Genomic DNA, 72,089 nt, shown 5'->3' on the forward strand with positions numbered 1-72,089 from the left:
CATCACGTTACGCAATAAACTAATAGCATGGCATGTGGAAGCTTTTAGGAATCAATCCGATGCCGTTTGTTAACATGATACCAAGACTGTCATGTATTCCATTCTTTAGATTTCCATATGCATCGGGCCACTTCTTTATCTCTGGGCAGTCCTAAAGTCATTGCTGTTTGCCTTTGAGAGCATATCTTTATGCAACAAAACTAAAGAAACAGAGAGAAATAAAATCAGAAATAAACACAGAAGTCTTACCTGCTTAGAGTTAAGTGTTACAGTGCACCTGTTAAGAAAAACATAGTCAAATGTCAGAAAGCCTCTGATGTTCCTTAAACTTGACCAAAACTGAAATCTGAACAAGGAATATAATATATATGTAGATGCAGAAATCTAATACACTACCATGCAATGGGATCCCACAAATTGTTACTATCAAAAAAGTAAACCAACTTTCAGGGGGGGAGGGGGACAAAAGCTGTCACACACTTGAAAGCAACCATGTCATCTTTTTGGTTCAGGTTAAATGCTTTTGTTTAGCATATCAGACATTAACATTTGTTTTAGCTTTCTTTTATTGATTGCACTGTCACGATTCTTCTTTATATAAATTGTATGTTAATGAGTCAGTTTTGGAGTTTTCTAGTTAACATTAATTAGCGGTTTTAGAGGTCCAAGGAACTTATTCGAGGTTAGGCAGGACAGGTTTACTTTTTTAAGTGTCAGTAACTTATGTTTATGATTGGCATACGCAACATTTGAGTTATTATTGGGGGGTTACCTGCTTAAGGGTTTAGCGATCCTTTCAGTCTCTTAATTAGAGCGTCAGCCTTCAAGTCTAATAAGTCACAAAAGAGAGTTCAGGTTTCTACCGGCCTTCAGGTGCAGTTGCAGTATTATTTAAAAGCACTGGTATAACAGCACAAATACTGAGCTGGACTCACAGTGATGGAAAGAAGACATAGATAGCAAAGACAAAAGATGGATATCTTAGTGCACCCCACTCCCCGTCTAGAAACAGATTGTGAATAGCGACAGTATTCACATGACGTGGGCGCAGAGGCCAACACTAAAGGTAGAAGGCATTTAGACAGTCTTATTGTAGTATGGGGGGTTTTCCTTACCTCTTAGCTCCATAACATTCTCAGAGACACGCTAGTGCAGACAGGTCAATCAGAATTGACGTTTAATGAGGTCAAGCTTAAAAAATATGTTAAAAATGAATTTATTGGTCTTAACAATTGATTCTCATTAACATGTTATACATTTGATGAACTAATCAATAGTCAATGAACAATTTAGCTCTAGCATTAAAATGGTGCCTCTTGAGTGGATTAATGTAGCTTATCTAGAAACTTACAGAAAATGACTTCAAATTTTTGTAGATTTATTTCCGTATTAAAAAACAAAACAAAAACAAAAACAAAAAAAAACATTTTAGCCATTTCCTAAACCCAAGCAGGCATTTATTACTATAAACAAGTACTTGGAATGCTTCTAATTTTACAAAAAAAGAGAGAGAAAGATTTCAACATTATTGACAAATTATGGCAAACAAATTTGACAATTATATGGCCACCTATTTAGAGAAGCTTACACATTGTGCTTTATGTTCTTTTATTACATGATTTATGTACAGATACATCTTAACACAGAACAGAGCACTTGCCGGGAGCTACATACATAGCTGATTGCTTTCTACCCCAATACCGAAATTGAAATTAAATTTACAAACGCAATAGTTAACATAATTAAATTAACAAGTATTAAAAAAGAAGTTATATACAAGATGGTTATCTTCACTTAATGATAATAAATCAATCTGGCCTGAAGGAAAACAGGATCACGGAAAGGATCAGTAAGCGTAAGTTATGTGGCAACTTCATGCTTTCGTTTACGGATAACACACAGTTATGTACAACCAAAATGACGGCAGGGTCTGACGCACGAACCCCCCCTTTCACATTTAAATCTCAACGTTTGTCTTCCCCTCTCATTGTTCTACAAATTAGTCCATGTTATCAAAAAAATCAGTGGGCTGGGTCGGGGCCTAGGTTTAAATGGACGATTCCTGGGTCCTATATCAAGGGGGGAGGGGGGGCGGTCGAGGGAGGAGAGAGCAATGAACACGTTTTGAAGAGAGTCAGAGTAATTAATGTGGTCATGTTGGAGGACACAATGTTTCGGAGCACCTTCAATATCTACCATACGGATGTTCTCTGTAGCCCCGTCTTACAGGCCTTGCTGGTGGGGCTTTTAGGGCGGGGCGTGAGGCGGTCCAGTCTTCTTCTGCTACAAGAGGACAAGTACAAGTTGCCGCATCACACAAGCACAAATAATGTTTCATACAATGTTTCAAGTTTGTCAGAAACACCACAGCTTATTCAACATTGGGCTACCCTATTTTCAATGGTGATGATGCTGCATTCACGCCCTGGGCCATCGCAACGCACGTAACACACAGCTTGAGTCTGACAGTCAATAATCTTAAAACCCCTAAGCACAAAGCACACATAATTTCATTCAGTGCGTGTATACTACCTTATTATATTGCAAACATTTATCCAGGCACACACTTGGGCACGCGTCAACAATTAAATGTCATCTTTTGTTGTCTCAAGATGGTAAACTGTGACTAAGCGTCACACCTCACCTCTTATTTTTCTAATTATAAATGAACAGCGTGGAGACAGCGGTGTGACTTGAATGTCAGCTGGGCAAGCAGTGCCCAAGCTCTCTGTTGTCGCAGGCTGAGAATTGGCCGAGAATCCATTCACCATTAAGCTTTCAGAACATGCCCAGCCGGCCGTCAACAAAACAAACAACTGACCGTCGGGGCAGAGAGGCCGTAACCTTCAAAGCGTGTGCCGGCCCGGGTCCTGGCGGGGGAAACACTAAATCACATCACACTTTTTTGTGGACGGATGTGTTAGAGACTGTGGCAACTAGGGGGTTTAGGATTGTGACATGAATTGGATTATTGAGTCTTCAATAAGATCTTTGAACTGTACACAGGGTAATTGCCAAGATGGACTTAGAACAGTGAAATATATCCTCTCTCGTTCACAGTCAACGTGAGAGTAATTAAGGTCGCACAGGTTGTCACACCAGTGTAATCTAACCCTGCTGCTGAAAATTAATTAGACATTCCCAGCGTAATAACAGAGAGTCCCATTGAAAGCTGGCAGGGCCTGTCACCTTGTTAGGGCTTGAAGCGACATGAAACACCCACTCTCCGCTCCACACAGAGGTTTGGTTTTCCATGTTATAAAGTGTTTATGGAGCATGAAATCAAATCATTGCTCTCTGGGTTTGTAGCCGTTCGCTCAGGCCTCCAGTGCTCCAGTCCTCAATTTTACCACGACGGGAACCGAATGACCAGGCCTGGTGCACAATGCCGAGTGGCTTAGAAAACAACATGAGCCTTGCCAAGGGCAACTGGATGCCAGGTATCAAACGTAATCCTATGAGGGGCACACTTTCAAAAAATCAAAAACGCTAGCCAGCCTCCAAACCCTCACAATAGGCATCAACCCAAAGCCTCCAGGTCCCGGCTGGCCCCCGGCCTGTAGCTGGTGCGATCCAGCCAAGAGGCTACCTTTGCCAGGTAGGAAAGGCATTGCTCATGGCAGCCCGGTCCCAAGGGGTGCTGGTGGTCTGGCACAGACCAACACAATGAGGCTTTTCACTTTATCTCTCAGCTGTGAAACATCACGTCTCTCTGGGAGGTGGTGGACGCCGTGCCAGTATTGTCTGGTTAGTGCCATGCTTGAGTCAGATAAAGAGGTGCCGTCACCTTCTGAGTAGGACAAAGTGCTTCACTGGGGCCTAAACGGTTCAGGCAGGTAACTCCAAGGAACAACATGAAAATAATGCAGTTTCTGTTCTTCTATCTGTTTTGTCTTGACAGAAACACCCCCCCGCCCCCCCCCCCCCCTAAGTTGGTGAGTCATAAAGTATAGCAAACATCCAAATGTGAAGTATCCAGCAAGAACCAGATGGATTTATTTCCTTTTGACAGCATGTCTTTTGTAATCCTCAACCATGTCTCCAAGAAGTCTTAAACTGAGCATTCTGCAAGAACGGCTGAACAAAACTGCTGACAATGGGAAGGTCTTGTTCAGCCTTATTTGATGAGACTGCTGCTACTCTGATTGACAACGCACAAACCATAGAGACAGGAAGCCGGACTTAATCACCGTTACACTGTTTAACACTAAATATCGATGGCGTACCAGTTAGGCACAGAGTAGCTGTGAGACACTAAAAGAGAGAGAAACTCTGCCCTTACCATAGTTGTTGTAGGATTCTTCAGTGGTTCCGTGCCCATATTCATAATATTCAGAAATGCTAAGATGAGGGGAAAAAGGGTGATCGATCAACTTTCCAGCAACATATTACAATAAAGCATCTAAAGAAGAAAAATAACAGCAGACAGATTGAGTCAGATAATAGTTAGATAGTTCGGGTTCACTTCAGTCAATGTGGTTAAGATACATGATCAAGTGGATGTAAGAGAAAAGCGAGATCAATAGACATTCTGTGAACTTGTGGTATAGTTCCTGAACACTGAGTAGGAAGGGCTCATACCTTTTTGACTGATTAGTATCATCATAGGCATCATAACTCTGGTCGTCATATTCACCGTCATAGCCATCATCATAACTCTGAAACCCAGAAACAGAACAAACAACATGTCGTAAGTTTCACAGGAACCCGTTGCTTAGTTCTGTGTCTACCGGACCGGACTGCCTCAAACCAATTTAAAGTTTCAGTGAATCCTCTCAAAACTCTCGCTTACGGTTCCTGCTCTCGCTTTGGTGAGACTGTGGACCCAAGACAGCAGGTCTAAGCCCAGCTCAATTTGATCTCCACACAGCAGCGCCACTAATCACTTCGGCTTCGAGAATCAATGATTAATTACATAGAGAAGGGATTTTCCTCATAAATATACTCCCTTAGTGAGCAGTGTGACATGACAGCTGATTCCTGTCCAATAGCAGGTATTGATTGATGTTCATGAGGAACAGTGGTTTCATTGGTCATGTCCAAAATAAATAGGTTAACCTTTGGGACTGCTTTCGCACAGATTCCCCCCCCCCCTAAACAGAAAGAAAGGTGCTTTTATGTGCTTGAATACTAACTAACCAGCAAATCATTCTCTGCATTACTTTATGAAATAATGAGATCTAGAATCTTCTATTACATCAAAGAAAAACTTTGAAGTTTGAAAATATCTTACTGTACGTCTGCTAAGGTAATTATTCCTTGGTACAAATCCTTCTGCGATCAATTATGTGAAACGGCACAGAAAAGGCGAGAGGAAACCTGATTGCAATTCAAAGGTTATATCAAGCTTGAGCTTCCAGTCACGCTGCTCGGTTGTTAATCTGTCTTCATGTTTATCTTTTGCCAGTTATCGCCTTCATCAAACATTTGGAAGGTGAAGCCACTCTCTTATCGCTGGATCTCGTTTACATCATTCAGGTGGTGTTCACAATGTGTCTGCGTAACCATCACCATCATCTTCATCATCATAATCTCCTGGGTTTCATCCCCGTTCTGTCAGTGTGTCTGCCACTGTCAAGCTATAAAACTTTTGACAAAAAAAAGGAATTTCAAAGCTTGGTAACAGCTTAGCAACACCAGCTCACATCTCATTCTTGAAATCTATTTTTAAACATACGTAGTTCTAGGAACAGATACATCTACCGGCAGGTTTACTCAAATCTTCCCTGACAGCTTTGCTCAGTAGTAGAGACTGAAAAAAAAACCGACAAAATCAAAATTATTTTGAGGAGCCATGTATTGTTCCACCAAAATAATAATTTGAAAATGGTTGTTTAGCTGCCTAAGCCACAAATGCCTCAAATTGTGGGCAATCCCCCCCCCCACCCCCACCAACCCAACTTTCTCTATCCGTGGAACCGTCACAATTCTGATAGCAAATGTCACTTTGCCTACAACAGTGTAATAGCCCTACGCTGATTAGACTGAATTAAATACATGGAGCTAGTCTTTTACTGTCAGGGACTTATCAGAGAAAGGCCCACTCATTGTGGTATTAAAGCTCTGTCTTCGTCCACCTCCCCCAGTCTTCCCATTCCCATTCTGCAAGGTTTACAGTGTATCTGTAAGTATGAACACGGATTACACTAAATTAAAGTATGGGGATTATGTCAGGGATTAAGTTGTTCCGCGGATCTAACACCTCCAGCTTCCTCTATTAGTCTCCTTTCATAATGAAAGGGTCAAGACACCATCCCATTTCTTTAATTGACCATTTTGTTAATGTCAGAATGCAGAAAAAAAAGAAAGATATCTACAAATCCTGAGAGAGCAAATCCCCATGGCAAATTTATAAGGCAGTTAAAGGAATCTGAATGTATCTGAAATGTGTTTCAAGCTGGGTCACCCAAAATAGCACACGCTACTCATTTTAACTTACTTTCATCGACTTTCCTTACAGAGGTTATTGTCACTTTTCTTCTTGACAAACTAATGTCTGTTCAACAGAGGCTGAGGTGAACATTTTTATTCCAAAAAACTGCTCTGTTGTGCTCTATGCAAGACTCGAGAAAAAAAGAGGAAATTTATAACCGTTAACAGTTTTTCAGAGTATGTCCTCAGAGAAAGTCAACAGGGTTCAGATTTTAAAAACTCTGAAGAGGACCTCTATCTAGAACCATTCTGATGGTTCTAAGGCCACCACTTCTAAAACAATTTTCAATTTTAAAGCAGTAAAAAATAATTTTTACATTTTCCCCGATGTAAAACATTATTTCTGTGGGAAAGCTTTCATGTGGAGCCCTTTCTAGAACTCTTGTTTCTTTAAGATTGTAGCATTATCACTCAGGGTGCTTCAATGGCATCTAGCTGCACAGTGGGCCAGAGACCTACCCTGAAAAACAAGACTTCACACCACATTTGTGTTGCCATGTTTGCTGTTAATGCCAAATTGGATTGCCTTTTCAGCCTTTCTTTCCCAAAATATCTAAGCATTGTTAAATCCTAAAGTGACTTTATATTGACTCTGTCTTATCAAAGGGGAGACCTGTTTTCTGGGCAGTCAGGAAAGTGCGCAGAAACGCTCACTGCTTGATAGCCACTTCTAGACCCACTCTGCTCTGTGGGGGAAAAAAAATTCTATAGGACCCTGTTATTTGGACAGCCTGAATGGCTACTATTTGAGTACTTTGGAGCTACTTTCATTTTCCTGCTTTGCAGCGACTCTCACAGAAACCTGGCAGCCCTGATGTGTACGGATAAAGCCAGCATGTGTCCTGCTCCTTCACACTACCTACGAGAGAGAAAGGAGGACACTGCATTGTTCTCATACAAATGTATAGCCATCTCATGCAGTGAAAGTGATTATTTGGGCTTCACAACGCAGTGACTTTGCATTCTCTTCCAGAGACAAAATCTAATCCAAAGTGTGTTTTTCCCAAAAACCCCAGTCCTGCTCCGTGCAAATGCTGTCAATATATTAGACATGCAGAGCTGTTCACTAAAGCAATTGCCTCTCACCTTGGTGACCTAAACATGGACTCAGGAGCCACCGTGCATAACAAGTGTGGCTCCCAGTTAATGATGCCTGATCCTTACATTTCAACAGTCATTTGGAAAACCAATTAACTCCACTCCTATTGAGTGAGGCAAAGAGGAAATAAATCAAGTGTTAACACACGGGCGGAGAGCCGTGGTTTGGTGTAATTAGGACGGCAAGCGTCCGAAAGCCCTCAATACGGTGCTTCATTATCAACTGACAACCACGGGCTCCCATGACAGGGGCTGGTCTGCGTGCGGTGCTCCCCACAGACAAGACAAAAAAGGGGAAGAAAACAGGCAGTTGCAGGCGCCTTTTGTCTGTATCTGTATTCTGTGTGGCGAGTATAGAGATGAGGCTTTAGCCTTTGTGTTATCAGAGTCGCCCTTCTCCACACGCCGCAACACGAGTCTTTCTGGCCCTGCGTCAGTGGCAAATACGAAGCGTTCTGTTGAGTTGAATCAAAAGGCTCAAAAGTCAGTTGCTTGTCCAGCTTATGTAGGCTTTCAGAATTTGGACCTCAAGCAGTGTACTGGAAATATGTGTGGACAGGTGTGTACTTCCCTCGGGCAGTGTATTGGAAATATTTATAGACAGGTGTGTACTTCCAAACCCGAAGGGAACAGGTGCAGCAAACAAGATTCAGACGGAAGATAGCGACACACTGTGCAAGATAAGATGCTGTTTCTGAAGTATGACATTTCCTCCACCTGGTTCCTATCTTGGACGAGTCGAATCATGCTTCAAAAACAGAGTCCGGGTTCAGAAATACGCCAATAAAACAGATGCAACTCACAGATACATTAAAAATGTGGTAAAATATGGAAAATTCTGCACCTCCTGTCCTACTGGTGAAGTGTTATTTTGCTTTGCAGTGGTGGCAGGTGTCTGATAGCGCAGGGGTGACAGGTGCGGATGGCACCTCTCACTCACAGAGTTAATATGCAGTGGGTGCCTCTAAGCCAAGCTGAATTAAAACAACATGCTTGAGGAATAAAAAAAAAAGATAAGGATAAGGACCCTTTCATGGATAAGGACCCTTTCAATGTTTTTACATAGAGGCTACTTGCTGTACTGACTCCATCTAATGAGCACTGTTAACAAAACAAAGGTTACGACCCAATCCGTTTTTGGCATGGCAATGCTGTAAATCAACACATGAATTCATGCAGTGTGGCTGTAACCCATAGCATGAACTATGTACTGTAGCATTGCTTACATTGTCATATGTATGAGATGTAAAGTGGTTGTTAAAGTGAGGGAAATAGATTTTCCACAGAGAAAGGATATGCTTGATTTAGCTCAGCTACAACACAAACATGTTTTTTAAAACCATATCACAATGGAATTAAGCCCATAAGTTTCCCTCCTCCCTCATTTGGAAATTCGATGTATTTAAGCAAAGGAAGCGAGAAGAAACTCCATTTAATTTCTTTTCAACTGTATTTGTCATGCAACTTCAAACTCTAGGTAAAACTGAAAATCAAAAGTCAGCTCTTGTATTTTCAAAATCAATTTCATAATAATATTCAGCTTACTGTCACACTGGTATAATGGAAGACTGAAAATTGCTAACGTTTCTCATTCTCACTGCTCAGGGGAAAAAAAGTGACGACAGTTCACAAATCCTTGAGAGCAAGACATGAAGGTTTGGCCCTTGGGTATTCAATCGTTCTCCGTGTGTATGAAATTATTAAACAATCTACTTGAGGTGTGTGTCGTACATCTGTTTTATTAAAGAGTGCAGTTCTGCATGGAGAATTCCATTTCCATAATTAGTTCAGCTCAGAAATGTCAACTCAGCGATGTAACCAAGCCTATTGTTAAAACGCAATTACCGCGCTCCTGCGAAAGATTCAGGTAGGTGAACCTGTAGTGCTCCTTATAACCGTGGCTGTCTTCAATGGGATCATGTTTCATGTGAAGAGCCCACGCGGGCGAGTGGTGCTGGTTCACTATCATATTAATGTCTGATGGGAGACTCAAGGGGGTCTTTTTTTCCCCCACACGTGATGCGTAATGATTTTCAGCGGGCACACCACTCAACTCCTCAGGAGGAATCTGAGAGTGATGAGGAGAAATAAGCTTAACGTCTCAACTTGTGACCTTTCACCTCCTGCATTCAGAACATTCTGATTCTCCTCATTATCTAATCAAGTTGTCATGAGCGAAGCTGCATAGGCATAACAGTGTCATTTGGACAGAAACATATGACTGTATGAGGGAGTGAATGCTGTAGTAGTGGCAACGATTTTGATAGCCCCTTCTTGAGAAACTGCTCTCCATGTGCATGGTCTGGAGTACGGTATTTAACAGCAGCTGCAGTGAGAGTAGAGTAGCCTGCATATCCAGGGCCCATTTATTAATATTTGTCCAGGCATCTCATTAATCTTTGTCACACAGATCACAGTCTCTGTTTCTGAATCTGTCTTTTTATACCTGCCTTCGTGCAGTGTTTCTTGACTACAGCATTTCTGAATAGAGGATCCAATTAACATACTGCCATGGCCTTCCTAGGAAAATACCCTTTGTGCAAAAACACACCGACACCGAATAAGGAATTAGGATCAAGGACACGGTAATGCCCTTGTGTAAACACTGTGCCAGGCCAGTTGGTTCAGTTGCTGAGCTAGCATTACCCATTGTTTCCTCTGAGCATTTGAATGCTAACATCACAGCACATTTCAGAAACAAATCCCTATGAGACACAGCTATCACAACCTACTTCCTTCGCGGAACAGTGGTGTTGGCTGGCAACGAGAAAGAAGAAATATCTCCAATTAGTTGATACCCTTGAAAAACAAAACACATAGATAAAAGAGGAGTAATTATAATAAATATGATACATGGTTTATATCTAATTGGCTGTCAGCTAGATGTCCTAAGGCATGATAGTGACTCTCTAGGCGTGGATGGCACAGAGATTGGTGTCCTTGAATAGACCTACCAGGAAAGCCTCGCTGGCCTCCTGAAGAGCCATGACAGCAGAGCCCTGGAAGCACAGTTCAGTCTTGAAGTCCTGAGCGATAGCAGCTTGGCTACAAGTACCTCGGGCGCTTTTGTGGGAAGCTTTGGTAGTGAGCTGCAGCTGAGTGCAGCTTCCTTTGTCACCAGTAGATTTACGAGCAGTCTGCTTGGTTCTTGCCATTGTTAATACTCTTCCTTGAGAATCTTCAGAAGTATAGAAAACAGGCAGTTAACTAAAAAGGTAGCCTGGCCGAGGGTTAGCTCTTGAGCCGAGTGGAGTAGAGTACCATTCTGGTCTCAGGTCTCAGGTGTTACGTTAGGTAGTCGAACTAAGGCGGAGAAAAAAAAGTACAGAAAACAATGGCTATATACATCAATTCAACTTAACTAAACTATAAAATAAAACAAAATGAACATTGAATTTTGAATATGGTAAAACATACTACATTTAAAGAAATGCCAGACAGAGGGCAGTAAACTTGCCAGCTGACACAAAGAGTGCACAGGAGTGCACAGACGAGTGAAAAGTGAAGAGGGTTGGAAGGAAGAAAAGTGAGCGTCGTGGAGTGAGAGTGAGTGAAGGAATGCGCTGGAGAAAGGAGATGAGGAAAGAAAGCCTGGCTCAGCCGCTATGATCTGCATGAGAGCTGTAATTAACTGGATTCCGGCGTGTCACTTCACCCAAACAAAAGCAAGAGAACAATGCCATCAAACCAATATGTTTATTCATATGTGCCGGGGTGGCTGTGAGAGAACCGTCAGAGGGAGTGAGAAAATCACAGCGGAGACGCAGAGGATGGTGAGGAGAGCGAGAAAGCGTCTCAAATGGGAAGTCACACACATGAGATAGCAATGCTAGTGTCTGCATTGAGACTGAAATGTTGGCACTGAGGTCATGCTAACGTCTTATGCTGGGTTTTGATCTGAGCTAAATTTGGGCACAGTGTGATGGCCAAAGCTAAAGCCAAAAGGAATTGGTTGAGCAAGACTGAAAGGAAGCCTTCTTGTGAAGAACAGTGTTGAAAGAGTGTGACGTGGGAGAGGTGTCAAAAAAAGAACGGCGCCCTCTATAGGGATGTAATGTGACTCCTTGGTACTATCTGTCACTGTCTTTAATTCTGCTTGTCCGTTCTTCTTTACTGTATGTTATACATAGCTTATTTTATTTCTCTTCTTACTCAGTACATTAGGCACAGACATTATGAATCAATACTTTGCTCTAACAGGTGCAATTATGGCCATTGCCATCGTATCAATTTTAGACGGTGAACTGACAACTTGACAGGGTCTATCAATCAAAACAAGGCCCCTCAGGACCTTCCTGTTACAAGATTACAGTGCTTATTGGCTCTCTGTATACAGCACACAAACTACATTCATTTGAAAGCTCTCAGATATCAAAGGTCCCCTGCTGATTTTCTGCTATGTTGGATGTAATGTATTGAATTACAGTTACACCGCGCTGGTTGAAGAATGAATAGAAACACCTCAGAAAGGCAGGATTGTGGAGGTATGAATGCGTAGTGAATGATATTAAAGAGATCTTGACGCAGCTCATTGTAATGAGGTACTGTATGTGATGCTGTGAGTGTGTGTGTGTGTGTGTGTGTGTGTGTGTGTGTGTGTGTGTGTGTGTGTGTGTGTGTGTGTGTGTGTGTGTGTGTGTGTGTGTGTGTGCAGTGCAGGAGGAAATGGCAGAGTGAGATTTGTGATGACATAAAAAGAGAAAAGGGTGATGGGGAAAATAGGTGAGTGTTCAGGGCAAACTCTTAGTTCCTTAATCCCTGTGGTATGTGTCTCCCTGCTCCTACCAGCCTTCCTGAGCCCCAATTACAGGGGAGAAAAATGTCCGGCCTTTTTGGCCACTCCAGAAATACACAAAGGTTCTCAATCAAAACTCAATTCTGTTTTGGTAATGAGACCCACACTTTTCACATTTCCCAGATCTGCAGTTGCCAGCATACTCACACACACACACACACACACACACACACACACACACACACACACACACACACACACACACACCACACACACACACACACACACACACTCTACCTCTCTTACCTTTCTTCTCTCTCTCACTCTCTCTCCTTCTCTCCCACATATTCTCGGTCTCATTCTCACATACATGCACACTGAAGCATTTTGAATAGTTCAAAAATCTCTGTGGAAATGGTCTCTGGCAATGTAGCTTTTTTCATTAGGTTGGAATGTTATGTTCACCTTGTTCAGTTTCTGTGGAACGACCTTGTGCTCCCCAGAGATCAGAAGCCTGATATGTCACCCGTTTTACCCTCTCTGTAACATCCAGACAGACACTATTTGTAGAAGAACAGTCAAATGGCGGGGGTTTCATGTTCTGTGTGGTCAATTTTTGTTGGACAACTTAACTGCTTTCAATTTCCCTGAATTCCAGTTGCATAAATTCAGACTATTCACGATTATTTTTATATTTGTATTTTATATTATTATATTTACCAGATGACTGGGCCACACACACGCACACAAATATTTATGTATAAATCATTTTTTTTTTAAACCACAAAGCTTTAGTGGAATGCCAGATGTGGAGTACACAGCTACATCAGATCTGTTTTATTCTATTAACCTCTGGCAAATAAAAAGGCTGTTCTGGGGGGATTTTACCACAAGCTTCAGCAGATCTTAGCTCAGCTTCAGCAGATTTTCCTGTCATACACCAAAACCAGACTGAAACCTCCGGTGAAGAACATCAAAGGTGCTTTCCTCTACTTTGTCAGTGAAAAGAACACCCAGTGATATTTTCCCTTGCATCGCTCTGACGTGTTTTCATGCCGCTCGCCTCACAGAAGTCGGGCTGGATAAGGGGAGTGACAATAAACATGCACATCTGAAGACCAGCCAGCACAAAAAATCAAACTAACTGGGGAGAAGTAAAAAAAAAAAAAAAAAAGAACACAACACCCAATGCCACGTCTAAACTGTGTTCCCGAACTGAAGACAGCGCGTAGGCGCCAAAGCGACTGCACACAGAGGAGGATGGGGGGGGGGGGGGGGCTTACGTAGTCGTCGTAGGACTCGTGTGTGGTTTGGAGAAGGGAGGCCCTGTATCCTGGCGTTGCCGAGATGACCCCTCGAGCCCTTGGGGTGGGGGCCCCTCTGGCTAGCGTGGCCACTGGGAGGGAGGTGCGTGTGGTCACTGCCCCTCTCGGAGCGACTGCTCCTCGGCCTGGAGGTGGAGGGGGGGCTGCACCTCCTCGACCCCTGAGGATGGAGATGAAGAACACCGTTTACCATCACCATCATGTTTAAATGCATCAATACAATCATATCTACACCTACATTTGATCTTAACCTATGTCTTTTTTCTTTTTCTACTATTATCAGTCGTAAAGGGTTAATGAGGCCAGGGAATAAAAGAACAGTTGGTCTTTCTGTTTCGGTCAAAGAAGCTAGACAGTATATGAAGCATACATTTCAAATACATATCTGCCACCGCATTGCTTGTACAAGGTTCTATCAACTCAAGATCGTCCAAAAGCTAATATTACTGACCTACAGAGACTCACATAAGGGTAAATGAAAGCAATGCTGATTCAAAGGACAAAAGTAAAAGAGTGAATGATTCTTGTGATTCACACATCTACAAAATGTGAACATATTCTCATGTGAAGGCTGTCATAATTTGTGATAGATGCTGTGAGAGTAGTGATTACATAGGCAAACCTGAGAGTTCAGCGCAGTCATTTGAAAAGTGCTTACTTCCTTTGGGGATAGAGTTCCTCTGCTTTAATAACTGAAGCCAGGGCTATTACAAAGGATGGGGGGCTCTGAGGCTCATCTCCTTGGTTTTAACAACCTACATCTGGAAGGACTCCAGGTTTTTAAGCAAGGAAATATGACAAAAAGGCAGGCTAAAAAAACGATGAAACATTGTCATCTGGCAGATGCCCGTGCCTGTTTAAGTCGATTATATTTTCGAAAATAAATAGACACTCCGGCGTGGGAGTTATGGCCACATTAAGCGTGCATATTTTTCAGGGTCATTTACAGTGATCACTTCTCCTTGCAACATAAGGAGGGAGTTTAGAGGGATGGGGCGAGGCGCAGGTTTGGAAAATTGGCAGCCTCAGACACGGAGAAGGAGCTTCTCAGGCCGCCTTACCTCCTGAGGTACACAAGCTGTCACTTAGCGTGAGCAAGCCTGCAGAGACAATCATCAGAGACACTGCCGACATGGCGGCAGAAAAGTGTATGAAAGATAAATTATAGAACATCAGCGTGTTGGAGATATGAAAAAAAGCATAAATTATACATGCAATGTGCACCGTATGTTTTATGAAGAAGATTCAGAAAATGAGAGGGTAGAAAAAAACAGCACAGTAGGGATACAAGGGATAAAAGCACTACATTTGTGCATACATGATGCTTTTACCCATGAAATGACTTCCAAGAATTGTAGGTTGATAATGATCGTGAGGATCTCTGGACTTTAGATATAGCATTAACATTAAAGGCAGATTTGCTGTAGCTCGTGGGCTAGTCTTAAAAGGATGGCTGAGTCAGGCAGTTGCACTGAAATGCCTTTGGTGGTAAAACTGCCTGATCCAATTCCCCTGTCAGTGTTCGGTCCATTGCAATATGTTGAACCTACAGACATGGCATTAAAACCTTATGTAAATTGCAGCTCAGGCTTGACTTTATTCACGGTATGTGGATGCCAGATTGAATCAGTTCCTTTGGTCAAAATTGCATTTGGTAATTATATTTTGAGCCTCTGTGTCCTTTGGGGGGGGGAGGGGGGGGTTCCATACTCCAAAATCTAAGATCAAAATGAGACTAGTCCCTCACACATGTAGCTAGAGTGTGTCAGCAAAAGCACTTTCTGAGGAGTCAAACATCTACCTCGTGGTTGCCGTTGTCGCAAGCCGCAGACCACGCCCCCGTGAGGCCCTCCCCCTTCCGGAGTCTTCTGATCCATTCAGGTAGGAGAGTTCACGCAGCTGCTCTTGTCTGATTTCATCATTGTAGTCCTTTGGGTTACACACACACACACACACACACACACACACACACACACACACACACACACACACACACACACACACACACACACAGAGAGAGAGAAAGAGATAGAGAGAGATACATCACGTTAAATGAAAGGCATGATTTGTCTTCCTCCCCCACCAGATGTTTGCTGCGGCTACGTGGACACTAAACTGGAGCACTCAGATCAAACCCACTCCAATGAAAACATTCTGTGTGGAAAAGGAAGGTACTCTGGAGACAGCCGTATGGGCACACTGTAAACGTCTAGCTTCATTCACAGCAGCCATCAAAGGCCAACGTGGACATGACGCCTTTACACTCCGCTGCACAGCTGCTGCAAATGGAGACAGACGTGTACTCATCACTCACATACAAAAACATGCACACACTTTCTCTCCCCCCCCCCTCTCTCTCTCTCTCTCTCTCTCTCTCTCTCTCTCTCTCTCTCTCCTCTCTCTCTCTCTCTCTCCCTCTCTCTCGCTCTCTCTCTCTCTCTCTCTCTCTCGCTCTCTCTCTCTCTCTCTCTCTCTCTCTCAGACACTCACACACACATGCTGTGGTGCACTGGCACACTCCCCTGATCAGAGAACATACAAGAGCAAGTCATTTAATAAAATGTTATTTAATTGTATTTCTTGGAAGCCACATTCAGTCCTCACCGAATAAATATAACTACGCACCATGAGAGGAATAATGGACCCTTAAAGTTAGCACACCAAACATTACCAGTGTTATCAGTCTCCTATCGGCTCACAGAGATGAATGGGTGACTCTAACAGCATATTTGATTGCAGCTCTCTTAAGGCACAGTGTGTCTTCCTGTGTTTGCATCGTTTCTTTGGGCGTTTTTATTGAACATGACAGGCCAGCAAAATCACAGGGGTGTTTACAAAGAGGATCACTTTTATTTTATTATCTTGTCAGAGGCGGGGGCAGATAAACCGCTCTCATTTACACCTGCTACCTATTCACCGCCAGTGTTGTAGAGACGGGTGATACTGTATGGGCAATGACTCAGGTGAGGGAGGAGGGGGCTACCCTGAGGCAAGGGTGATACTGGCATGCAGCTAGAGTAAACATTTTCAGAGTTTTAGATTAAGTTTGCTCATTATATCTTTTCTAAGTCTATGCTGTCTGATCACATGCAAGCACGCACAACACACACACACACACACACACACACACACACACACACACACACACACCACTATGAATGGTCAATTGCAAGAGAAATATTCAGTGGTATTATTTAGTTTAAACCTTTGAGATTGTTCTGTTCTAACAATGTGTCAGAATACCCTGAATAACCACAGGCTGTGAAATGTCACCTCTACCTCTGCAGTTGGCACACAGAAACTCACAAACTCAAGATGCTGAACATGCTCCCCTGTTAACACTTATCTGCAAATGTCCGACTAACACGAGGAGGTTGTTTATTAGAAGTGAAGCATTCAATCAGAATAGTCTGTGTAAAGCAGAATGGAAGAAAATGACAGTTTATTCAACTCTACTTTGGGGGAGATGTCTGAACTCGTCCAAGTGCAATCATGTTCATATTTGGACACAATGGCACTGGGAATGACTTGGATTGCCATAATATGATAGTGCTGTCTGACCTTGCCTGCAGTCACAAGATGATTGGTTCTGATTGGCTGATATTTCATGCTGAATAGGCCCTGATGGATCCATTATTGAAGACAAATACAGTCAGAGTTATTAGGATGTGAAGTGTCTACAGGTCTGAAATGACTTTATACACAGTCCAGAGGTAAATATGTAAGAAAGCTAAGATATATATAAACCTCTGGACTCAGTACAAAGGACAAAGTTGGGTGTGTGTGTGGGTGTTTCATTTCAAAGAGAGAGAGAGAGAGAGAGAGAGAGAGCAGAAAGATCATAGTTTGAAATGCTTTAAAATGCTCTGAAATCTCAGTCTATCTGCTGCAGAGCTGGGCAGAGCTGCAGAATAAAGAGACACGTCCCCGTGGCGATCTCTGTTGCAGCATATACTGTACTTATAGTGTGGGGGTGCCACAGAAGTGCCCTGGGCATTTTCAATCAGCAAATTGCTTGCAGGCTGAGAGAGGCCCTCTGGCGTGGTTTAAAGCAAGTCAAGCAAATGTTTATGACTTCAGCCACAGGGCACTAATACAGCACGCTGTCCAACCATAGCTTAGATTAATAGTGCTTTCAGTTATTTTGAATTAGCATCACTTCAGCACCTTTCGGCACATGAAAGGCTTTCAGTAGACGCCATGTGTACTCACTGTGTTGGACTTTCAGCATGTTGAAACTGTGTGTGTTGAACTGCCATTATGAGGGTATTGTTTTTTGATCATATTGGTCTTATTGCGCAAAAAGTCATGTGTGCCTTCATCCACATGTCATTGTGAGGTGCTGTTTCATTAATCTATTTTCACTTCATGTTTCCCCAATCTGATAGTGAGATGTGTAGGAGGGTTTACAATTGCAGCCATTCATTAAGTTGTGTCACTTTCCACATTCTTTTACCCTATACTGAGCATCTTGTATGTGTGCAATGACTCGTGAACTCTGCACTATCCTGCCGTATCAGCATCTATACTGCAACCAATTACAGAGAAAATGTCTGGTCGTGGTAATTGTGAATGAGGTTAATCATTTTGAAGCTAATCAAGCAATTACCCCTGCATGCAAACCGTTTCTCACCCCTGAAAGTACATGAGAGGTTGTCAATGAAAATTAGCTTGTAAATGATATGTTGTGTTTTGGCTTACAATTGTTTATTGATAAGTAAACTTACAGGATGGCTCTATTGTGATGTGCTACTACTGGGAGACCTCATGTACTAAGTTTATGCAAGACACACACACTGTCATACCTACCTGGAGGCTTTAAAAAGTAAAATGGCTTAAGTGCCTGGCTATGAAAATATGCACTGATATATAGCTGAAGCTAAGAACACCAGGACTTTCACTCCTGAGTAAGAGTGGAAACCAACTGCAGAAATGAATTTCTTAATTTTTGTCTAGTAGCTATTAACTTTAAAATACACAGGTAAGTGTAACATAACACACACTCACTCTCTTACAATGAGAAGAATATAACAGTCTATTTAGTCATTTGTGCCTGCACATACCATTCATCTGGCTTAAGCTTGGTCTTCAGTGACCACTTATCTTACTAGTAATGTATGACTAAGAACCACTAAATCCTAAACTAGCAGAAATGTATGTGAAGTAATATGGAAAAATACATGTACTTCATTAGATTGAAGAGCCTAAAACCAGACACATTGTCATAATGTCACAGTGTTAGACCTATTGTCATAGTGCTATACCCATTGTTATAGTGTTAGTTTTAGACACATTGTCATAGTTTCATAGTGATATACCCATTGACAAAGTGTTAGGGTTAGTGTTAGACCCATTGTCATGATGTCACAAGAAAAGTAAAGCTTAGAGGTTGGCTCAAATTGTTAAAGACATTAAAAAATGCATGGATTAAATTGAAAACCAAGCAATTTCTATGGACCTGACACCGCCTTCTAAACTTTGGTGTCAATGAGCGTCAGACGCCACCAGTGGACATTGCCCCGTTTAAAAGAACTTGGTTCTAAAATCAGGCGTCTCTTGATGCGTGTCAGATGCCGCTAATGAGGATTGGCCTTTAGACCCACTGTTATAGTGTGTACACATGGTGGATCTGTGGTGACTTTGTGGACATAGTGGATAGTGGATGTCTTGATCAGCGACACATCCAAATTGCTGTTTCACCATTCATAAAAAAGACAGAATCCCAACATGGCGTGTATACACTGTTTCTCTATCTCTATGTCTCATCTCTCACCTACAGACAGACTTGAGACTTTAATGTGATGCATGTATGGGTCGTCACATTAAATACCGACTAACAGGCTGACTTTTAAGCACTATGAACAGAATTTAAACAACCAGGCAAAATACTTTTTAAAGTCTAAAGTCTTATGACATAACCACCACAAATTCAAACATGCCTCCCTGTATCCTTCTCCTGTGTGTAGTGTACATCATTGTTTACACTACCACTTCAGCACAGAATAGTGTGCCGTGTACAATGCCAGTATCCCACAAACACACAGCCACGCGTTGCCTAAGCTGCTCTCTAAAACTAATGTGTATTATCCTCTTTACACAATGTTGTTCTAATTCATATCACTGAATGAGACTCTTCCTCTCAACACCAGGCTGGTTGACTCAGGGGTAGAAGCAAACTTTTCCAGTGAATTAATTAAGGCAGCTGTGCACCATTATAATTATGATATGATATATTATCACTCTTTCTGTCTTTTTCTGCCTCTGTGGTTCTATAATTTAGGCTAACTGATTCTATAACTAGCAAACAAAACCATGGCCCTATGAAAAACAGTGCGGCTCGAGTCCAATGTAACTGAAACTTTGCCAACGGCATCAGTCATCAACTGAGAACACTGTTTGCAGAGGAGCTAGTCTGGCACGTCCTAAGAACCAGCCACCAAAGCCTACTGTGTGTATCATAATAAATAATGTTTCTTTGGCCAATCATAGTGTTGCACTATTACTGTGACACATTGTGACAATGAGAGCCCGGACTGTGGAACAACTCAGACAATGTAAAGCAGGCCAGATAATACAGCTGAACAGACAGACAGTGTCAGAAAAGTCAGCCATACTGCACACTGAAAAGCAGAGACCATTTTCTGAGCTTTCGGATACTTTGCATCATGCTTTGATGTTGACCATCAGGACATAAATCTTCAAGATCCCCCCCCCCCCCCCCCCCCCCCTGGACTATCAACCCAAACAAAAACAGAAACATTACACACTGCTGTGACTCAGCCACATCTGCTGATGATGCCCACCAACACACAACACCCACTGGCAGGTGATGTTGCCCCTGGGGGTAAAATGTGTGTGTGTGTGTGTGTGTGTGTGTGTGTGTGTGTGTGTGTGAGTGTGTGTGTGTGAGTGTGTGTGTGTGTGTGTGTTTGTGTGTGTGTGTGTGTGTGTGTGTGTGTGTGTGTGTGTGAGTGTGTGTGTGTGTGTGTGTGTGTGTGTGTGTGTGTGTGTGTGTGTGTGTGTGTGTGTGTGTGTCTAAGTGTGTCCGAGTCTGCATGTGAGGGAAAGAGGGGTAAAACTCTTGCTGCAAGGAAACTAGCATGGTAACGTCTCTGAATGGTTTCACCTGAGGGGGTAGGCTGACTTGTTGAAAAGAGCTATTAATATTTACACCATTATATGGCTTAGCAGGGATATACAGTACGCGCATTAATTACTGCTAAACGCTCTAGGCTTAGAGGCACTTTGGCCTGCAAGTGCTTTATTTTTATTTATTTATCTAGTTTGGCACTAATTAGGTTTGGAATACATTAAACTCCTTGTTAGCAGGATGGATGGAACAAATGCAGAGCAAAGCACATTTTTCAAGTTTATACATATTCAAGACCCCTTGTCATCTAGGGTTAGAGAGAAACATTACAAATCCAGTAAAATGCATTTAGTTTTTTTAAATAAGGGTTTCTGATGGTTTTTCTGTTCGCTAATTATTTTTTTCAGCTCACAATCATCGATACCTAAGAACCATAGGTTTCATATCTCATTTTACCTAACCTTATCTTTGGTTGAAAAATGTTCAAGTTTTGAAATTGAAAAAAGTACTTTTGATTCAGGAGACATATTTGAGACATATAGTGGCATTTGTGGCAGACATCTGATATGCAGGTTTTCTTTCATAGATAGTTCTGTTAAATATACTGGAGAATATGGACACTGCTTACTACTTACTCTTCAGAAGGTTATCAGTCCTTTTAAGGAAGATTTAATCCTACTCTTAACCTTTTAAACTCTTGGCTTTTTTCATTTTGCATGTGCAAATTGGTCCTGGATAGAGTGGTTAATCAGTGCCGAGATGTAAAATCCATCTACATGTACGACCGCCAATTACCCTCCAGGAATGGCTGTAAATGAAATGGACGAACTTACCGGGACCAGAAATTTCTTAATCTCCTCCAAGGCATGGCTCATTCGGGAATAGGCCTCTCCGGGAGGGGCGAAGACTTCAATTAAAACATGGAGATCATTACTCAAATGGGCGTACTTGGCCTCACCACTTTTCCTCAGCTCTTCCTCCTGTGAACAAGAAACAGATTATGGATGAGCAAAACCAACACACAAACCGGGAGGGTTAAGATGGTAGTAAAAGTAAATGAGTATATCGGTATAGAAGATAAATATATCAGAGCAGGGTGCTACAACAGTAGCAGGATAGCCATTGATTCACACTGCAGTAGTCAAGTAGAATTTAAAGATACACTTAACACTTACTGAAAGTGAACCAAGTGGTGTCTTCAATGCAACCCACTGTCACCTCAATAAAAACACAAATATTTCCCCCCTACTTACGCCTGTGGGGATAAATTGTTAACTGAACAGTGGTCTTCTCCATGTTTGTCTGAATAAAATAATAACTTCTTGTATGCTGTTGAATCAAACAGCATGTACACAAAATGTAATAAAGACCACTGTCCTGTGCGTTTAACAAGTATTATAAAGACCATTGTCCTGTGCATTTAACAAGTTACAATGCATCACCAGGAAATCTGCCTCAGTCAACAGACAAACAGTAAAGAGAAAGAACTTGTAAGACTTAATACAATTTGGGACCAGGAATCTTTTATTCCCTCCTCTCCTCTTCTCTACTGAGAGCCCATAAACAAATGAGCAATGGCAAAGACATCTGTTTGCAGCTGCCACTGTCCAAGTATCACCTCTGGCAATTGAATCCCAAGCTGGTGGAGAGATTCAGGGCCAGGGTCAAACGGGCCTGGTTCCCAAGGTGTCGTAGCCTCCGGCCTATCACACAGCACGTGGGCAAAGTGTCCTCTTTTGTCATTTTGTGAATGTATTATGTTTCTGCATGCCGCTCACACAGTGCAAACACAACATAATCAGCCATGTCACATGGTGCTCTTTCAAAAAGGGACTCAGACTGTTCCATAATATTTTGTCTTAATGAGTTCTGTCTCTAGCATACAAATAAAAGACTATTGTACTATCAAACCTTTTCCTTCATTTTTTTTCTGTCAAAAGCAGCAATCTGGTACAAAAGACAATGTCTTAAAAAACTTTGACAAAAAATAAGACATTAAACAGTAATTCCCAGGACATTATCATGTGCAAATCAAGGACAACCCAGATGGTCTCAGGATAAGGGTGGTCAACCTGTGCCAAGGAACTGTCTCTCGTTCTGACCTTCTAACTTTGAATCCTCCTGGAATGCCTTAGTACCCAGTTCCCAGAAAACAACCTATCATACTGATGTCCAAGACAACATCCCTCTGATGTTGACACGTAAAAATGACTTCATATGACATTTCTGGAGAAACTGCCGTATTCAAACCACAACTGTAGTGTTTTTTTGTATTATCTGTATATTCTGTTTATTAGTTTTTGTACATTTAAACACGTGGCTTGGGTAACTTCATCTTTTATGTCTTCTCTTTTTTACGTTGTATAATGCTCTTGTAAAGCACTTAGTCACTAATGGCTGTGAAAAGCGCTATATAAATACATTTTACTTACTTACCTTACAACTAGGACCCAACATGTTTGCCGACAAGGCCAAATTGGACACTGGTACACATTTCCTCTAGTCTCTGCGAAGACACGTGCTTTCTCCGGCCTGCTTAGCCAGAGTCCTTTTTTTATTGATTACAGTTTCACTGTCAACATGATCCACTGTGATGAGAGGATCAAGACACTCCACAAATGTCATGCCTCTCTCCCCCTGAGTACACAGATACTAGGAGAATACTTCTGAGGACACATCTGTCACTGACTTCTGAGGACACATCTGTCACTGCGTCGGACACCTGGGGCAGACTATGACATCAGCCACCACTGTCAGAGTAGCCCAAATCTGTCTTTCTAGACTCTTAACAAGTATATTGTCGTTCTTCAAAACTAAATATTACAATCACACTTCCTTATTAATACTCCTAAAATCATATGATTTTTCTCTTGAATGTTGCATAATGGTAAGTGTAACTGAGATATCAGCATACTAAAAGCTCATGGACAACGTTGGTAGGCCTATTCATCAAATGCATCTTTGAGAGCTCTGTATTTTGTGTCATTCATTGGGAAACATTATCAATAATGCCTCAGCATTATTTTGGGATATTTATGGCTTATATACAGCCCAACACAATTACATTTTTGACTAACTATGGATGGGCTTGTGTTTTATGTATTCATATTCATTCTTCGACACTTTTATCCAAAGCGACGTAAAGGAGAGAAAAATCAAGCTAAGAGCAATAGAGACCTAGTGTAACAATAAATAGTACTTTACATTAGAAATGAAAAGGTGCAGGAATGTAACTACTGTAAGCGTGAGTTAAGTACTAAGCATTAGAGGAAGGATAAGGAGAGGAAGAGGAAGGGAGAGGAAGTGCAAGTTAGGACATATCAGACTTAGGGCCATTAACCAGCATTTTTATCTTTAAATTCACCTCTCTTTTTGTGTCCTCTGCCTCCTGGGTGTTAAGAGGGGTAATATTTTAAACAGTAAATGGATGGTATATGTGTACATCCTCCAAATCAAGCTGCATCATCATCTGAGGTCATATCACCACTTTAACACCTCATCACTCAAATGCAAAGTGGCTTGTATGTTTTCCTCACTCGAACATCTGTGCCCATTTCTTAGAGGTCTGATGAATAATTAAGCAAGAAAGCACTGGAGACTGTGGTATACTGTAAATATTCAATGACTTCAGGTGTTGCCAGAAACCTGACAAATAGATTGCCATCAACATCTGCATGAAGTTGTTCGATGAACAGCTGAACCTGTTCAATGAAAGGGCCGTAGAATCTTTTGAGTATACAATGAAAACATAATCACAGTCCTTGAGTTCATTGTTACTTTCTGTAACACCGGTGCCAATCAACAGAATATAGCCATAATTATAACCAAAACCTGTCTATCAGTTCTGGGCAAGCCATAGATATACAGAGGTAAGGATAACCTTGAAATTGGTATAATAACAATTTAATGCAGACAAGGAAGTGATGGGAAATATAGCCTTGCTAATCTTAATGCATTACAATGGACCAATCCAATCACCCATATTATTAGGGCCAGTAACTCTGCTATGGACCATTGGCTCTTCAACTCCAACCTTACACACCGGGGCACAGACAACTACATTTTAATGTCTCTCAAAAGGGACCTATTCCCTCCCCCCCCCAAATCCTATTACACTGCCTAAACACCCACTTAAATGAATGGATAAACTGTTGAGGATGGGTCAGAGCTTTTTAGGGCCTTGAACACTGGACAGCATAATCAGATTTGAATAACATTTCCTGAACAACAATTAAATGTCTGTCAGAGCTTCTCATATAGTCCCCACCAGTTACAGACTACACAATGTGCATTAGAAGGCTTGCATTAGTGGCTTTCATTATAGAAATCATTCACGTATGTACAGTAATTGTGGGAATGTATGTAGGCTATGTGTGGCAATATACTCAGACTGTAGGTTTTCACACATATGGTACGTTTACGATGTGAGTCGTGTGGTCCTTTTGTCCACTGAGAGTGTGGTTTACTTCAACTCAAAACGTGCAGAAATGGAGGAAAGTGAGGAACCTACTGTGTATGTGTTTACCTAACCTTTACTTAATCTGAGTATTCAGGCTTCTCTTTGGTGTTTTTTGAGTGCAGACGATCACCCACTGACTGCCACCCACAACTGTTCTTCAATAAACTGGAACTAACCCCATGCTGTCCTCATGCTAGATCATCATTACCCACCAGTCACACTCCGGGTCTGGCGGCACTTTGAAGTCAGACACACTTCATTTGTAGCATGCCCCCTGTCTTCCCATGCATTTAGTACCACACAATTTCATCAAAACAATTAATTCAAGACATAAAGTGTAAATCTCATGTTTTGCATGTGCAGTGGCTCACCAACACTCCCTTAATGTTATGTAACTGAATGTTTATAATACATTATTTGTGTACAATTACAAGGGGGGGCATTAGTCAAACACGGCAGGGCTTTATAAGCTTATAATAACTGTTTATAAAGGCACATTTACATACATAATGGATACATACTTTACATGCAGGCTCACCACTTCACTTCACTTCCTAACTTGGGAAAATGTGGTAGAGGTAACATGTGCAAACATCACAGAAGCTCTCTCCCACAAGAAATCCATACTATTGACTTTCCCCCTACCTTAACATCCTGCTTTAAGACATACCTCTCCAAACTATATTCCATCTGATTCTAAATCTTTGTTATACATAAAGATTTTATTTTATATTTTTGCTTTGTCTTAATGTGGACTGTTTGCACCTATTAAGAAATGCATTATTATTATTATCATTATTATTAGAAGCTATCATTGTATTTCATGGAAACCATATGTTTACAAAACAAACATAATGTTTATTGATCCAAATTATGACTTAAAGTATTTATGTGCTCCAGAGCAACACGCCTTGGAGACATATGTTTCAGTGTACAATCAAGTCAATGAATATTGGCATGTCTGACCTTAATTTGCAATTTTCCTCTTTCACAGAGAGGGTGGTTGGGGGGGGGTTGTATTATTCTGGTGATGCAAACAATATACAAAAGGAAACCTGAAGGCTTGAAAGTGTATAATCCAAAACCGAGTAGCACTGTTTTTGTGCACCGTATCTGAAAGCTTTAACATTCTGCTTGATGCCAGTCTGTTAGCAAAACTCTCTTTGACGGTTGTCTCAGACGTCTAACTGGGAGTTGAGGCAGTTCAATTTAAGTGCAGAGGAGTCTTTTCAAAATGTCACACAAACAGCTGTTGATGCATGAGCTTCAAGAGAACGATTGCGAGGAATGCACACAAACAAGTAATTCTCCAGCTGAGCTACTTTTGTTTAGTACAAAGCCACAGGGACTACAGACAGACAGGGACACAAATGGAAGACCAGTCAACATCTGATCATCATATAAAAATGATTTCATTATTTTCATTATTGTCTCAATATGAGGGACACCTGACGTACTGCGTATGGTGCACTTTCACCAGAAGCGAAAATACACGATAGGTTAAATCTCCGTAGTTCATAGATCCTGCCTAAGGCATAGTCTCTCTGTTAATTGACAGCAAATAACAGAGATTTTTGGAGAACATTACATCCATTCTGCCAGATCTTCTCATCCTCTCAGTTTATACACAGATGATTGAAGAGAAAAAAATAAATAAATATGGAAATAACTCAAGGACTGTCCTGTCAAAGCACATTACAGCACAAGTTTGACTTGACTGAATAAAAACTGGCTTTAAACCTGCAGTTGTCACTGGCAAACAATGAACCTCAACATTGCAGTACAGCTCACAGTCTTTGCTGCTGGCAAAAAGTATAGACGGTATTGATGATGTATGAAGCGTTTGGCTCGAGAAACATGGGCACCATAATCATTCATGACATGTATTTGTTCAGGGCCAGCACTCTGTCTGACACAGGCATGGAGTGGCTTGGTTCCTTGCTTTATGGGACGCCGCATACAACTTTTTTTTGTAAGGTCACTTAGGCCTCACACACCGTATCCGGACCAATCTATCAATGAAACATGACACTCGCTCACCAATCCCTACTGAACCTGTCAACATCCTACTCTCGCCACTCCAGACACTGTTCAGGGTGAGCTGTAATATGAGCCAACTCAGCGAGAGTCGGTGTGTGTCTCCCAAAACCCCAGAGCTTATTGCACATGCTAATGTATGCACACTTACAATTCACAATGAACTGGCACAGCCAAGCGGGTGCAGTAAACAAGCTAATGTTAAGGTTTTCCAGTCAAACTCAATAGAGTGTCAGATTATACCCCTTCCATAATCAACTCCTATATAATCAATGCAGCAGAACAATGGCTCTGCAAAATGCAATCCGAATGAAGACGCTTAAGAGAGAGAGAAAGCTAACAAGTGAACTCCATCATCAACAGCCTGTGGGAAGCATTTTGTTGGCTAGAAAAGGATGGGAATTAATCATGCAAATACCTATTAAAGAGCCTCTGGTTTTGGTATATCGTGCCAAGTTCCATTAGTATGTGATGGTTTTTGGCAGGTATACCAACTCCATTCCATCGCTAAATGAAAATTATTTATACTTTCAACTCATTTGAGCATAATGACATTCCAGTGAAAGGAATGCATAATACAACCTTGAGCCCTTATCTAAAAAAAACCTATCATGTCAAAGTACAACATATCTTCAAATGGACCCTTTGTACTGTAAACCTGTGTGTATGTGTGTGTGTGTGTGTGTGTGTGTGTGTGTGTGTGTGTGTGTGTGTGTGTGTGTGTGTGTGTGTGTGTGTGTGTGTGTGTGTGTGTGTGTGTGTGTGACTGTGTGTGTGGCTATGTGGTCATGATATGACATCCGCCTCTCCATACCTCCATAGACTGGATACCCCCTCTCCCATGTCAGAAAACATTTACAAATAATATTGATGAAAAAGCCTTACTAATCCATTTGAATGAGTCAATACTTCTGTTTTGATGTTTAATTGGTCTGATCACCAATTGGTCACCAATCACTTTGATCTATGTGGAGTAGACATTCACTTTCTGGCATGTGGGAAAGAATATAAGTCAACATTCACATGCCTTTTGTGTCCACACATACACATGACTGTCAAAGCAGTTTTTTTCTGTTTCACATGGTAGTGTTGAGTGCAAGAATTCCCTATCCTCAAGTAAGGAGGAGTATTCTTATGGACTTTCTCCACCATTTTTTCCCCATGTTCCTCACTATAGATATCGCCAATAAGACTTCCTTGCTTCTTGTTACCACTCATTTTACATTTAGCAGTCATCCATACCCCAAAATACACAACATGCTTGTTAAACTTCCTCCAAATGTGTTCTAACTGAAATCAAACGGCATAGTTCAGTTCATTTGATTCACTCAGTACCAGACCAGAACCCTCTCTCTACTGTACACCTAAATGCTACTGCTGTTTTCTAAACTAACCTAAATCTAAACAGATGAATACACGCTGACAAAGCTCCTCACTTTAACTGTTCACCAGCCTATACAAACTATACTATAATATACTAATAAGAGACATTAAATAGGGGGGCACTGTGGCTCAAACAGTAGCCCCGACCACATTGGCTTGACGCTCAAGAAGGTCACGGGTTCGAATCCGGCCAGATGCCATTTCTCCTGTCCACTCCCCACCTCTTCTCCCTCTCATTTCCTGTCACAATCTTCACTGCTCTGTCAATTAAAGGCATAAAAAGCCCAAAAAACAAATCTTCAAAACAAAGAGACATTAAATAACCATACAATGCAAAATCATGCAATGGGAATGTCTGACATGGCAAAAACAACAAAACAAAATAATATCCAAACCTGATGACACATAAATGCAAACAAACAACCAACTGATTGATGCTCGGTTGCTTTCAAGAATCTCCCCCAGTGGAAGGCAAGCTGTGCATAAGAATTCTCTTCACCTGGTTCAAAAAACTCCTTTTCGCCCACCACTAGCTTCCCACTGTGAATATGTTCAATAGGAAATCCCTGACAGAAAGACACATGCTGTCTGAAATATTCTCTTGCAGTCTCACAAAATTACTCTTTCAAAGACACAGATCTGGAAGTTGATAGTAGTCAAGTGCAATCGCAGCTCTGTGGTTATAAACCATTTCACTGCAATGGGGGAAGAATAGAGTGAATTCAGTCTGTGGATGAGTTGGGCCTCTTATGGTAATATTACTCCAATTGAGGTTAAGTTGCCTTTTGTACCCTTTCGAAGGATATCTGCTTAATAAAAAACATGTCAAAAAGGGCCTGCCTTTAGAATACTACCTAGTGGACAGAAGCATAGTATTCTTTGCCGATTTAGGATGCTGACTGACCATCTTGTCTACCTGAGATTAGTATTCAACTGACTATACCTTAGAAAAGCCGACACAAGCCTATAGTGCCGCAGGAGCTATCGATAGCTGGGGTAGCCAAAGATGAACTACATCATAGCTGTCTGTAATGACCACTGTTTCCTTGGAGCCTGGTTCTTTTGTCTCTGCCCAGCGGTGATCTTATGCTCAGACCCTTGCAGCAGCAGCTTCTTTGGGACCACCAGTCAAGAGGATAAATAGGATGACTGAGTAACAGGCTCTGCATGCGTGTGACTGTGTGTGTGTGGGGGTGGACAGAGAGCCTTTTTTTTCTGGAGCATGTTTGTCAGATTCTGACTAGTATGGAATCAGTTCTCCTTGTATTGTGGTGCAGATGAGGCATCATTCACATAACACTCATGGTGCTTTACTGTCTGACATTTCTATTTCTACTATTCTGTTCTACCTTTCTACTAAAAATGTGAATCCAGATAACTGTTGTGTGTATACAGTTGTGCTTCTGAAATAACAATACAGCATTTGGCTGCATACACAATGATGTACTAAACTTAAGTTTCAGATTAAACATGAACAAATAGTTTTGCTTCTCATTCTTGTTGTCTGACAGCTACATTACTATGGTAACTGACACTGGGATTAAGAGTGAACACAACATGCAGACAGACACTGTGATAATCTTCTGGGATATCTTTTAAAAGGAAAATCACATTTTACTCAAGCATTCAAACCACTGAGGAGATATTCAGAGATTAAAGGGATGTCATCTTACCTTGGCTTTGTCGCGCATCGAGCCCTTCCCCAGAATAGACATCTTTGCTCCTGTTTCTTCTTGTAATCTTTTCATGGAATTGCCTCTGGGCCCGAGCAGCTTCCCAACAAAATTAAACTAGAAGAGAAAAGAGAAAAAGTCAGCCAGCCTGCTCACCCCTTTGACCCTTCATTATTATTAACTTTCAAAAACAACAGCAAAAACAACAAGAAAAAAAAGTCTCATGTCTGGGTAAAGCTTAAAAAAAAAATGGCGTTTACGAAGGAGTTACCGGGTCAACAAACGGCAAATATCTACCCTATCATTTTCTCCACGGCGGTGCGATATTAAGCTCAGTTCTTCCATTCCCCTTCCCATGACTCTCTCTGTCCTTTCCCTCTGTTTCTCTGCCTTCTAACTATTTTCAGTTTCCGCCCGGAATGGTATAACCTGGAATCACTCGTCTGTGTTGCTCAGTGTAGCCGCCGAAGTCAGTTGGGCATGTCATTCACCCGCTTCTCTCTTTGATGATACAGCGGCGTTCCGAAGCCTGACAAGTTCTTGGGAACGATCCAGAGGTCAGTGGCTGGATGAAGTGTAGAATAATGACTTTCTCTCCTGCGGGAATCCAAGTAATACTGTCCAGATGATGAGCAATCAAGCACTTGCCCGAGGGCTTTTACTGACATTTGTAGACTCGTTGTGGATGCGTGGTAGTTAAGATTAGAGGTGGCTGACATCTTATTTATTTGGCCCTGTCTTGAGTCTCACTGTGGTTTTGTGGTTCATCTCCTTTAGTGAGTGTGCTTTTAGAGGATCAATGCTCATCTTACTGCGGTCATCTTTCACCCTAGTGAAAAAACCTCAGTGATTGCTTCTCCAGTTTTATCAACACCCCTAATGGACAAATGTCACTGCAGGGATATGAGATAAACAAAGTAAAGCTATAGCTTTGTTGCTAGGTTGCTTGGTTTCCTTATGTCTCACTCTTTATGGGCAGTAGATTGTGCTATTGGGTATGATGACAGAAGAAACTGCCTGCTTTCAGTCATATCACTGAACTCTCCATGTTTTCAATTTCTTTCAGTATATTTCTTCAGTAATTGAACATTAAGCATCTATTACAGTCCTGCAGTGCTGCATATGGTAAATTGCTGCTCAGCCTCCAGAATGCAATAACTAGCGATAGAACGCCACTGATACACACCATAAATGACGCCATGCTTGTGCTTGTCTCAGGGCGTGTCGAAACATGTACCTCACTGGAAACTAAACTTAACTAAACCAAAGGCCGTTAAGTGTTACGAGGGTCTCGTCAGTCAGATGCACTACTGAGCCCGCCATGATAAGCATGATCATCGTCGTGGCGCTCTCTTTCGCTCTCTGTCTCTCATCTCCCTCTTCTCTTTTTCGTTTTCTGCGGAGGTGCTGCCTCAGGTTTCAGCGCCCAGTGGTGTTTGCCTTCCTCCTGCAGGCTCCATTTGACAGGAATATCCTGCAGCTGGCTACGAGCCCTCGAGCAGATGGCTGCCTCGGCTTCGGTGCAAAGAGAAAAAAGCTCACCAGGCGTCTGCCGAAGTGGCCTGTTTTTATTAAGCTAATGAATGTCTGGAGCATCTTGGCGGCTCCAAGGTGGCCGATTCGGGCTTTATTAGGAGGCACGGTTCGGTGTTAAATGAGCTCTGAAACGATGTAAGCCAACCCCTGCAGTGGCAGACACGCCTCAGACCTGCAGAGGCCCCAGCATCCAGTTTGGATGTTGTGAATCTAACGCAGTAGAAAAACCTGTCCAGCTAAAAGTCATGACCTTACGGCAGATTGTTCAGTGTAATCTCTGTTCTACCCATCTGGATAAGAGAGTGAATGGACTTAAAACTCTGCTGTCTTTCATTAGGGTATCCAGCAAAATATGAACAGTAAAGAGAATACAGAGTCCAGATTTCACGAATTAAGTCGAGGATGAATGGATCTTCGAGGCAGTGCCTATTGAATCCATTGAGAGCAGCGTAGGCCTAGTGTCTATTTGGCCTAAGGATTACCTCAAGAACCCACAACTGGTTGAACAAATGACTTTTTCACGCACGAGTTCCCATGTGAGCGACTAGCTCCCCTATGCGCTGGCCAGCAATCCCATTCACATTGATTCGTCTGTCAATGCTTTTCTCAGGACGTCCGCAGGGCCACTTGGACCACTAAAAGCTCCATTTGTGCATCATTCAGTCTCTGTGGCAGACATATTCTTGTAGGAATCCATTAGAAACCATTTGCTCACTGACGTGGTTAATTTGATTCTGGTCATTTCTGGGGGTCTAATATCCTCATACTTCTGACATATTGGTTGGTAGAGCCACTGCAAGGGAATCTTGTATTCTCGACATAATCTGACAATCTAATAATGGCCAACATCTTGTACTTAGACGATCAAAGGGAAACGCTGCTGTTCTATGGAGCACTAGAAACCAAAGTAATTATGATATATGTATTGTTTGTTATTAAGCATGTCTTTATGTTCTGAATGTATTTTATGCAAACATTTCTTAATCCAGGTCCAGTTTATGAATGATTACCGTAATCAGATGTATTAGATTATGTTACTTAAGTAGTACATAACTGTAAAGACTCATGGATTTTTTATATTTCTCATGTCTACTGAACGTGACACTGGATCTCACAGATCTCACTAAATCTCATGGATTTTCACTCCCAATAGCATAGAACAATAATTAAAAGTCCATTAGACTGCTGTGCAGTGCGAGTGCGAGTGAGAGACTGCCATGTTTGCACTGTGCAGCAAACCATGTCTGTGTAGCAGTTTAAGGCTACTTGTCAACGATATTTCAATATTCAGCATCTGAACAACTTCTTTTCTCTAGGCAAACCAGACCTGTTTACGAAACGTCACAATATGCTTTACACATACTGTGTTTTGTGTGTGTGTGTGTGTGTGTGTGTGTGTGTGTGTGTGTGTATGTGTGTGTGTGTGTATGTGAGGGGGAGGGATGGGATGGGTTTTTCATTGGTTTGAATCACTGACCTCACGGATATCAGTCATGTTAACTTGACAGGTATAAGTAATATGACACCTGTGTTTGTGGGGTTGGTAAAGGATATCCCTGATAACGGCTGTGATCTGGCCATAGGATGAGTGCCGAGGCCAACACAGAGGCGGAGTGCCACATGTACTCACGTTAACATGCGGCATATTGCTTTTAACAGCTCTGCTACCAACTTATTGAGTTTGATGACACCAGATTTTGATTTCTTTTGTTTATTTTGATATTTCTTTTGGAGTGTTCAGCATCGAGCGTTGCCAAGCAACAAATATAATCATTCTCTAGCCATATAGCCAAATAAAATATACGATACATAGTATGCAAGGCACTATAAAGTATTGCCTCATTACATTAGCTCAATTCTGCTTGCAGAGTGCAATCTCCCGAGAGAATTAGAGAACCACGTGGCTAGTTTCTCTTTCCTTCGAACACACGAAAACAGCTAACCTGCCACATCAAAGAATCTCCTCGAAATGATCTCCCTGTCACACACAAATGATGTCCCTGTCACAAGAGCTCAGCATTCAGCCCATTTTTTGATTGAGCGGCACTCCTTTCAAATTGCCTTTACCCGCAATCTACATTTTAATGCAGCACTTCAGGTACAAAGAGGTGCACCGCGGAGGATGGCTGCTCAGATTTTGTCCCTCACCTGCTGTCACACTCCCAGGGGCATTGATACAAATGATACTCCTCCATTTGTGCTCCTGCGAGCAGCAGCACTGTTCAACACAATTGAGAGCATTACACCGAATGTGACCTCTTTTGAGTGTAATACATGAGTGCTCCCAATTTGGAGCGCTTCCTTAGCGAATTACAATTCATCTTGCCACAGTTAATACTGAGACATATAGCGCTGGGGCTTAGGTGAAGCAGGCGTGATGAAAGAGCAACCCCATGTGCGGCTTCAATACTTTATCATGGGAATCAGGGTAGTATTCACTGTGTGTGCAGCTTAGGCTCATTTTAATGCAGTTTATCATGGTTTCAAATTCAGCAAAGGAGAATGCCCACATAGGAAAATATTCTCTCCAGCAGAAGAGGAACATGTTTTGCGATGGACTGACACTCATCTCATTCAACTGGTTTGGTCTGAATCTCGATTAAATAGAAATCTTTGTGTTTCAATTAAGGATCCGAATATAAATATACTATACTTCTAGTTTCAGGCAACACGTGTTGTAACTTCACTGTTAAGTTCAGCTTCTGAGAGAATGGCATTTGGAAAGGGTATGAAAGTTACCCTAACCTTCTCAAACACCAACCACAATAAATGTGAAATGAATTTAAGTGAGTTTAAGTGTTCGATGTGTCACAGCTAACCTTTCCAGCAACACACCCAGAAGAAAATGATTTGTGGCACTAAATGGCTTACCTGAATGTTCTTCCTGGGGATTTTGTCTAAAGTCAAAATGGGGGACATAAAACCTCAACCAAAAACCTAGTAAATTACCCCACCAGCCCAGAACTGAAGTCTGAGATAAGACCTACAGATGGGGCGCTAGGCTAATGCTGCCAGTTCGCTGAGCTGTGCTGCTGGCTAGACATGGCTTCAGTGTGATATGGGGATTATGTCTGGTGGCAAAGGTCTATCCTCTAATGACCATAAGAGACACCTTGGCTGAAGAGTGACAGCGGACAGAAGCGTTTGTGTTCTGATGGACTTGGGCTGAGGTCTAGAGGCCTTGGCAGGTTAGAGATGCTCAGGACAGCTGTCCCTAACTAGGCTTCAGTAGGGGAGAGTGCCAGGATATATATTTCTGCAGAGCCCATATACATCAACAACATGTCTACTCTAAACACAAGAGTGAAGATGCTATTACAACATTTACGTTTATTAATACTTTGTAAAAGTTGAACAGCCTGAAATGTAAACATTTATGAGGGATTTCATTGGTAAAGAGATATCCATAGTGTGTAATTTCAATTTCAAGCAGTCCTGACAAAGACACACAGTGAGGGATAGCCTACAAATAGCTATTTCTGAATCATGTCCTCATGAATGTGATTGGCCACTGTGATCAACCAATGTGACAAGAAACAAACTGTCAATTTATTTTCTCAGTGGTCAAACAGTTGTGTATAGTGCATTTACCCACAGTGAGAAAACCTGCAGGCGTGTAAAAGTGTGTGTGTGTGTGTGTGTGTGTGTGTGCCACTGTCTGACGGAGCACAAGCAGCTATATGAGTGAAAAGAAAGATGCCAGGCGGGACCATAAGTCTATGATGAATATCCCGCATTAATAAAGCCACATTAAGCCACGGCTCAGGGGGGAAACGGCACAGATGTTTGGTAAACAAACAGGACATTAAGACTACCTGTGGGGCCTCGAGGCAAGCAGGTTAGCGGAGTTATTACGCGTGCAAATGAAATCACCCCCACCCCCTGCCGAGGCCTCTCATATCTTATTGCCCGCCTAGCACTGTTTTCATTCAGGGTTGAGCTGTGGCAGCACAAAAGGCCATCATAATGAATCAGTCATAGCAATCCTCTTCATATTCACAAAATCTTGTTCATTTTCGCTTGTAAGGTAGCCTGGATGTGACATAACACCACTCAAAGCCTCTTTACCGTAGCTACGCACAGTTGAGTGTTTTCCAATGATTGGGCAGGAACAATTTGGGGTTTATTTCCCGTACAGAGATGATCAGCTTTACTACTTTTCGATGGGTCCTGAGGGGTTCATTTCCCTGTGACCGGTCTCAAACCGCTTCAGCTGAACAGTTAGCTTCGCTAAGCTTTATTTAGCTAATCTTGCAAACAGTGGGAGGAAAGCCCATTATCTTTGCTTTGTTTGTAGGGACATAAATAACCTTGTTGAAAATAGAAAAAGAAGATAGAAAAGATGCAACACGCAAATGGTGAGGCAGGTATCTGGAGAGATAGTGTTGTACAACTGCTTAACACTTTCAGTTTTTTTCCCCCCATTGGTATGCAATAGGATTCTGTTTGGAATCTTATCTGTGTGCAACACCTTTAACAAGGTTGGTGCTCTTTGGGGACTGAGGATTTACTTGTCAAGGAAACAATAGGATTAGGTTGTCCACTGAGATTGTCTTACCCTCCATGTAAAGTTCATGGTTGCAGGAAGCTGATAAGTAAGACTTTGTCAAGAGCACAACAGTTCACGCTGCCCTGTGATATTTCGATACAAGTCTTTTGAAAACTTTACAAATGTTGCAGAGGAAAAAAACGTGTGACAGACAGGTTCATAATTTAGTCTTTGTCTAAATTACCATAACCAGTTAATTGCTTTAGCTTGTTTGAGTCAATGCTGAATTAATCAACATCATGATTTTCACATTTAAAGCATTAAAATACCTCAGCTCTCAACTAAAATGTTTTCCAAGCAAACTGTAACACCTCGTGATCCTACTGTGTGAAAGGGCATACATTTAAGTCACATTTTCATTACTCCTGAAATAGCCTATTTTGCTTCTCAATTTTGAGTCTGATTTATCTGAATGTTTTTCACGCCCTGCACAACCACCTATTTTGTAGTTGCAAATCATTAATGTTTCGTCAACGCTTTATGACATTATGGTAAATTAAATCTTGTTCCCATACCATGGGGTATACTTAATCCCAGAGAGAGAGAGAGAAAGAGAGAGAGATCAACACATTCATTATCCCACCCTAAAACATGGCAGCTCAAGCATGCTTGATGCTTGTGTGTAATGGCGTTTACAGGGCTGTTGGCTCAGAGCATCTGTATGCAGATGGCTGCATCTCCCTCAGCATTAAGATGGTCTCACATCTGGCCTGACTGTCACACAGCACAGCACAGCCTAGCCCAGCCCAGCATACCTGCCAGAGGGGAGCCATAAAACAGGGAGGTGGCTGCTAATGAAAAAGCATATCCATAGGTTCGGTTGGCCCTTTGGGGGGGGGGGGGGGGACTTTAAAAGTCTAAGAATGACAATGAAATGTGGAAGTTAAAAGGAACCATTCTTTTTACAGAAAAAGAAAAATGACATGAGCACATTATTCATTCAATGGGTTCAGCTGCCCAGCCCTTCAGGAAATCACAATTACATTATTTGAATTATACACTGTAGGTATACATGTGTCTTATTTCTAGCTGGTGAATCTGTTATGAAAGCTTCATTCCACTTCCAGTTCCCCCATACGTTAAAACTGAGTCTTAATTTACCTCTATCTTAAAGATAATGGTTATATCAGAGAATTTTACATTATGTTGGTTTGATTTATGTTTGATTTAGGAGGTGACTGTTTGACAGTTTACAGATTGGATATTGTTTGGGTTGTAGATGTTATTTTACAGCTAGGGATCTCTCCAGTTGTTGGCCTCTCAGGTTTACAGGGTTATTTCAAGACAGCTGCCCATCATTTTAAGGCTCAGTCTTGTGCGGTGACTACAGCATGAGAACACATTTCCCCCCAGCTAATTACAGGGAGGAGGTGCAGCAGGCAGACTGGTTTGCATATGGAAAGCCCTCTCCCGCTGGAAGCATCTGTACCCTGTAACCAATGCAAATCTGGCCCAGAAGTGTTCATTTCATTTGCAGGTGTCTGACAGGGGAGTTTTATTCCAATCCTTCATACTATCTCCTGTGAATGAAATGCATTTGTGAACAACACAGCAAGTGAACGAATGAGGTGAGAAGCTAAGCTCTGGCTGATTTTGCCTGTTTGTGGTGAGAACAGTGGAGACACTGACTGATTGGCAGAGATACTACTGCTGAAAGGAAGGCAACAGGCTGAGCTTTGACTACATTTTCTCAGAATCGCAATTTGAGCATACAAAAAACCTCCAATGCAGGAAAAAACAGACTTAGGTTTGTGCATTTCATATGCCAAGGTACTCTTGTCTTTTTTTCCATTTGTAATGCTGCTGATCAAAGGGGTTTATCTCTGAGTAAGTAGGACCACCAGGACTCATCAAACTATTTTGTTAAAACACTGTGATGTGTAAAAACCTCTGTGTGATTGATAGACCCTCCTGATCCCCCTCCGAAATCTCCCAAGTTACATAGGGGGTTGCCATGACAACCACATCTTTGATGTTACCCGATAGCCATGGTGGTTCTCCCATCCATTTCTTGGACTGCTTTCATCTCATGTAAAAGACTCCAGCTGGACTTCAGTTTGTGTTATCTGGTGGCCTGTTTGAGCAGGACTGCTTTATTTGTTTGCATGGTTGCTGGTAGGGTGCTAGACAGCTTGCGTATTTGGATAGGACTACACTGGTTAGCATCCAGGATGAGGGAAGCGTATGACAAGGCTGTGTAGAAATTGAACACAGGATCAGAACCATAAATGAATGATCTTATGCTATGCCTAAGTGTTTAGAATTTGTTTTTGTTTCCCTTAGTGCAATACATTCTGCTTTAATTAAGTATGTGTGTGGGCAGAGGAGAACTAGAGAAACGGAAAGCTAGATGATGCCTATGTTCACTATTTGATATAAGAATTTTTTTTACGTAAAGCATAATGCCTGCAAACTGCTCGTTATTGTGAAATTAAAGAGTGATCGATCTTTTGTTCCTTCTAAAGAATGTCTGAAGGTGTCATTGTGAACCACTCACTCGCTGTCAGCTTTTGACATTGTGACACCCAGCGATAGCCACTTCTGTTCACAGCAGGAGAGATTAAATTAGCAAGAAAATTCTTAAAACGCAACTCCAAAAGAACAGGCTTTCCAACGCGCAGTGACAAAAAAATGAATGGCTCTCCAACTGTGACTTTGCCCTGTTCACACAAGACCAAGAGAAAAGTCAATAGGCACCTGACTGCTAGGTTGGCTCTGGTCTATTGGCTGGACAAAAAAAAAAATATCCCCCATGGTAATTCTTAATAACATAGACCTATTAGGCCCACAACAGAGCTCCAATTAAAAAGATGTTTGTTTTTAAATGTGGTGCAGTTTCACAGCCTGCAAATGGGCAATAATGTCCTGTTGTCTGTGATGCTATTTTTTAACGGTCGCTCAAGTTCAAATCCGTAAAAACTAAATGGCCTGACAGGGCTGAAGGACTTAGCTAGCCTCATGAAATCAACCATTCAAAGAGAACACCAACACCCTGGAAGTCAATCCAGTGATGCATTTACTATGTGCTTCACCAACAAATCCATCTGTAAAGAAACAGAGGATTTTGTAAGGCAACAGTAGGAGCTGACCCACAAGTTAACCACTGGACTCTAAGCACCTGCGTCAATAAACTATCATCTTCATACGGAGGCTTTATACACAATCTCAGGTCAGATCGCAAGCATATGAAGCAAACAACCAGGCAGAAACATTGATTTTTTTTCACAGAGCTCAATGATAAATCGACCTGAGGTTGGTGTGATTCCTTCAGCCTGAATGTATGACTGATATTCCAACAAACACATAAGTCTCCAACTATTGTAAAATACTTCATGAAGAAACCACACAGGGTAAGGGGGGTAAATAAAACAGATACTGGATCTCGCCTTTCATGGGCATAATGTTTACAATTTGGAGCCCTTGAAATGTCAAACCAGAAAATACCACATAAAACTATAAGATGCTGAAACAATATAAATAATAGAAACAAGTAACTTGTCTGAGAAAATGTAAGTAAGACGAGTAAATGTCTTTAAGAGGTCTATTTGAGATTTGAGCGTGTTTTGTCAGTGGACCAGAGCTATTACAGGTTTTGAAGTTACAGCAGCTCAAAAACGGAGATGGGGAACAGTCTGCACAACTTCTAGCTTAATTGCATAAATTAATACCAGCCCACTTTAATGAGAACATCAAAGAATCTTTGTTTGACTAGAGATCTGTCCCAGTCACAGCAGACAGAATCTTGCTGAGAGATTTGCCTGCATGGCTTTCCATGTGACAAGATTTACACAGAGCAGCCCTAGCAAAATAATTAAATGCAAGCTGTGATATACTGTATTCCTGTTACTAGGAGAAGTCAGACAGTGGTCCCAAGTGAAAAGGGCTATTCTCTCTCTCTCTCTCACACTCTCTCTTTCTCACTCTCTCTCTCTCTCTCTCTCTCTCTCTCTCTCTCTCTCTCTACAAACTCTCTGCTTTGCCTTGTGGTATCTTTTTAAACATGCTGCAGTATTTGTTGCAAACAAATTTAACTTGATACAATAAAGATATGCAAACCTAGTGTCAAGGAAGGGCATGAGCAAAAACATTTTGAACATTCATTGAGATTGCTGCTATGGTAACCTAGAAAAGAATAATGGTTTTCCTACACAGCTATCTACCATAATTCAGGAATTTGTTTCTTGCCTTATAGCATAGATAAGACCCCACGTCAATGTTCTGGTGCCAGGGTTGTGGTAAGTACAAAGACCAAATTCATTACTATGTATTTATGTTGGAAACAGGTCAAGGTTCATACAGTGTAAAGTAGTTGTTTTGTTTAGTGAATGTTATCCAAGGCTTTGCAAACATGAACTTCTTTTTTTTTTTTTGCTGAATGGGCATCAGACATGCTACACCGGATTAGTGCAAATCTACAGTGTATATAACTTGTACTAGGCCATTCAGTTATATACAAGAGTGAAATTATGCTTGATCTACTGTAAGTTACATGCGTAATTGTACTCAGCGTAAATGTTTTAAAATGCCTGAATGCGCTGACAATGGTTGCATGCTGTCTACAGTGGTTCCATTCTCACATCCAGAAAACAGCCTTTATCTTTCAAGCCACCCATAAAATTGAGACAAAAGAGAACGAAGAGGAGGAGGATGAGGATGAGGAGGAGGAGGACGCTTGGGTGGAGTGGGTTACAGCTGTTAGCAGCTGTATTTGCTGTACGCCAGCACATCAAACAGCACAGCAGCTTCACCGTGCACAGTGGATCCACAGAGACGGTCCCCCCTCCTCATCTCATCTCCTTACCTGACCTCGCCAGCTTCTCCTCGTAACCTGTCTGGGTCTCACAGCTCCAATTATCCCGCCCCAAGATCACGATCCCACTGTAAACCGACCCAGCGGAGCTCCGAGTCATTCTTTGGTCAGGATATGCTTATTCTGATGACAAGCCCCATCTGTTGGCTCATTCTAATACAGGAGAGTGTTTTCTGCATTCGCTTTTAAGGCCGATATGTTATGCTTTGCCATCAAATTGCTCACAGACACCAGGTGCAGGTGGTGAAATAAACTGCCCCCTCAAGACAGCCATGAATGGGAACAGGCAAATTATTGGTTCATATGGGTAAAAAAGCCTGCAATGGACTACGTAAATTGGATACAAAAATCTGCAGGATTGGGGTTTAATGATGTTTCTATTGCGAGTATTTTGATGCACCTTTGCCAAGGTGATGCCCACTTTGGATGTGGAGGAAGACATGTCCTTGTATAAGACTGGGAATATTTGTTCAAACGAGCCAATGATGAAATGTCACACAGCATTGGAGCAGTGGAAGCTAATAGGAAAAAAAGCTTGTCATTTCAAAATGTCTCAAAGAGCACTGTTGCCTTTTATAAAACCACTGAGAATGGCAAATCTAAACGTGGTCCATCTGTTTCAATCAGGAGACAAACTCTATCATAGCTGCTGTCAGGCTCAAAACTGGTTTTGACATCACTTGGGGCAAAATAACCCTGTCAAAACAATCTGTTTGCGTATCAGTGAAATAAAATGGTTGCAAATACGGTACGGAGAGTAAAGGAAAAGACTTTCTTTATTTCTTTGATGGTTTATCTTGGCCCATGGGTATGACGCTGTTACAGTGATGAAGTTTGGTGATAGTCCATCAAAACTGAGACTGATTTCAAGAACATGTTTTGGTAAACGATGCTGTTAGAGAGAATACATAGTGATGCTCAGGGGTTTATACTGTAGCTATCCACAGGTCAACTATTTGGCCATTACAGATGTAAGCTCCTACAATCAAGTATGCCTTTCAAGTGTGATTACTCAGGATCTCCTAATTTTATATGGTGACAAGCACCGTGAAAGGGCTAGACGCAGCAGCAATGGGAATAAATAAGAATATAATAACAATATGCAGGGATACCAGTTTTTGTTCATTTCAGTGGCACAGGGCAGCGTACAATCAAGCATAAATTGTCTGAGCCTACAGTGGGTGTAGTAATTAAGTATTTTTTTATCAGCCAATCACAATGATTTAAAAATAGCTTATTAATGTTCACACGGATCTCAGTAATTTTTCTGCAATGGAGCAAAAAGCAAATTCAAGGATGCGAAAAGAGCAGTTTACGCCAGAGGAGATGGAGGTTCTTGTGTGGGAGCTCCAAGCCCGACATGGAATTATGGCTAGAATTGCCAGCTGGCCTCCTCATTTCACAGAGGTACAGACAGCCTGGACCAAGTCACTGAACGCGTCAGTGCAAATGGCTTTGGTACTCTGAGAGCTGCTGCACCGTGTAAAAGGCGGTTCAATGATGTTAGGCGGAGAGAGAAGCAGAAGCTTTCCTATAAAATGAGACAGAGAGAGCAGGGAAACAGCAGGGGGTCCCTCCAGCTGCCAGCCTCTGACCCCAAATGAGGATCTGGCAACATCATCTCTACCAGCCGAGAGCGTGGCAAGCTTTGGTGGCATACATATTGGCATTGCAGGTAATAATGTGAGTGGTTTTCATCATATAATATAAAAAATATGTGCACACTAGTCCATTCAATCACTATAATTCAGAATAAATGAATTCAATATAAATGAAACGAAAAAAATGTAATGAAGGCGCATCGTTAACCTCCATCAGAGTGACTGGGAACTGCTGCTGAGCAGCAACCCAGCCCAACAACTCCTTGGCCTCACGGGGACGCTGGACTACAGTGATGCTCACCCTCCTCCAGGGTTCCCTACATGTCTCCACAGACCTCTACCACCCCTCTTCCCTCTGGTGTATGCACAAGGCAGAAGGCAGAAGATGAAATTAATTTAAATAAAATCCTGTCATTGTATTAAATGTGTGGTTTGTGTTTATATACGCTTACTGAGGAAACAAGTGTCCTGCTAACTGGTCCCTCCTTTGATATGGGTGGCCTGTCCAGCTGTCAGCCGCTGCTGCTGGTACATGCAGTTTGGCCTCCCTTTGCAGCAAATGTGTCCTCTGACATGTGTTGCTATCCACGATCCATGGCAATATTGTGCAAAAGACGACATGCCACGAAGAAGGCACTTCTTTTCTGAGTGCTGTTTTGTTATGTGCAACCTGCCCAAGCATCTGAAAGGCATTTCTAACAGGACAAATGTTCACTCAATCACAGACCTGCCGCTTGACAACACAATATTGAATTGCCATTGCTACTGAATGGTTGGCTTAATGTATGGCAGGATAAGCCAGGTGTGTCTCTTAAAGGCCACCAATCCAAAGGCGCACTGCTCAGGAAGGCTACAGGAACAGCCACATTCTCCTAAATGAAAGAGTCGTGTGTAGAGCAAGGATAGTAAGCGACCACATTAGTAACCTTACAATTTGCGTCACGGATCACTTGAACATTGATGGAATGAAACCCTTTACGATTAACGTAGATATGCCCATGGACAGGGAGCACACACAACTGAATGTGCATATAGTCCATTACACTCAAGACCGCCCAGGAACCAAAGGCATTCAAAGACTGACTCTTTGTTACGCGCTGGATATCAGGTGATGGAAAAACTATAAACTGTGGTGCTCTGCGAACAAGGGAGGTGGTGACTGCATGTGTCTGAACCTAAAGCCAACTGGGCCAGGGGATGCCGGAAGTATCCAGTAGCGTAAAAAAGGCCAGCGCTGCTGTTACTGTCAAGGCAACGGGAAGGGTTGTTTATCCAGGTCGAGACCAGTGAGATGGCAGATGTAATTAACAGCCACTGGGGGAGATATCTCCAGCAACCCTGACCGGTGAGGTTCATGAATGTGGTAACTAATACCCCACATGGAATAAATACATTCAGAAGTTCAGAAGCGATTATTGCAATGTTATTAACCTAAACTAAAAGAACAATGTTCTTTAGGACATTTTTTTTTATATCTGCTTCAGTTAGTCTGCCCAGAGCACCTTTTGGATGATTTTGGGAGAAAAATGAACATCCATCCAACAGTGCAGTCACTACCGAAACAGTGCAGTCACTACCGAAACAGATAAATTGAACTTGAAAATTTGGTAAAAAATTCATTTCTATGGATTTCATTGTGAAAACCTTCAAGAAATATTTGTAAAAATACACTTTAGAAAAGGGAAGGAAACACAATCTGAACAGGTCAATAATAATACTTTTTTACTATAGTAAATGTGATGTTTCGGTAGTGACAATTTTTGGAAGAGGAAAAACATTCCGACACATTCTGAAAATACAATATAAAACTTGACTGTTCTTTTACTAGATATGTGTACTTTAGATATGGTACAATATACATACGGACAAAGTTTAGGGAATAAACCATAAAAAAATTCAAAATATATCCGACATGACTTTGCATCAATTCGGTAGAATGGCCCATATATAATATCCAACTGCATGTGTGAACAGTATATCCAGCAGATCTATAGGAACATGACGGAGGTTGGCTTTAAATGAGAGCTGGTTGTCTGTGTCTGTAAGTATCAAATTTTGCTTCAGGTCATGCGCTATGTACTTTTGTGCGTTTCCAGCTGCGTTGCAATAAAATTAGAGCCGTTAGTGAATCTTAACGATAACTTACCTTAGGGTACTGCTGAACTGGGATGAGGACTCTTTCAGAAAGCTTAATGTTTTTGTTGCTGATGATATCCAGGTACTTCTTAACTTCACCATCTTTCCGTAGATCATCCCCTTCAAACTTCTCAATTTCTGAAAGGAAAATTCAATAAATTAATTTTATGTGTGAGGGTCATTTATCATGCCAGAGTTTCACAAGAGAAAGAGCTCACACTGAAATGAATTGAAAAAACGCTCAAACACCGATGAACTCTAGATTGTTATGCTGACTCTGAAAATTCAGGATAGTGTTGATATTAAAACCTTAAGACTCCGAATCATCCACTGCCAAACATGAGCTGGCAGAAGAGTTATAAACTGGAGACAGATTGCACGCAAGACCATTACTTCTTGCCTGATACATTTTTACAGCACTCACAGGAATTCAATTCAAGTCAAGCAGTCAAGAAATTAAGCTGTCACCTGGCTGTTTTAAAGCGGGTCTCTGAGCCCCTCCTACCCCCCAAATAAAGCCCCAACTCCCTCCTGACCCCAAGCCTCTCTGTCAGAAACAGACTCATGCTCTGCTGAATTACAACCCCAGGCCAACGTCACATTGAAGCCGAGCAACAGGGGAACACCCTGTTTGCTAAACGGTCCAAAGTGGAAAAGAGAGGCGAGAAAGGATGAGCGTGGAGGGAGAGAGAGAGAGACAGAGAGAGAGAGCGAGACAAGCTGCTAGTTTATCTCTCCACTGGAGTAAATTGTTCTAAATGCCACCTCTATCTCTGTGCAAATGAGATTGATCTATTTTTACATGCACACGACAGGACCAGGCGTTTGCGGTGTATGTGTGTGGGGTGTGTGCGTGTGTGGGTGGTGTGTGTGTGTGTGTGTGGGGTGTGTGCGTGTGTGTGTATGTGGGTGGTGTGTGTTAGTGTGGGGGGGGGGGGGGTTTCAGCCTGTGGGGCCGTTTCCATGCAGAATGAAAGTTTTGGCAGCTCGGAGAGCCCTGCCGTGTGCAGCGATTGTGCCATGCACGCCTCAGTTATCAGAGAAGTAGTTTGGTGTCCTCTCCTTGCACCCCAGGATTCCAGCTGGAATAAGGTTTGCTTCTTGTTCACACAACATTTCTGGGAGGAAAATTCTGTCTCTGTGGGGCTACACCAACTTTAATTATCTCATATTTTTGCAAATCAGAGACACAATGTTTTTAAAGGTATTCTTGACTGCAACAGCAGAGGTGTAATGATGTGATTATATTATCACCCAAGAAAATATCTTAAAAATATTAAGCCTCTGAACTGTCTTACCTTGCACATAAATAACAGAAAAACATCAAATGATTTCTACAAAGGTGCCACTGACTATCACCTGCATTCAGATAAAAAGTGAAAATGCCACCTGTCACCTGTTAGCGATGTTATAGCTATCAAACAGAAATATCTGATAAGGGCCTAGTTCAATGCATACGTACAGGACTTATCTTCATAGCGCAAGTTTAGTTTTCTCTTTGAACTTAAACTCTTATGAACACTTAAACAAGCTGTACAGGCTGCCTCGAAGATGGCATCTGAATGGGAGAGAAGAGAGCGAAGTGAAATCATGCGAGGCCTCTCTCCCCATTTACAGACTCGGATGCATGTGAGTGAGCAGTGTGTTTGGGTTTTACTCAGTGGCCACAATCCGGCTTAGTGAAGCACAAGAATGTTTTCCATGGGCGTCCACGTCTGGGAGTCATTGTCACTGAGATGCTGCCCTAAAAATACATGAAAGACCTCACTGAAATAACAGAAAGCTTGACTTTTCATCCAATCTCCTGACAAACATTTGCATTTGCCCTTTTGTTCACTTGTTTTGAAAGCCTTATCATTCACCTGCAAACGTTATGCACATGATAAAGCATTTATTTTCTCTGTGTTTATTATTTGGATTTATAATGGAAAGGGTACTCAAAGATTCTGTATGAGAGTACTCTGAGTATTGCACAGCCTTTCATGAAATGCCATCACTGTCTCTCACTTGGGATCTTTCAAATGGTACACAATTGCCACTCCTCTCTTTCTCTTTCTCTGTCCCCCATCCTTAATTCACTTGAACTACTTCTCTCAGAAAGACACAAACTCAACTCAAAGTGAGAGACACTCCACAAGCGGGTCTCAGCAGTGAGGAATGAACTGCCTTTGATTTATTGGGCTGATTGTTTCCGGCACAAAGCTAGCTGTGGACACAGCCTCCTCCTGAAAAAGAAAAGGGAGAGAGTTGCCAGATGGTGCTGTTAAACAGTGTTTGCCAGAGCACACCCTCATTTTCAGCCTCAAAAGAGAACATTTCCAAGGAAACTATTTATTCTCTCTGTTTCAGCAACGGGTCAACTGGTGTTACAACTGACTGGCAGGAAGCCCTGATGAGAAGGGGGCACTGACTTGTTTTCTGCCCAACGGAACAAATGCAGCCTGCTGGCTGTGGGCTGCAACACAAATGCAGCTCGAAGGCACATCATGCCTCTTTACTTTAGATCAGCCTCTTTCCAGGGCGTGGCAACTGAAGGCACACCAGAGAAACAACACGAAATAAAGAACAACACCAGAAGTCAGACCTCCTGATATAGACAGTGTTACCATCAAAGTAAAAACCAACTAACTAAAACAAAGCAATTTGGGTTATCTTCTATATGTTCATGCAGTTGTATGTATACATTTCCTACCACCATGTCTCTGACCAGTGAATGTAAGTAATTTGGTGAGTGCAGTGATTAAGCTCCTCAGTGTCTTTGCTACATCAAGCACCAAGCTACCTGATTCCACTATTAGCAGCATGGTGCCTCCTCCTGGTTTAACAATCATGGTAATTAGCACATCCAGGTGGTGGAAGAAAAATACTTGGGAGGAGATTAACTTTCTGAACCCAGAATATGCAGCTAATGCCCAGACAAGAAGGGAAAACATACACACTCCCTCAAACATCACAGGGATGAGTGCCGCCCGCCTTGCCTTATGGAAACCTAAGCACAGGTCAAACCAGCGAAACCACTTACAGCAACTGCATAAAAGATGGCGGATGTGCTCAGAGGAAAAACAAAACGATAACAACCCCATAAATATGTTTAGTGTGCTTGACTAGGAGCCTTTCTGTTCCACAGTCATAAATATGTATTCCTGATATCGTGCATGGTGTTTTTGAGCATCCAATCACTCGGAGTGCCCTGGATATTAAACTGCTCTATCTTCTCTGGATCGCAGTCACCTATTCAAGGTATTCCTTTTATTAATGTATCCTTTTTGGGGCACATTACTGAATCAATGTAATCGATTCTGGGGGCTTAGCGTTATACAAGCCCCAATATATCACCTACTGTGAGAAATGCTGCTTCTCCCCACATTTACAACCTGAGATCTTATCAGGGAATCCAACCTGGATGGCGCTCAAAAGAGATGACCTTCCCCAGGGAATCTCAAGGTTACCAGATGGGCTTGATGATTTATATGATGCACATTAAGTTGCTTCTTTTGTGCTAGATGACCTTAAACGTGCTTGTCAAATATTTGAGGGTATCATCATTTAAAGTTGCAGCACTTATAATCCAATGTAACTGTATTGTTATCCTATGTTTGAGGGTATGTGAAGAACCTTTGAATTTGTTGAGTTATTACAGACTCCTGAAATGTTCAGAGGCCATAAAAGTATTATCATTTTTCTTGAATCACCTTAGAGTTTTGTGAAGGGCATCTCCTATCTGAATGATCAAGAACACCCCCCACCCCCCCTCACTCCTGCTCTCTCTCCCTCTCTCTCTTTCTCTCCCTCTCTCTCTGCCACTCTCACATGAAAACCAGGAGAGGGAGGCACGGATTCTTCAAGTGTGCTGGTCGACAGATGTCAGCACAGCGGGTGCCCAGAGATATCAGGGGGTTCCCAAAAATAAATCAGGAAAAAGACTGACACTAATTAACTCAGGAAACTAGGGGCAAACACTTTGGCTGTTTCCAGAACCTGGCCACATATACCATGTATACACAATGCAGTTAAACAGATGGCTTGTTTCGCTCATATTAATGGGAAACAATATCATTTAGTCATCATATTTGAATTTGTTTACTGCATTCTTTGATGCATATGGGTCTGTGAAAAAAAGCCTGACTATGCTCTAATCTTGTCTACAGTAGTGGTGTTATCTATAACTTATTAATGCATATTTTTTTTCGAGCTGCAGTCACACTGAAAGCCATATGCATAGACTGCAAGTCTAGAATAAGAAAAACACGACACCACTTGCAGAACCAGGTAGAGTTTACAAGCTGCTTGAGGATGCAAGCTGCATTCAAACATACGCACCATCGCCTCTCTCTCCAGCAGAGGAGTAAGTCCCGTTAATCGCAGCAAGGTCCCTTAATTGAACCTTTGCCTTTGGCTAGTATGGCCCAGCGTGGGTGAAATGAGCAAAATGTGCCTCTGCCAAGCCCAAGCGCTAATACAGTGAAGGCAAACTGGATCTGAGCTCCCGCCCTGCTGTGCCTCACTGCAGACACCTCTGTGTGCGAGTGTGAGTGTGTGTGTGTGTGTGTGTGTGTGTGTGCATGAGTGTGTGTGTGCTGAGGCGCTTATTTACAGAGTCTCATTTGGACCTAAACACAGCCTGTGTGACAACAGAATGAAATGAACACTGGGTTCCAGACAAGGGGACTGGGTTGAGGGGGACAGAGAGGGTTGACTCGGATAAAGGTGGGAGGACAGTGAATGGGAAGCCCTGCTGTTTGCAGTGGAATGAAATGGAAGGCCCCAGAGATGAACTGTGGGTATTGCACTGCCAAGGCAAGGTCCCACATTGAAGGCTGATAAAGTGAGAGAGGCCGAGTCATTTTATTGGAATGAAGGTAGCCACGCTGTCTCATGAGTCAGCATTGCTACACTAGAAAGCACCCATGGCAATAAACTGAATTGCAAAAGAATGGGAGGGTTGAAGTGTGAACGTCAACATAGTCAACGTAGGGGTGGGCGATATGGACTCAAATTCTTCAAATTCGTATGTATTTTTGATCGTATTGACGGTATCAGTATGATATCACGGTATTTATTATCTAAAGTTCATACACTTAATGCTATTTTATCTTTCCAGTAGCAAAAACACTAAATTATGCATTTAAAAAAAGAAAAATGTCAAAGATTAAGAAGATCAAGACTGATTAGGAAAACTATTTTCTTCATTACCATTATAAACATGGCATGAAGAGTTTCTCTAAATCAACAGCAGAAAAAAATCAAGTTGAGTCCCCTAACTGCCAACACAATTTACTCTGTATAACAAAAAACATGGAACTAACCTTCAATGAAAAGTAATCAAAATTGCCCTTAGCCCTTAAAGTTCTCAGCCAGGAACATCAACCTGTTGACATTTTCAGGCTTGAGTGATGCCCTAGTGAATGTCAAGGCATAAACTTATAGAAAACCTACTATTACCAATGATTTAGGGCCTGTCTGAAACTGGACCCAGTCCCACTCAGTCACGGAGTGCACTCTGTTTGTGGTCACACTTAGGCTGCGGGAGGGCACTCTTAATGAAGGGGTGGGATGTAATACAGGGGCAAGCTTTGGGATGCCCTCAACAGAAAAAAAAGATTGATGTCAGAGTTGTGTTCATTGAAATAATTAATAAAATAGATATTACAAACACCATACAATGGGAGTTATGGCCACATTTCTTCACCGTTATAAACAGTAACAAACTGGGCGGAGATTAAGTCCAAGTTAGGTTAAGTATGTGATCTGTGTTGAAATATTGTCTCTTCAGCGTGAGGAGTCATTAAATCAATGTTTAGTTGCAATACATCTTCAAAAAGAGCACAAGCCCTTCAAGCCTCTCTCAGGTAGAGTTGATTTAACGGCTACCTGAAAGCTAACACATTTATTTACTCCCACCAGGCACAGTCAGTCAGATGATGTAATCACATGGTGCCTACCTGAAATGTTGAGGTGTGTTTGGTTTGTGTGTGTTATGGATGGGTGTGTTAGTGTTAGTGTGTGTGTGTGTGTGTGTGTGTGTGTGTGTGTGTGTGTGTGTGTGTGTGTGTGTGTGTGTGTGTATGTGAGAGAGAGTAAGAGAGAGAGGGAGGGAGGGAAAGTGAAAGACAAAGAGGGTAGTGGACTCTTGAAGACTGAGGACAGGAAGCTTTCAGTGATGCTCCCACTCACTAAAAACACTACGTAGCAGAGACTAACCTCTCTCAGGAACAAAGGCCATCTGGGGCTCTTAAGTGTTTGGAAAAGACAGTAAATTGATTCACAGACCATATTCAGTTTCTAATTATTTTGTGTGTGTGGATGGGGGGGTGGGGGCAACAAACAGCTTGATGGTATTCTGGCAGAGCACGTTGTTAGTACTATCTATTTCTGTAGTCTTGCTGTGTTCCCTGGCTCTCAATCTACTTTTTCCAGGTGTATTGGAGGTGAGACAAATCCCATGGAGGAGTAATAGCAAAGATGGAGAATGTTCTGGGGGAACAAGAGAGCATGCAAGCTTCCCCTTTCCACACCTAGACCAATACTATACTGTCACATCTTAGTCACAAAACTACTGAATATATAACAGGCAGCTTAGCACGGCTCTTTTGGTTGTAACATCAACACATTAAGACTCAACTATTCTCCACTTGTGGTTATTATATGTAAAGACATTTAGCTGCACCTGCAGTACATCTTAGATAAATAATTGATACTTCCGGGGGTCCCATTTGTACTACTTTTTTCCTTCAGCTTTTCATTTTTAAACATCTGTGTTTCATTAACTGTGGAATAGTCAAATGTGAAGGAGAATATCTTGTCCCTAACATTGTGATGGTAAATCAGAAAATCTTCCAGAAAAAAGAGCCAATTGGAAACCACTTGGGTAAAAATAAAAGATTTTGTCAAAATGGTTGAAAAAAGGTAGAAAGGACTGAGGATATAAGGCAGCAATCTGTTAAAGGAAAGAACATATTATGGGTCCGTCCCATTATCCACTCTTTGGGTAAGGGCACTCAGGTACTTTCACACCTGGGTGGCATATTTAATGCATTGCTTTGTGGGTCAGCATACTTACCCAAAGGCCACATCCCAGTGGTCTTCTGGTGAGTGCAGACAGAGAAAGTGCCTGAAGTACTCTGCACTTTGGGCTTATTTGAGAAACAAGGCACACATGGATACTTAAGCTAAGCACACGAATGCACATGTGCCAAGTGCTCAAGCATTCAAGCATGGGTCGAGTGCGGGGGACTGAGAAGGGTCCTATCAGTGCCTTGCTCATGCAAAAGTGACCAAATTGGCCATTTCGTGTTCAATATCACCACTGTGGACGTCACATTAATAGTTACATGCGACTGTTACATTTGACCACATTTGTGACATGAAAACAGCTCTGACATTTGCATGTTATTGTCTGGTCTGCTTTCACTCTGTTGTATGATGTCGGGGATGACTTTGGGAGAGATGCTGTTTAAAACAAAAAGGTCAGTCTGAGGGAACTGATGAATCGCCCTCTACCAGTGGTGGTCTCTTCCAATGGGAGACACTGGGGAGGATTATCGGAATGAATACTAGCTCCAGGTGATGCAGGTTAACCTCATTAGGTTGGGATGCCGTAATGTTTGTGAGATTCACTGTTAGGATAGGGTGGTGAGAGCTTGTCCTTGGGCTTGGTCTGGATTATTTAATGTTAATTCACATCTTTCTACATTCTGTCTTTTGTGCTTTTTGAAAGACAAGCTTTTGTTCTCCCTTCAAACTATTTGTTTTGGTGCCTTGGGCTTTTCTACTAATTGTCCTACGAATAATCCCATGAACAGAATTTATGCCAATGTGGAACTTTCTTCTGATTCACCTGACCACAGTTATTCCCTAAACTGTCGGAATATGTATAAACATGATTTAGTAACTATAACTACAATACATAACTTACAGCATATATAGCCTTTGATCTCTTGGATTCTAGCACTGCCAGACTATTTTAAATACTAGTGAGACCTATTATCAGGCCATGCAGTGAGGCCATAATCTGATCTTGAAAGTAACTGTGATAGGAGAGGTGAGAGACCGACTGTCACAATGTCTCACAATCTCTTGTGACATTAAGCATAATGTCCCTCGGATCCAAGTCTTGGCACAACCAATCACCAATCATAGACTATAAAAAATACCACAGGATCAAAACTAAAGACACTTGGCTAATGTCTTCCTGTTAAGAAACCGACATAATGCATGTGGTGAAGCATATGAGGTATAAAATGTACATTCACATAACTGAGCAACTTTTCAGATGAATGAAAGCCAATGCCATTAGAATGCCCTGGCTATTCATTCACTCTTAGAAAACAGATGGTGAATTTGTTTCTGCTATACTGTATCAACAACAACATGGTTATATTTACTTGTACTGTACCTAGGGACTGAATTTGATCCAATGAGTTTTCAGGAAAAACTCTTAAAAACCGTGTCCACCTTTGCTACAGCAGGATATAACAGATCTAAACTAAAGATGATCGGGTGCACAGGCTTGTTGTTTCCTGGCACTACATCTTTTCATGGCAGCTGAAATATAACGTGCACACAGTTTTACTTAAATTAATGTAGATTGTAATCATTTTCAGTATTGAATTTGAATATTGCCCCTTGGGTCACTTCAGAGTAAAATACATTTGAAGACAAAGTTTCTAGTGAAAGAGTAGAGTTATATTAACAGGTAAAAAGCATCCAGAAGCTAGAGAGTTATTTCACCAACAGTCCATGACATCTGTCAGAGTTCTGTGACATTTCTGACATGGACCTTGTGCAATAATTTTACAGTTTCACCAGTCACCAGGTTCTTGTGAATTTTTTGTCATTTCTGGGACTTATTCTATTTCGGCTTCCCCTGGGGGGTTATCATTGCCAGTGGAGGCGCATATTTTTGCTCAAGACTTCTTTTCAGGCAGTGCTTCTACTTCCCCCTCTCTCTAAATTGACAACCCACTGTAGCGGGTACTCTCCACAGTGCAATTAAACTCCCCGAAACAGCCACATCAACTCAGAAGTCAAGAAGTTCCAACATGCCTGAATTCACTGTTTCCTAGGGATGATCTAGCTGCAACTGGGGACAGAGTTGCTAAAGCAACATGCAGGCTCACCCCTGGGCTAGTTATTACAGAATGATGAACAGGAAGTTGGGTAGCCTACATAAATTGTACAACTACATGGTAACAATGGCAACGGTTTGGAGCTTTATACCATAAACCTGTGGTAACGAACTACAACTGATAAAGTAAGTTGAATAGGCTAAAAGATAAATGAAGGAGCATCAAGAAACATTACCCCAGAGGGTTCCAATATATCATACAAGGAATCGCAATTACACATTTTAAATGAAAAATGCAATTAGTCTGAAAGACAGTAGCTAATACAGAAGGTTACACATCGAGTGGACAGGAGTTGTCAGTGAAGTTGCCATGTATGGCTGGATATATACACTGACTTGCTTTCGGTTTGATGTTTTAGTTTCCGACAGACAGAACAGAGGAGAAGCAACCTACAGGGTTAATACTTTCATAAGACTGATTGGAAGACCATGGGAAATAAGACGGAGTTATAAAATAAGGCCTTTAAGATTCAGACGCTTATACTGAGATATCGCCTCAGACATTGCATCATATGAAAAGAGGATGTATTGTATTATGTATGTCAAATCTAAGTAGTCACTATGAGGGCAGAGAGAAAAAATCGAACGCTTTCAAAGAGCCCATTTTACCCTTGTATCTGAACAACCTGACAGTTCAAAGTCTAACACATGTTACAGAGTTACACTACTTTGACAGCATATTTCCCCTCATGAAAATTCAGTATCAAGGCTATCTGGTGATGATAATTTTCCAGTTTACAAAAAAAAAAAAAAAAATTGCTAAATTACTGCATAGCAAATGCAACAAAACAACTTAATTGAATGTGAAGTATTCAAGATGTACTCTTGCTTGGTCACATCCTGATAGAAAAGCCTATAGTTATGGTTGTCCTTTGCCATGTGCTATCCATGAAGATGTGCTTTTTGAATGCCAAAAAACCCTTGTCTCCTCATATAGCAAAAACGGGGATAGAGTATTCACATATATTTACCCCTGATCAATATCTTTCTCTGACACACCATGAAATAGATTAAATTTGTACATGGTTTACTTTATGACAGTACTTTACAACTGTAACTCTAAAACATCCAAGTTTCTTCTGTTCCTAGGCACAAACACAGTACTAGCTCTAATGCAGATGTCTGAAAAACCCACACACACATCCACCCCCATGGGCAGTGGCAGACACCGGTTTTTCCAACCCAACCTTCTATGAATTCAAATAAAGCAAAGATGGACAGCCTAAAACATAAGCCAGTTAGCTCTGGAGGATGTCACTCACAGTGTGATGAAAAAGAGAGTAGGCTATTATGCAGTTATGACTGAAATCATGTGATTGAGACATGAATGAATAATACACCTGAGAAAGAGTTTAACAGGGAGTACGTCACTTGCCATGATAAAACAGAATTGGGTCATAATTACTGTTTTCTGAAGGGGAGTAAGACACTTCTTTATTCCCATTGGTACTGTCTATGTTCTGCTGCATAGGAAATCTGGGTTTGGTCTTCAAGAGTGAGTCAGTTTGTTCTTTCTTGGGCTCAGTCTGACACAATATGTTGCCTTGCCAGTTCATAGAATGTCACGGATATAAATGTTATCACCACAGAATGACTAATTAGCTTTTCTGGAGGGTATGATACAATCATAGAGCACTCTAGTGATAATAGTTTGCAAATTATTTCCAGGAATTGTTCAAGCAGTAATGTACTTTTTTTTCTTAGTGTGCCCAGAACCCAAACCTCCTTGGTCAACACCTTTAATTTATTTTTATTTTCTATATGAAAACAATGTCAATCTAGGTGTCCATCTGAAAACCATATCACGTACCTCTACAACTGGTTACTACTCAGGTTTGAGAAAGCACAAAGTCTACAGGAGCCCTTAAACAGACAATGCAAATGTGTTTTTGACATGCAAATGTAGTCCTTAAAAAATGCCATGAGTGCAAGAATCCCAAGATTAAAGTGACCACATGACTTATTCAACTAAGAGCTAAAACAGTCATGTTTAGTCACTCTGGTAAAGTCATTGAAGTGGTATGTGTCTATGACCCACTGAGGATGTCCTCAGACATATCCTACAGTGTGCTTGATCCAAAACTACATTTAATTATCAATTATCCTCATTTACTGTTGTTGTCAGTAACACTGCCTGACACATTATCTTATTTTGACCAAGACTGAAGACACCCTGCCTACTGAAATTCCTGCAATCCCCTGAGGAATAGTTTTGGTAATGTAAAATATGTTAGTGTTATCACATGCGGGAACAATTTGCCAAACAGGCTACTTGGCTCAGAGGACTGAATGCAGAAAAAAATGGTAAATGTTATAATGCCCTTAAGGCAGTGCAGTGGTGGAGGAAGGCCGGCTTAACGGTTTGTGGATTTACCTTAAATGTGAATTGGTGCCTTGATGTAAGAGGGATGATGTGGTGTATGAACTAGCTTGGCTACGCGAGATGTGTATGATAGGAAGGTAACATTGTACGCTGCTACGTTTAAATATTACTTCAACTCCGAGTTATTACCTTAACTCGGGTCACAGGCTTGCTGGTGTGGCTATCTGTGGCATGGTGAGAAAGCGGCCATTCATGTAAACGGCCATTCAAGAGGGTGTAACATGCATTGAATGAATGAAGAAAGTGGGTCTCTAAATAGCATACAATAAAAAAAATAAAATAACAGCGTTTAGTAACCAAAGTGGGACATGCGTTTGGCCTATTTATGTTCAGTGATATCCTTAGAATGATGATACATTTAAGTTTCAAAGTGTTTGCATAATACGGATATTATATTTTAGAGGAACTTCGCAAGTGTAAGACCGCATGGACCCACAGTACAGGAACGACGCTCTACGTCAACCAGACATTGATGACAGAAAAATAAAAAATAATCTTGTATGAGGGAATTACTTCTATATTATAGATTTGATGTTTTCTTAACTAGAACGGAACTCCGTCTAACATTGCAAATCAAAGGTCAAAAAACATAAAATAGTTATCAATACAGTATCTTAAATTGTTAATTCGAATCGGTGTACCAGTAAACGCCACTGCAAGGTGCTTAATATAGACAAGCACCGCTCGTAGAGTGGATGTTATCTATAAACCAAAAGTGCTGATATCTTACCCTCTGCCAGAAGGCGAATTGCATGAACAAACGAGGAGTCCAGGCTATCTTTTTCGGCCATCAGCTCCGGCAAGTATTTGTCCTGATCCATTTTACGGTACCTCTCCTGACCACCGCAAGTGCAGGTGAGACGACAAAAGTGGCAATGGTCGAGATGTGCTTGTGAGTCCTGCTTTGTAACTTAAATATGTACGCAGATAAAAAAGGGTGAAAGAAAAGGCTGTTGTAGATAATGCCAGATAGCAAGATTTGAACGCAGAAGAATTCAGAGCTGTGTACCCATCTCCCCTGGAAGGACTGTATCGCAACTCTCCACCACCTAGCTACAGAATGCAAGTCTGCAGCCCGCCCCTTTTGGTCCTATCATAGAACAAGCTGTTCACGGCATAGCAAATGCTCAATATAATGCTTTACGGGTTTACTTCGCAGACGATCGCCTCAGTCGATTAATGCCGATTAGAACATGTGTCGGCCATGAAATTAACATGGTTATGAGAGTGATATGTGCTTTTTAATTATTATTATTATTTTTTTTTTTACAATGGCTCAGCTGTTGTCATTTACATTCAAACTGGATCTGGGAACTTATTGTGCATGAATTTAGGTCTTTGTCTCCAATAGCCAGTGAAGGCATCATGCCAGTTTACAAGCCTGAGCTGTGACTGAAGGTATTTCAGCAGTGAAGACACAACACAGGCAAAGGTCTGGACTACCATATTTATTCATATGTAATCATAACATTTATGATAAATCAGAAAACAATGCTGAAACTTTCTTTCACTACTGCATATGAAACACTTATTGTAGGCATACTTGTGTAGGCTACCTTGGTTATTTCACAAGTCAAAAGGCATACCAAGAGTCACAACTCTATTTGGTGTGGGCAGGAATACCAATTAATGGCTTTGTTTTAAGCTTCGATTTGCCAGGATGGATTAGACTGGTGTGACAGAATGCCTTTTCATGGAAGACATGCAAAAGCAAACACACGCCGACAGAGAAAGAGAGAGAGAGGCCTGTCTAATTAATGACTGAATGGATTAGAGAATTGTGGGCAAACATCTGCACTGGGGATGTTAGCATTATGTGACTCCTCATGACTAGAATGTAATCATATGATATTTTGCTGTCAAATTGCACCCCTCATTGCATCTGGTGCTTAAAAAACAAGTGTTGATAAAAAGTTAATGTTATGCTCTTATGCTGTGTCTTCATCTGCAGTGTTGCCATACCGCATATGCTTACAGATTCCTTTTGTTAACATAACTCTGTTAATGTGTCAGTCACCCACTGTCACTGTCAGAGCTGAACACACCTTCAATGGCTTTCCCTTACACAACGGATGCAAGTAGTGTCCTTTCAAGGGGCAGACACTACCAGGCACTTCTCACACACACTTGGAAACAGCCTACTTCATTTCAGTGGGCTAGGCAGTTCCTTGTTCGGCTCCGAGCTCAATGACTTGGCCACTGAGAAATGAAGAGTCTGTACAGTGAACGTATAGATTTTTGTGACTTAATTAAAGAGCATTCCAATTGAAGACTGCCTTCATTCATTTGCCTGGCCAAAAATCTTTACAGTGACCAACATTCTTTAATCGCCAGCATATTATCTCCTTGCATTTTGCTTGCAGCAGCCTATATTCTTATTATGTTGTCATTTGGTTTAATGCACAAGAAACATTTTTGTCATCACAATGATATGCCTACTCAATGTTAGTTATTCAAACATGACCTGGGGTATTAAGGCGTATTTTTAATGAATTTGGTCAAAAATGTAATTTAGTTAAAGTACGTAATGAGTTTTGTCATATTTCTCTGTTGTTGTCACCTGGTTGTAGTTATCTAGCTAATTCACTAAGGTAACACTTGAAGGCTTTGAATATAAGAAGCTTTTCAAAATGAAAAAATGATTAAGGCAACGATGCATCAGTGAGGCTAGAGGAGGTGGAGGAAGAGTTATCTTCTGTTGCGGCCCAAAGGGGCAAGAGCATGGTAAAAGGGAATGAAATGATGAGAACAGTTTAGACTCAGCCTCTCCCAGTTTAAAATCGATCTTCAGACAGGACTCTTTATAGGCCTGTGTAAACCTCGGTTTACCAAACAAAGGCTGATGGGGTTTGTGATATTTAAACACACATATAAATTCTGTAAAACCTTGAAACCTTGTTTCTCCATTATCAATGCGATTTTATGGGTAACCTATGGCGTTATTCATGACCCGTGTCAGTGTGACCTAGCAAGTGTTTTCATGTAGACAATCAGTGTGGTATAATGAATGGGGTAATGTTCACAGTCACTGAGTCACAGACGACAGATGAAGAGCCCTGTATGCAATGGTCTGACTTTAGGCTTACTGTTTTTTTTTAGCTGCCAGAATTTTAAACATTTCCCCTGCAGGCTTGGGCTAAGCCCTGTATGTTTTCAACTCTGAGCAGCGCTATATATGGGCTATATAAAATCATAATAAGCATAGCGAATATCTCCTGGGATCCACATTGTAAAATACATCATAACCTGTGTATGCCAAAGTACTCAAATAACTCCACAACATTAAGCCTTCACATGTGGATTCTGCTGTTTGTGCATCACCATGCTGAGGTCTTGTGTTTTATGTTGTTCATTTTTGGCATCATTTCTATCTCAAGGTAACGTAAGATGAAATCTCACCTTTTCCACACTCTCAAAACACACTAGTGAAGACAGAGTGATGACTGCCTGCGGAGCTGCCTCTGTGCTGCCACCATGCATGGGCGTGGTGGGGGGGCTAGACGAAGCACGGGTGGGCGGCATATCAACACAAACATACATTAAGTCAACAGAGAATGACAACACACACCCACACATTTTTAGTCATCATGAACACACATTATTTTCTAACACGCGCACAGATAATGGACATAGACATGACAGCGTGTGCAGCGGCTCACGCTTGAAGTAAAAAGGGGTTTTGTTGGGCACCAGAATTATATGCAATTGTCAAAGAAATGTGATGATATTAGAGCGAGGAAGGGAGAGAGAGAGAGAGTCCAAAGTGCAACCACTTCAGATATCAGCACCAGAAGAGACTAGATTACACCTGACCCGGTTCAAACTCAGTCTGTAGCCTGCTTAACAAACCCCAGTGCCAAGGATTTGTTAGATACTGTACGTGGGAAACACAATTAGTTTTCTAGTAGTGGTTTTTAGTTTTCGAGTAGTTTTACTAAAGACTTGTTAATTAAATCTGGTCTGCTACAATGTTTGCCATATTTCTTTCTTTCAGTGACGCTTTGGTCTCATATTGTCAGGCAAACCCAAGAATCGAACCCGGTTCTCTGGTTTGAAGGCCCCAAAACCTATTCCCTGTGCCACTAGTTGTGATCGTGAGCCCCAGGGCAGAGACCAGAGTCAGAAGCTGGAGATGAACCGCAATAAAGGAGAAATTTCAATGAAAAAGTATCCAGAAATCACCACACAAATAATCTAAGTACAGTTCAGGCCAAAATCAGGTACAAATCAAAAAGGTAGTTAGAAATGGCAGACAAATCCAAAATTGGGCAGGTGAAATTAAAAAATCCAAACAAGCAATCCGAAGGTTAAACAGCAGAGAACAAAGCCAGGAACAGAAAACCAGAACAGACTCTGGAAACGGCTTGGTCTAGTGTGGAAAAAAAGATGGCTTCTCGGGACTACGCACTGAACTGAGGAAAGTCCAAACGTAAATGTACTGAGAAACACAGAACAGGTGACCCCAAAACCAAAAGATTGATAAGGAGCAGGTGTGAGCAAACGTGTGACAAGAAAAAGAGACAAAGGGGCTGAGGACCCCACATGGCCGAAAGTGATATGACACTCCCCACTGTCAAGACACATTTATGCTATGTAAATATAGGCAGTGATGATAAAAACTGTGTTTTTGTATTAAATCACTAAACTCTACTTTGTAAATGAGAACATTGCCTTCCTGATGCATTGACAATATACTAAGGTATTAAGGTAATTCAAATACAAAACTTCAAAAGCAATTACATTGCTCTGCTTATGTTAAGCAAGTATATTACTCTCAGTCAAGATTAAATAAACCTTAAAGTATTGCATTTCTAAAGCGTGCCAGGTGTCGGCTGTATACAGTCTCCTCTCTCCAATGAGAGAGATTTTGGACAAAATACAAGATTGCAACCACTGCTAATGAGGTGAAGTAGTCAGTAAAAAGTTATTTGGAATCAAAAGCAGACACACATTAAGGCAGGGGAGATGTGATGAGGCGGTTTTGGGTCAGGCTGTTTTTTTTATGAGTGGAATTGATTAACTTGTCCAAATTGACAAGTATTCTCTCAGATGGCCAGCAATGCTGAAAGCACACCTCCCTATAGTCTTTAGAGCTTGTTAATTCAGCATAGACCTGGCACGCAAAATGGCAACAGCCCCACCGCATCAATTATTAAGCAAGCTTGTTTAGGGACAGAAAGAGAATATTAAGGTTTTGGCAATTTGGAGAGCAAGAAATGGGTCTCATTACTTTCCATTTCCCTCCTGCTCAAATGGCTATAAACTCTGTTTAACCTTCTGGCGTGGTTTGCAAAAGTCTCTTACCTCTCTTTCTCTTACCTTTTTCTATTAATGTGAAGCAATACCCAAGGCTCTCTGGCGCCAGGTGGTGAGCCTGCCACACACAGTCGCTGCCATATGTGGAAATGACTGATATCAGGGCTTTTCAGTAAGGGTGTTTTTGCACATGAAGGATCTAGGTTGCCACCACTAAATGACTGCAGTGTTAAAAAAAAAAATAGTTCTTGAGAAAGGTATGTCTTCGTCAGCTTCATGACAAACCACAGAATTGTTCGCACCTGCATTCGTACAATGATTAATCTCACTGTCCTCATAAAATAAAAAGCACATGTCTTTTGAACATAAAAAAATTGGAATTTCCCTTTAATTTAGCAGTTATTCATCGTGTATCAAACTAATGAGACATACTGCCCCAGTAGCAGCCATTACTTCATCTTATAACCATATTATGTCTTAGTCATTATACACACCAATAATACCCTCCATACACAAACAAATATTAACCAATGCATTTTAGGCAAGTCAATTCATGAGCAGAGGCAATCGAATGTGATTACATAAATAAAAGCAAACGGAATGTCCAAAACTGCCCTATTTTCCGATCTTTTTGGGTCGAAATTTTAACTAGGGAAAATAATAGAAATCAATCCAGTATAGTTAGAACATTATAACCGGAAACTGTAAAATGGCTATATGATGTAATCCAATGGGGAAAGCATCGTCGTCAAAGTAAACCAATCAGGCGAGAAACTAAATCTTAAGAACTATTTCTGTGAGTCTTTTCTCTTTTTCAGCCAACAAAGGATCAAAATCAGCCTGCAGATATAATTAGCTAAAAATGTTTCTAGACTTCCATAGATATAGTAACCTGTGCCACAATTATACCTTACGTCACTTTGAGTGATTATTTTTGATTCCCCCATCCCATCCTCTCCCACTCAAATTACTGTATACAATATTTCTGCTTTTGTCCCTTTCACAGCCTAACATTCTTCAGTTTCCCTGTCTCGGTCAGAGCATTCTTCACTTGTCACCATAATCACAGTCTTTCATTCCAGGGTGGCTCATGTGTCTGGTGGATGTGTGATGGAAATGTATCAAACCACCTACAGTCCAACCCGTATAATAAATGTCCTTCACCCACAGAAATCTACACTATGGGATAAAACAAGTTTATAAGCCTTGGTGACAGAGAAACATACATAACAGTATTTAAAAGTTAAACAAATAATTTGGATCACTGTGAATGTTACAACCATGATGTGGCACCGCCACAGATAAGTAGTCTTAGATCACACCCTCACACAAATAACCCAGTGAAGTAATACACTTTACGTGAAAATGTTGAGGTAGTAGTGAAGGGGTTTAGATAAAGTCCTTAAGGGAAATCCACTTTTCTTTTAGTTACTAGTAAATGGTATCATTGTATACTTTATTTGTTTTTCTGTGTATAATTTGCTGTCAAGACTTTTACTGATGTTGTGACAGGAAAGGGGACTTTTAAGTTTTCTAATAACCCACACCTGTGGAAGCAGACAGGAAGTGCATGTGTGGGACACCTGGGATACTTACCTGGCAGGTGGAGAAACCATCAATGTGTGCTGGACAAAGGAAACTGGAGGATTTCTGGAGTTAGATACCTCTCTTACTTGTCTGTTTGAAGATCATGGATTATATAATTTGATTTTGGATCTTTCTGCAAGGGAAGAGGAATTTTGGGCAAGAAAAATATTTTTTGTCTGTTGTTTGACAAGGGCTGGATGTCAAAAGGGTATCCATGTCGAGAGTCTTTTAGGGAAGGCACAAAAGGCAGCAGGGAGGGAAGACTCTGTAGTTGTAAATGTATTTGTCCTCCACCAGTTGCTTAATCCAAGAAGTGGATATTTTAAACAAAAAGACTGAGAATATAGATGAAAACAAAATGATATTTACAAACAGCTGTATACGTATCCCCTGATGGTAGAGACGATTAAAGACTAAGCTCACAAACAAACTCTCACCCAAGAAGCTCTGCACAAAAGCTCCTTTACTACTACCATGCTAACCCTTTTAACAGGTAACTCACAGCTCTGGGTGATGTCAAGTGGCAGAAGAAATACCCTTTAAACAAAGTTAAAATGGTATCAATAATAATTTGAACAATGTCAGGCCTTCAAAATAATGATAACCATAGTTATAGGTCACATTCACCATTTAAAAACTATAGTTAATTGAATTTGTGCGGGAGAAACCAGGTTCCTCGCAAACGTGCCCAAACCATAAAGTTGTCCCGAGAGGGGAGCGCATTTCCTAACAAAACAAGGAAGATGTAATGGCAAAGCAATCATCCAACATTGTCCATTGAACGAACCTGGTATAATGTACACCGTGTCATTCTTACACACATGCTATATTTAAAGGCAACTTAACTGTAAGTTGTCGAACAACATTTGAGCAATAAAACAGAGATTTTGATCAACGGTTAAGATGAGTGTGCAGTGAAATGTTTGCAGTGGTGTTTGCAGCGATAAGTGTGCACCCCTATGCTTCCACACACGCCAGCTCAGGGAGTTAGGTAGGGATGTACCATAGGCACTGTAGAAGAAAGTACACAAATGTTTATTTCTTCATGATGGAATGTCCTTGAACTAAATTTGAGAGACGTACTGTAAGTGAACCGGTCTTTATGTGCAAATTGCACCTCTGCAGTGTTAAAGGCAGGAGATCCAATGAAGCGTTTCAGACAAAGGGTAAATAGAGATGTTCAGTATGAGAAAAATAATCTGTTTATCACTGAAACATGTATATCATGAACATTGAAAATTAGTTGAAAATGATCTTTAAGAACTAGCATAGTGAGTGCATAGGAAAATAGGAAAAGTTAAGAAAGTGAAGCTTAGCTATCTTCGGCTCCCGATGAGCATATCACATAAATTGCTTTGGGGGCCACCCCAACTCCGGGGAGTCCTACTTTAAAGTATGGCCAAAGCAAGACATGAATGCTATTCAGATGTGACGAGACGAGATACTTGGGACACACAAGTCCCTTTCAAATCCAAGCCAAAGTTGTCACTAGTGATCTATTTTAATCCGTCCTCAAATCCATAAATATTTTGGCCATCGTTGGCTCAAAATGATTCAAGAGGTATGAAATATTATTGCGAGAGATGGCAAAAACAGCTTAATAATCGCCCTGCACTTTGATTCAAACCTCAACACTTTGTCACAAAAACAAAGTTGAAAGCTGTGGTTGTCTTGGAGTCCCCTTACACATTTGTTTTAATGAAACCATAAATGGATTGATAATAATATGAAAAGACAGCCAATAACTCAGGGTTCACAACAATAGCATAGGAGAGATCAATGACCTCAGCAAGAACACTTTCTCTGTTATGGTGCTTCTGTTGTTCTCATTACTCAAAAAAAAAAAAAAGAAGAAATCCCAGTCCGATTAATTGCTTCTTCAGAGACTCACAGCGCACTGAAATTGTTTGCTGACAATGTGCACCATTGATCCTCTACAGTAAGCGGCCCAGAGGTCTAAGCGAGCTTGCAGGGACTGAAAAATACATCATCCATAACTACACATATATCACAGTGCGTTTAGATAAAATAAGTTCCCACGGGACTGCGTGCATCAGTCTCTCTCACACACTGGGGCTCATGTCTCTCAAGCCATTAGTCAAGACCACATCTAAATACATGAAGCAGCTCTTCCAAACCAGATCCCATTTGGACCCACTCATGACGCAACTCATTCGGTCTGGACTTGTTCTGGATCCCTGGTAGAGAAATTCAATGAGGACATTGTTGTTGTATTTTAATCTGCTTGCTTATCCTGTTTGCTGAGGCACACTCTCTTCCTTCAACATCCTGGGAAATTGACGCCCTTTGTTTATGAAACGTGTTTCTTTCTGTACTTTCTGTACCAGCTCATATGAGTTTGTTCATGATATCTGGTTGCGTCACTCTCCCTCTTTTGCAAAAGATAAAAGTACTAATTTAAATTCTGATTGCTGGTCTCTGTCTCATTAATATTATTGACTTAATATAATTTATCTAACAATTCAAAATAGCAAAACTAGCTTAAGATATCTAAAATCTAGCGGATCATTTAGGCCAGGGGTCTTCAACAGGGGGTCCGCAGAGGTAGGCTACTGCAGAGGGGTTGCAAAATATTTGGTTGATAAGATAATTTTTTTCCCCACAAATTTAAATGTGTTCCGAATCAGAATTGTATTTATTCCCTTTAAATTAACAGTAACATAAATCCAACATATTGTAGCGAACGTATAAATTGATCAAGAAGACGTTATCTTTCAGTCCAATCGACACATTCAGCTACACACATGAGCTCTCTCAAGCTGGGCACCGGTTCACTCACAGTACCTTTCATGCAAATACGACAGCACAGGCACTAGCCAATCAGATCGCGTTTCTGCTCAAGTCTAAAGAGCGCGAAGATCAAAAATAAAAAATGGCGGACCAAACTCCATAGATGGTCTTGTTTGTACCTATAAATTGTTAGTTTGACATTTTTAGATTTAAAAAAAATAATAAAGAGAAATAGACACTGTACAAGGTCAAAAAACGTTAATTGTAACTGAAAAATAAGTCTAAGAGGATTTGCGAGGTGTATGAGCCCCCTAGCTAATGTTAGCATGCTACTACCTACAATCGTAACAACTTGCTGGCGGTGTGATTGGTTTGTTGACCTGTCAATCTCACTATAATATCTATGTTGTCAACACAACTCCATGCGCCAGACTCCTCCTCCGTCATCCGTTGGATCGTTTCAGTCAGGAGTTATTGAAAAGAAGATACATCTCACTGATGTGGGAGGATGTGTGCCATCGACAGATGCTTGAGGATTCACTGTCCCTTTTTTATGTATGATGAAATAAAAACATATATCTGTGAATTATTTTAATAAGTTGTTATTAATTGTTAGCTCAGAGTTGTTTGCAAGATGTATGTTTATAAATGGCAGTGGCACGGCCACCCTGTACCTTTCACGTTGTTAAATGTTAAATTAAATTCAATGTTAAAAAATGTTAGGTTAAATTCAATGTTAAAAAATAAAAATGTTAATGAATATATTAACCTTTGTATTATTTGAATAGCTTAGTATTGAATACACAATAACAGGGTAGCTATGTTTATTTGGCACTAGGCCCAGTATATTAAAAACCTAATTTTATGCAATTTATATAGTAGGGGGTCCCTGCTCATCTCGCCATCAGTTTGGGGGTCCCTGGCCTGAAAAACGTTGAAGACCCCTGATTTAAGCCACCTTGCAGTTCTGCAGTTACATACTTTTACTGTGAAGCAGTAGAAGCATTGTAGGCAATTTGGGTATATACCAAGAGTTACTTAATGCAGCTTGGCTGTAAATGCAGCTTGGCTGTAAATGCAGCTTGGCTGTAAAAAACGACGAGCAACATAAATGCATAGTTTCCCGTATATCCCTTTCGCAGTTTTTTATCCAAACGTGGACTAGGCCGGTAACAATAAAATCCTCTATCAAAAAGAGGTAATCACAGACATTGAATTGGTATTACTGGAAAAAAATATATAAGACCATAAATAGTATAACATTTTTTAATTTATTTTTTGTATTAAATGAACATCTTAAGGATTCATGGCTCTAGGCTGACCTTCTTGGGTAGGGATGACAAAAGATGCTTTTCCACTGCAGGAACTCAGGGGCTAAATAAATACCTACTCTGAGGTACGGCCAGTATGAGGTATGTTTACCTCCATTTTCTGGCCCATCGGCCACGCTCAAGGGCCAAGCTGCTATTGGTCAATCTGCGATTTCGACTTCCGGGTCCAAAAAATATGCGCATTTTCAGCGCTTGCATGTCAAGAAACAAAATTAGAAGTTTCACTCGATAAAATGGTACACAATTAGAGGTTAGGTAGCAGTCGATAAAATAGTAAATAAATATAGTTTTTTCACGTTTATTCATTTAGCAGGGAGATGGGAAGTGTCAGTCGTCTTACCAGACGCTTCAGCAGGGAGACGAACCTACCGACGAATCTTCTCATCACTATACTGCTTCTCCTTACTAAACTGCTTCTCTACCTACTACACCACTGTCGGCTGATAGTGAGAAATGTATTTGTTAGGTAATTGTGCGACCCGTACAATTCATTATTATTTATTATTATTAGTTAAGGCACTCTACAGGTAATATTGGCATGGCCCTTACATACACGGACCAGTTTAGGCATTGTAGAGGAAATATTGGCATGGCCCTTACATCTACGGAGCAGTTAAGGCACTGTAGAGGTAATATTGGCATGGCCCTTATATCTACCGACCAGTTAAGGCACTTTACAGGTAATATTGGCATGGCCCCGTACATCTACGGAGCAGTTAAGGCACTGTAGCCTAGAGGTAATATTGGCATGGCCCTTATATCTACCGACCAGTTAAGGCACTTTACAGGTAATATTGGCATGGCCCTTACATCTACCGACCAGTTAAGGCACTGTAGAGGTAATATTGGCATGGCCCTTATATCTACCGACCAGTTAAGGCACTTTACAGGTAATATTGGCATGGCCCTTACATCTACGGAGCAGTTAAGGCACTGTAGAGGTAATATTGGCATTAGGCAACGTTAACTAGGCTAGCTAGCCAGAAGGTACATTACATTAGTTACACAAAAGTAAACGGCTAAGTATCATTTAACATCACAATCAACGGCGCCAACGAGTACAACCTTATTAACAATTAGGTGACTTATATGTGCGCAGAGCAAGTAGGCCTACACTTCTCGGAGCTCTCAAAAATGTATCACTTTGCTAGAGTGGGATGTTCCGAGTTTGACAGGCGTTCAGGAGTATTATCCCACTCGGAGGTCCGAACTTCCCGATTTCCCACTTGCTCATGAACGCAGCATTAGTACAGTTGGAGGCTATCCCACTCTCTCTTGTCGATTAGAAAGTTTACGGTAAGTGCATTTTATCATTGCCTTCGCTCTGTCCACAGGTGTAGTTTCTTTCTCATGAATCTAATATGCTGTAGTTGAGAAGGCCTACTGTATATTTGTCAAGCACAGCGAGTTTTTTCATATTGAAAGTTTAGGTTTGTCGTAGGCTTCACTCATGAGGTAGGCACCATGGGACGCATCCGCCGAAACAGTAAACATGAGTAGCCTACACTTTGTTGACATGTTGACCATTCAAAGTTAAATTAGGAAAGTCCATGCACGAGTTCTCAACTAGGCTACATGCAGGAATTTCTATTTTGAAGGATTTTATCTCCTCTAAATTCGAGAGTTGCCATTCATTTCTACAACAGTTCTGTTCTTATATATAAGGCTGATTGTTTCAGTTTACCGTCTGAGGTAGCGTTGGAATAAGTGGCCTTATTTCAGACTAAAAAGAGGTTAGATCAACCTAGTCAGTTCTTAGTTTATTTCGAAATGTTTTCTCCGAATGCCTTTTATCTTCCCGTCTCTTTGGGCCCCTAACTTACATTTCGCTGATGGCGTAATCTTACCAGCTATTCGCCGTCATAAAGGCACGGTCGTTTATTTTTATTGTGAACAATTGAAATGCGTTCAGACCTGCGATAATGACAGCCAATATGTGAAGGATAACAGGTTTATAACAGGTTGACATTTGTTTAAATGTCTTGTGTGCAGGTTTTGCTTTGGGTGTTCTCGTGCATTTGATGTCAATTAAGAGTGCCCGAACATGTAAACAAATAGGCCTACCTGAAAAGGGCTGCAACAGAGAAACAAAGTGTCAAGTGCTCATTAATATTAGGTAGCGCTATTTATTTATCACGCCTTTAAAGTTACAAAATCATGATAAGTGCATGACCACCAAAACTTAGCTACTTTAGCCCACACAAAACAGCAAGACTTTGCATAATTACGAACCTTTTGCATGAACCTAGTAGCCTGCCGTTTTGGTAAAAGACAGATGGGGAGGTATTCCACAAAGTGAGTTTTGTTAAAACTCTGAGTTGGTTAACCCAGATGCATTCACAGCATCCACAGCATTAGTAGGCTACAGTTGGGGGCTATACCACACTCTCGTGTGATCTTGGTGTAAAGCGATTAGAAAGTTTACGGTAAGGACATTTTGCCATTGCCTTCACTCTATCCACAGGTGGAGTTTTCTGTCTCTCGAATCTAATATGTTGTAGTTGAGAAGGCCTACTGTATATTTGTCAAGCACAGCGAGTTTTTTTTTTTTCTGGTTTTTTCATATTGAAAGTTAAGGTTTGTTGTAGGCTTCACTCATGAAGGAATCACCATGGGAAGCATCCGCAGAAACAGTAAACATGAGGCTACACTTTGTTGACATCTTGGCCATTCAGAGTTCAATTATAAGTCCATGCACGTGTTCTCATCTACATGCAGGAATTTCTATTTTGAAGGATTTTATTACCTCTAAGTTCGAGAGTTGCCATTCATTTCTACAACAGTGCATACACTGTTCTGTTCTTATATTAGGCAGTGTTTGTTTCAGTTTACCGTCTGAGGTAGCGTTGGAATAAGTAGCCTAATTCCAGACTGAAAAGTGGTTAGATCAACCCAGGCAGTTATTAGTTTAGTTCGAAATGTTTTCTCTGAATGCCCTTTGTCTTTCCGTCTCTTTGGGCCCCTAATTTACATTTCCCTGATGGCGTAATCTTACCAGCTATTCGCCTACATAAAGGCACGGTCGTTTTTTTTTAAAATTATTATTATTGTTTAACAATTAAAATGCGTTAAGACCTGCGATAATGACAGCCTATATCTGAAGGATAACAGGTTGATAACAGATTGACATTTGTTTCAATATCTTGTGTGCAGGTTTTGTTTTGGGTGTTCTGGTGCATTTGATGTCAATTTAGATTGCCCGATCATGTAAACAAATAGGCCCACATAAAAAGGTCTGCAACAGAGAAACAAAGTGTGAATTGCACAGTAATATTGGGGAGAGGTATTTATTTATCACATTTTGAGAGTAACAAAGTCCATGACCACAAAAGAACAGCAAGATTTTGCTTCTGGCTGACAACTGGGCACAGGCTTGAACTTTTATACAACTCTAAGTAAATTGAAAACTCCATGCGACATTGATTGACATTGACATTTGAAGTCGCCATTGAATGCAGGTCAGAACACACGTCAGAAGACTGGCCACAATGTAATGATACTACCCACTTGAAACAGTTCAAATGTATTTATTTATATACTGCACTCAGAAAAACTATTGTGCTAATGTACTGAACCTTGTGTAACATATGGAGCGTGGACAGTGTTTGGACAGTTGTGGTGTGATAACATTTTGCAGTCCTCAATCCTTGAGACTGTAATGTTTAACAAGGGTTCATGATATGGCCACCTAAAAAGCAGTATATTCCAGTGAGTAGTACATCAAATTATGTTATCCAAACAAAGTTTGGGAGGAGCTCACAGGGATGATTGACAGATTGACATGTTTCAGTGTAGCAAAGTATCCTACCTCCTCCCCATTCTCCTCTTTTTTACTAGTAGTTATAAGCTCACATTAGCCCTTATCTATATACTATAGGGCAGGGGTTTTCAACTGGTTTTGTCCCAGGGACGACCCTTCTGACTAGAAAGTAATTTGTGGCCCACTGATATTCCTGCACAGGCGTGCATGTTTGTAACCGCCACCGCCACGCCCCCTCCCCCCGCACAGATATTCTGCCTATAACACTTAAATATGTGCAGTTATCAGGGTAGATCACTAACCGCCGTCGCCACGCCCCCTCCCCCGCGCACAAATTCCGCCTGTGGCACTTTTCAGTGTAATCTGGAAATGTGTTGAAATATAAAAGCGAATTTATCAACACAAAAAAATTCAATGCCGACCTGATCAACATAGGCTCATGCCACGGACCCCTGGTTGAAAACCCCTGCTATAGGGTGTCAGTGGACTTTGCTGGCACACAAGCTCCGCTGTAGGCATCTAAGGACCATGGCCAGCTGCTAAGCCAAATATGCTTATTATCAGCTCTCTTAGGGTAGGAAAATATCACCCAGTCTTCCTATTTGATCTACATTTATTTCAATTGCAGTGACTACTGGTTCTGTCTCCTGTGTTCATGCCACTGAGATGACTTGGCCAACTGTCATAGAAAGACATGCTGGCTTCAGTCTTGTGTCTAACCACGACACATAGCTCAGCCCAGTATATGGAGTTGGTTCTGAAGTCATTAAGTGTAGAATTTAATCAAGTGGAACAGATGTCAATTATGTGCTGGTTCTGGGCTCAGATCACATTCTCATATGCCAACACTGAAAGGTAGTGTGTAATTTGAGCAATTAAGCCATCTTTAAATTCTCTATGCAGGAAAAACTGCACAGAAGGACAGAAGGTAAACAAGTGCCATTGTTAGCCAGCTGGTCCACTATGGTAATATTTGGAATGGAATGGATGATATTTTCAAGTTTAATCCACCCCAAATATGAGTTTCTGT

At 41.3% G+C, this 72,089-nt stretch overlaps 1 protein-coding gene across 1 annotated transcript; it reads right to left on the bottom strand.

Moving 5' to 3' along the window:
* Nucleotides 1-2,185: 2,185 nt before the first annotated feature.
* Nucleotides 2,186-57,195, bottom strand: khdrbs2 (KH domain containing, RNA binding, signal transduction associated 2; the record flags this gene model as incomplete). The annotated part of the gene is made up of 9 exons (XM_080848749.1): nt 2,186-2,283; nt 4,283-4,341; nt 4,582-4,658; nt 13,549-13,750; nt 15,392-15,519; nt 21,514-21,660; nt 30,233-30,349; nt 44,875-45,002; nt 57,105-57,195. 9 exons carry the CDS (start codon nt 57,193-57,195, stop codon nt 2,186-2,188), a joined length of 1,047 nt encoding a protein of 348 aa, XP_080704875.1.
* Nucleotides 57,196-72,089: the final 14,894 nt, after the last annotated feature.

This window comes from Sprattus sprattus (genome assembly GCF_963457725.1).
Source record: "Sprattus sprattus genome assembly, chromosome: 12".
In the NCBI taxonomy this organism is placed as follows: Eukaryota; Metazoa; Chordata; class Actinopteri; order Clupeiformes; family Clupeidae; genus Sprattus; species Sprattus sprattus.